Genomic DNA, 60,948 nt, shown 5'->3' with positions numbered 1-60,948 from the left:
TCACCTGTGAGTGGGAGTGTGCTGACATATGCTGTTACTGTAGGTCAAGTGCTGCAAGGTATGAGTTATGGGAGCATGTGGAAGCACTGAGTTTGAGGAAAGGGGCATGATGTTTCTTCATCTCAGGCCACTGGTACCACAACACTGACAAACTATGTGGACCTTGATGAACACTGCTGGGGTTGCCCAGCAGCTGTAAGGATAATAGACATCTTCAGTGGTGTCTAAAGGCCCAGTGGCTAGGGAACAGGACAGGCATTGGTGGTAGCCAGAGAAAGTGGTGGACACAAACTCAGCAGCATGAGTCAGCTACAGGTCTTATGTTGGGGCAGAAGCCAGGTGCAGACATATATATAACGTGTAGGAAGAAAGAATCAGGCCAAGTAAGGGCTCACTGGCAGTTGCAGGGGTCATGGCTGTTGGCATTTTCTCCCACAGCTGCAAACTCTCCCTCTAGACATGTGCACTGCAGTGGAGGCCACACACAGGGCTCAGGCTGGGTGTGTGCGGGTGCTCAGCTGGAGCAGTTAGTCTAAGTGTATGACCAGCAGTGGGTATCAGCCAGAGGAGTCTATGCTTGCATCTTGCACTCACACAGCCTCAGAAAAAAGAGCTGGCTTTGGGTGTGGCTCTTGGACTCTGGCTGGGGTCTAGGGACAGAGTAAGGGAGGGGTGGGGAGATTCCTGTAGCCACATCAGCAAATGTGAATACTTGTGATGCAAAATCTGGTGTCATCTGCAGGAAATGCCAGTTGGCTTGCCAGATCTTTGTTTAATCAGTGGTGGAATCTGCTGAGTTTGTCTCTTAAGTAGGTCCCTGTGAACTGCAACAACTTCTACTCTGTGGCTGCTATTAGTAGTCCCTGCTTTTCTTCTTGTTCCTCAGAACTCTATACATCTGAGCTTTGTGAGTCTGGGTAGGGTGAAATCAAAGCAGGACATTTGTACAATGACCCCAAAGGCTGGAGAAGCCTTTTGCTCAGACTTCTCTCCCTCTCCTGGTGAGGTGAACTCTTTCTACCTGGGAGATTCCCTCACCACATTGAACGTTGCTTACTTAGGGGATGGTGTGATTTTTTTTAGCCTCAACTAATGCCTATTCTCTTGGAGAAGGCAATGACAACCCACTCCAGTACTCTTGCCTGGAAAATCCCATGGACGGAGGAGCCTGGTAGGCTGCAGTCCATGGGGTCCCTGGAGTCGGACACGACTGAGCGACTTCTTTCACTTTTGACTTTCATGCATTGGGGAAGGAAATGGCAACCCACTCCAGTGTTCTTTCCTGGAGAATCCCAGGGACAGGGGAGCCTGGTGGGCTGACATCTATGGGGTTGCACAGAGTCGGACACGACTGAAGCGACTTAGTAGCAGCAGCAGCAGCAATGCCTATTCTTTACCTACTCACAAATTAGAGTTCTGGTCAGGGGCCTAGAAAGTAGATTCTGTACTCAAATATTCTGACATATTCTTTATTTAGAATTTTGGGGATCACCAAGAGCAAAGGGCAAAAGAGTATGTCTTGTATTAACATCCAAGTTTCTTTTTGAGCTCTGATTGAGGACTTTAGGTAGAAGACTGTTGTACCCTGAACTTTGATGTCCCTCTTATCTGGGGTAACATAGGTTACCACAAACTTTTGTAACCTTTCAGCTTTCTCATGTTAATTTACTAGAGAGTTAAAATTTAATAGTATGTGTTTACTATGTTCAATATTTACTATTTCTTTAGATTCACATGATTAAAAAACTCATGTTTGAGGAAGCAAAACTTTTCAACTGGAAGTTCTGATATTAATCCACTGTGTGATTATGTGTGGAAGTCTTTGCCTCTCTGAGCCGTTATCACATTGCTCTTAAAATACAGATATAAGGTATTTTATTAGAATATTCCTAAGATCTGTCCCAGCTCAACAATTTCTATGTTTTCTTCCTTCTATGAAGAGTAAAATGGTTAGGCATATGAGACCCCAGAATTTTTGCATAGAAAAAGGGAAGTCACAAGTTTTTCAGGTAAAGAGATTGCTCTGGAGAAATAGAGAGAATATTATCGTTCAAAAATCTACTCTTCTATGTAGCTTCTGTTGATTTTCTACATAAATGATCATATACTCTGCAAATAAAGACATTTTTTTTTGTTTCCCAAAATTATTCCTGCTATTCAGTCACTAAGTCGTGTCCACTCTTTGCAGCCCCATGGACTGCAGCATGCCAGGCTTCCCTGTCCTTCACTGTCTCCCAGAGTTAGCTCAAATTCATGTGCATTGAGCACATTGTGCTGCTATCAAACCATCTCATCCTCTGCTGCCCTCTTCTCCTTTGGCCTTCCATCTTTCCCAGATCAGGGTCTTTTTCAAGGAGTTCACTGTTTACTCAGGTGGCCAAATTATTGGAACTTTGGCTTCAGCATTAGTTCTTCCAGTGAATATTCAGGGTTGATTTCCTTCAGGATTGACTGGCTTGATCTCCTTGCTCTCCAAGGAAATCTCAAGAGTCTTCTCCAGCATCACAGTTTGGAAGCATTAATTCTTCGGTGCTCAGCCTTCTTTATTGTCTAACTCTCACATCTATACATGACTACTGGAAGAACTACAGCTTGGATTATATGGATCTTTGTCAGCAAAGTGATGTCTCTGCTTTTTAATAAACTGTTGAGGTTTGTCATAGCTTTTCTTCCAAGGTGCAAGCATTTATTTTATTATTATTATTATTTTTGTAGTTTCATGGCTGCAGTTACCATGTGCACTGATTTTGGAACCCAAGAAAATAAAATCTGTCACTGTTTCCACTTTTTCATCTTCTCTGCCATGAAGCAACAGGACAATATGCCATGATCTCAAATTTTTGAAAGTTGAGTTTTAAGCCAAAATTTCCCACTCTCTTTTTTCACTTTCATCAAGAGGCTCTTGAATTCCTCTTCACTTTCTGCCGTAAGGACGGTGTCATTGGCATATCTGAGGTTGTTGCTATTTCTCCTGGCAATCTTGATTCTAACTTGTGATTCATCCGGCCTGGTATTTTGCATGATGTACCCAGCATAGAAGTTAAATAAACAGGGTGACAATACACAGCCTTTTTGTACTCCTTTCCGAAGTTTGAACTAGTAAGTTGTTTAACTGTTGCTTCTTGACTGTATATAGGTTTCTCAGGACATAGGTAATGTGGTCTGGTATTCCCATCTCCTTAAGCATTCCACAGTCTGTTGTGATCCACACAGTCAAAGGCTTTAGGGTAGTCAATGAAGCAGAAGTAGATATTTTTCTGGAATTTCCTTGCTTTCACCATGATCCGAAAATTGTCGACAATTTAACCTCTGGTTCCTCTGCCTTTTCTAAACCCAACTTTTACATCTGAAAGTTCTCAGTTCACATACTACTGAAGCCAGGTTTGAAGGATTTTGAGCATAACCTTACTAGCATGAGAAATGCGTGCAATTGTTCAGTAGTTTGAACATTTTTTGACACTCTTCTTCTTTGAGATTGGAATAAAAACTGACCTTTTCCAGTCCTGTGGCCACTGGTGAGTTTCCCAAATTTTCTGACATATTGAGTGCTACACTATAACGGCATCATCTTTTAGGATTTGAAATAGTTCAGCAGGAATTCCATCACCTCCACTAACTTTGTTTGTACTAATGTTTCCTAAGGCCCACTTGACTTCACATTCCAGGATGTTTGCCTCTAGATTGGTGACCACATCATCATGGTTATCCAGGTCATTAACCTTTTCTTGTGTAGTTCTTCTGTGTATTCTTGCCACTTCTTAATCTCTTCTTCCTCTGTTAGGCCTTTACAGTTTCTGTTCTTTATTGTGCCTATCCTTGCATTAAATGTTCCTTTGATACCTCCAATTTTCTTGAAAAGATCTCAAGTCTTTCCCATTCTATTGTTTTCATTTACTTCCCTTCATTATTCATTGAAGAAAGCTTTCTTATCTTTCCTTGCTATTCTCTGAAACACTGCATTCATTTGGGTATATATTTCCCTTTCTCCCTTGCTTTTTCACTTCTCTTCTGTCCTCAGCTACTTGTAAGTGTTCCTCAGATAACCACTTTGCCTTCTTGTTTTCTATTTCTTTGGGATGGTTTTGGTCACTGCCCCTTGTACAATGTTACAAACCTCTGTCCATTCCTCAGGCACTCTGTCTACCACATCTAACCCCTTGAATCTATTTGTCTCCTCCTCTGTATAGTTATTTTGGAGAAGGAAATGGCAACCCACTCCAGTGTTCTTGCCTGGAGAATCCCAGGGACGGGTGAGCCTGGTGGGCTGCTGTCTATGGGGTCGCACAGAGTTGGTCACGACTGAAGCGACTTAGCAGCAGCAGCAGCAGCTGTATAGTTATAAGTGATTTGATTTAGGTCACACCTGAATGTCCTACTGGTTTTCCCTACTTTCTCCAATTTAAGCATGAATTTTTTCAATAAGCAGCAATTTTGCAATAAGGATGATCTGAGCCACAATCAGCTCCAGGTCTTTATTGACTGTATAGAGCTTCTCCATCTTGAGCTGCAAAGAATATAATCAATCTTATTTCAGTATTGACCATTTGGTATTGTCCATATGTAGACATCCCTTGTGTTGTTGAAAAGGGGTGTTTGCTATGACCAATCTGTTCTCTTGTCAAAACTCTGTTAGCCTTTGCCCTGTTTCATTTTGTATTTTAAGGCCAAACTTGCCTGATACTCCAGGTATCTCTTGACTTCCTACTTTTCCATTCCAATCCCCTATCATGAAAAGGACATCTTCTTTTGGTGTTCGTTCTATCTTATAAGTCTTCATAGAACTGGTCAACTTCAGCCTCATTGGCATCAGTGGTTTGGGCATAGATTTGGATTACTGTGATGTCGAATGGTTTCCCTTGGAAATGAATGTAGATAATTTTATCATTTAAGATTTCATCCATGTACTACATTTCAGACTCTTTTATTGATTGTGAGGGCTACTACATTTCTTCTAAGGGATTCTTAGAGCAATTGCCCACAGTAGTGGATATAATGGTCATCTGAATCCCACAAGAATAACAACAAAAACAACTCTTCTTCCAGTCAAGAATGTCCTCAGGCAGTGCACAGTAGGTATGGAGTTTCACACCTAATACGTGCTTTTCTTTGAAATCAAATTCTTTGAATCTGTGATTCTGGCTTCCTGAGGTTCTAAAGATTTCAAAGGGACAAACTTTTCTGAACTCTTATTTTTATTTATTCATGATGAAATTACTGACTCAGTAACTTTTTAATCCTAAATGGATTTTCATGCCAAAATGAGGCTGCAAGATACATAACATTTACTCAACAAATGTAGAATGTATTTGACTTGAAACACTTTCAAATGCAGAGTTCACAAGTTACAAAGCCAGAGTTGAAGTCTTGTACTATGCCTTCAGTCAGTTCAGTTCAGTTCAGTCGCTCAATCGTTTCTGACTCTTTGTGACCCCATGAATCACAGCATGCCAGGCCTCCCTGTCCATCACCAGCTCCCGGAGTTCACTCAGACTCACGTCCATCGAGTCAGTGATGCCATCCAGCCATCTCATCCTCTGTTGTCCCCTTCTCCTCCTGCCCCCAATCCCTCCCAGCATCAGAGTCTTTTCCAATGAGTCAACTCTTCGCATGAGGTGGCCAAAGTACTGGAGTTTCAGCTTTAGCATCATTCCTTCCAAAGAAATCCCAGGGCTGATCTCCTTCAAAATGGACTGGTTGGATCTCCTTGCAGTCCAAGGGACTCTCAAGAGTCTTCTCCAACTATGCCTTAGAAATAGTAATTTAAATACATCCCTTCAGTTCTGGTTCTCATTCTCCTCATCTGTAAAATGGATTGAAAGATATCTATTTTATGAGTTGATTATGAGAGTCAAATAATAAGGCAGCCACAAAAGTGCTTCGTAAACTTTCTACAAATAAAAATAATTATTTTTTAGTTAAGGGAAGCCATTTATTTTCTTTAAAAAAAGCACTTTAGAATTCTAGGCACATTATTTAAAAATCTAATAGTGGCTTCAAAGAAGACTGCTTTTAAATTTGGTTCTTTTGATTTTTTAAAATATAAATTTATTTATTTTAGTTGGAGGCTAATTACTTTACAATATTGTATTGGTTTTGCCATACATCAACATGAATCTGCCACTGGTGTACATGTGTTCTCCATCCTGAACACCCCTTCCACCTCCGTCCCTGTACCATCCCTCTGGGCCATCCCAGTGCACCAGCGCCAAGCATCCTGTATCATGCATTGAACCTGGACTGGCGATTCATTTCATATATGACATTATACATGTTTCAATGCCATTCTTCCAAATCATCCCACCCTCTCCCTCTCCCACAGAGTCCAAAAGACTGTTCTATACATCTGTGTCTCTTTTGCTGTCTTGCATACAGGGTTATCATTACCATCTTTCTAAATTTCATATATATACATTAGTATACTATATTGGTGTTTTTCTTTATTACACTTAGATGCTAATTTAAATGTGTTGTGTTCTTATCTATGGAATATGGATATGGTGGTCTTTCCAGACTGGGTGTATGTGGTTAGTTTCCCAGCCTCCACCCTGAGCCGTGCTCCTCTGCTGCTGCAGAAGCTTTGGAGGGAAGTTCTCGTCTCTGAGAACCTTCTTGCTGACTTCCATGTTGAAAACTAAGTAACACTGGCTGTTCTGATTGAGTTTTATATGTGCACAGCTCTTAAGAGGGGGACTTCTCTCCAGCCCACTGTTGTTGTGGAACACCAGTTTCTTTTTTAAAGTTATTCTTGGCATATGTGGTGTGGCAGGTGTCTTAGGTTCACATTCCATCTCTACCGTTTATTAACTGGGTAGGGAGGTGTCAGGTAATTAAGTTGAAATATTTCTGTTCAAAGCATCTTATGAAGATCAAGTGAGCTAACTGGGTGGGAAATATCTGGCACAGAAGAACCAGTAAAATAATTCCTCAATCAATCTTATCTTGTTGATTATATGCTAGTTGTATTTTATTATTAAATTCAGCTTCTTAAATATTAGAAAGTATTTATTAACTACATTGAGCTTCCCAGGTAGTGCTAATGGTAAGGAACCCACCTGCCAATGCAGGAGATATAAGAGAGGCTGGTTTCAATCCCTGGGTTGGGCAGATTTCCTGGAGGAGGGCATGGCAACCCACTCCAGTATTCTTGCTTGGAGAATCCCATGGACAGAGGAGCCTGGCCGGCTATAGTCCATGGGATCACAAAGAGTCAGACACGACTGAAGTGACTTAGCATGCATGTATTACCTAAATTAATTAATTAAATGTTATTCAAAATAAGTATCCAGATATACCTGAAATAAATGTTACTGATGTACTTGCTAGCAATAAAGGACATTCTAGAACTATTTTCCATACAACTTTTTGGGTAATTTTCATCATTGCTATTGTTTGCGTTTGATTTTTGTACACAGAATTCACTTTTAGTCTTCATATTAATTCGATCCATTCTGGTCTTGGGCAGTATATTCAGGAGGTGCTTCTGATAAAAACCCATGCAGTCTTTGTAGGAAATGAGAAATCATAGTGCCTCACTTGATGATTTTTACCTCATGCTTAATAGACTTCATTCTTTTATATTGTCCTTAGCTGGACTGATCAAGTTTTCTTCATTTCATTTTGCTTTTCTTCTATTAAAAGGAAAGATATTTCATTTTACGTGTATTTTAAACTTTCAGGCAAAATTTTGGTATTGTAATTGCTTGTATCTGTCTATATAATTAAAAATTAGAATTACTATCGATAGCCTTACTAGAATAAGACAGACCAGTGTCTAAATGCTGACAACTTCCTACCCTCTATATCAGCTTGCATATTTTGCTAGAAACATCTAGAATTTTAGCCCTCTTTTCCTTATGAAAAATTACTTGATAATTTCTTTAAGCTTTGCTACCACATTATAAATCATTATTTAGACTCAAAAGTTTTGCTTGTCTTTTGTACATCATTAATTTTGTGTCCCACTTTCTCCCCTTTTGGGGATATGTTTTTATTTATTTTCAATTTTTTACTCAGGTAATTATTTCAGAAATGATTTCAAGATTATAAAAGTCTGAATGTTCACATGTCCAAAAATGTCTATATGTTTCTTACTGATTTTATTTTGGGCTCTACCACACAGTACGAAGGACTTTAGTGCCCTGACCAGGCATTGAACCCACGCTCCCTGCAGTGGAAGCATGGAGTCTTAACCACTAGTCCACCAGGGAAGGCCCCCAAATGTCTATACTTTGACCTTATGGTTGAATTGAGTTTATCAGGTATAGAATAACAATTTTGAAAGTCATTTCCTATTGAGCTTTTGAAGATTTTACTTGACTGTTTTTAATCATTTATAAGCATTGTGTAAGGAAAGATTTATTCTAAATTGAGTCTCATTCTTTGTAACTTCCTTTTTCTTTTTAAAACTTTTCAGGGTTTTATTTTCCCTTGTTATTCCCATGTTTCACAAGATTTTGGGAGTGTGGATCTTTTCTCTGTAATCCTGTTTAGAATTTGGTAGATTCTTTGGATTTTTCATCATTGTAGGAAAAATATATTCAATTTCCTTTGCTTATTATTATTTGCTTATTTTTCTCTCTCCTTAAAACTCCTGTGATAAAGTCACTAGGATTTCTATTAATAGAACTATTTCCCATACTACTTAATTTGTTTAATGTTCTCATCATTACTATTTTGTACTCTATCCTTGTGGAAACCCATGTTACTGCTAAATCTTACTGCTGTTTAAAATAAGTGAAAATGGAACTAAATCTATTTTATTATTCAGCATATCCATTTATTGAAAAATATTTTTTGCCACCACATACTTAATTACCAAGAACTCAGTTTTCTAATAACTTTTTCTTTTTCATGGCTAAATTTTGCTGCTGATTTTAACTTTTCTGTTTTCACTAAGTTAAGTCCTTCAAGGATTAGTTTTCTGAATTTTAAGTTTGATACTTATTATGCAATTGGAGGTCCTCAAATATCTTTTGAGTCTTGAAATTTTGTTCATATCTATGAGTTTCTAGACACTTTCAAATATTTATAGTATTGAATGCTGGAGTGTATTTGTTCACCTAGGTGTGAACATACAAGGTTTGCTCTGGCTCTGTGAACCTTATCGGAAATGGGTATGCAAAGAAGCGGGGTGGGTGATATGCAGCCAAGGGTCCTTCCACTAACATCTTTGAGTGATTTCTTTCCTTGACTTGTTATTCCTGTTTTCTGTCTACTGTGTGCTGACCAGCATCTCCTCTGGAAGTAAGTGGTGTCAGAACTCCTGGCACAAAAAAATAAAAAAGAACTCTGTGAGACTAGTGGGATTCTCTTTTCTAAGATAAGACCAGCTCTGTATTCCTTTCTTTATTTGTCCGGCCTCCTTCTGTCTTCACCTGGCGTTACCATGGATTTTATGAGAAAAAGCTCTAAGAGAGTTCTTCTTTTTCTGCTCATATGATGAGCAGAGACGCTTTCATCAATTGCTGTGGTTGTGAATTCCAGTCCTTTGAAACTCTGGATACCTTCAATTTTATTACTAAAATATGGCCATCTCTGAGAAAGTGAATTGTTTTTTAGTTGAGATTTCCATTGAAACTTACATCCTTGAAGGACTTAACTTAGTGAAAACAGAAAAGTTAAAATCATCAGCTAAATTTAGCCATGAAAAAGAAAAAGTTATCAGAAAACTGAGAAGTTCTTGGTAATTCAGTATATGGTGACAAAAAATATTTTTTAACAAATGGATATGCTGAGTAATAAAATAGATTTAGTTCCATTTTCACTTACTTTAAACAGCAGTAAGATTTAGCAGTAACATGGGTTTCCACAAGGATAGAATACAAAATAGTAATGATGAGAACATTAAACAAATTTAGTAGTTTAACAATACTAATTTAACCTTTCATTTAAATATATGTTGACAAGCCAAAGTGCACTGATGATAAAGCCTTATTTATTTAAAAGTTCAAAGACCTATTGCATGTTTGGTGATAAGCTTGCACTTTGTTTTTTTCTTTGCACTTAGTTTTTATAAAGTGTTTGGATTCTAGGCTTTCAGTTGCCCTCACGCAAAGCACATCAATGGATCTCTTTGTAGTTCTAGTGATCTGTCTTTCTATTTTGATTTTCCTTTTTCTATGGAATCAGAGGCATGCCAAAGGGAAGCTGCCACCTGGGCCCACTCCTCTCCCAATTGTTGGAAATATTCTGCAGATAAATATTAAGAATGTCAGCAAATCCATAAGCAAGGCAAGTATGATTACTTTTCTTCCAGTTGTTTGTAATGAGTAAATAAGATAGCCCTATGTCTTGTCCCAGACTCCATAGTCCCAGACACATGTTTGTTAAAAGTGCTTTTAAAGGGGAGTTCCCATTGGACACCTGGATGTGGTTTTATATATATATATTTATTCATTGTTATTTATTTTTATTCATTTATTTAAAAAATATTTATTTTTGGCTGTGCTGGGTCTTCATTACTATGCACAGGCTTTCTCTAGCTGCGGAAAGCAGAAAATGCACTATAGTTGTAGTGTGTGGAATTCTCCTGCCATGACTTCTCTGAGAAGGCTCTGTGGCTCTTGGGTTCAGTACTTGCCCCTCACATTCTCCAGAGTGTAGGCTCAGTAGCTGTGGCACTCAGGCTTTTTTCTTGCAGCATGTGGGGTCTTCCCAGACCAGGGATCAAACCAGTGTCCCTTGCATTGTGAGGTGGATTATTGCTGGATTACCAGCGGAGCCCTATTAATTTATTTTCATTGATCTAGAGTTGATTTACAATATTATGTTAGTTTCAAATGAGAATATATAACATTTTATAGATTATGTTCCTTTGAAATTTATTATAAAATATAGGCTGTATTCCCTGTGCTGAACAATTTATCCTTGTAGTTTATTTGTTTTATACATAGTAGTCTATAGTTTTTAATCCCCTACCCCTCTTATCCCCCTTATTCTTCTTGTTTCCTACTGGTAGCCACTAGTTTGTTCTCTATGTATATGAGCCTATTTATATTCTGTTCAATTCATCAATTTTATTTTTTTTAATATTCCACATATAAATGATAACATAGAGTATTTGTCTTTCTCAGTCTGACTTACTTCACTAAGTGTAGTGCCCTCCAGATTAGTCTATGTTATTGCAATTGCAAAATTTCATTCTTTTTTATGGTAAGGATGGTAAAGAATCTGCCCAAAATGTGGGAGACCTGGATTTGATTCCTGGGTTCAGAAAGATCCTCTGGAGAAGAGAATGGCTACCCACTTCAGTATTTTTGTCTGGAGAATTCCATGGACAGAGGAGCCTGGTGGGCTACAGTCTGAAAGTGAAGTCGCTCAGTCATGCCTGACTCTTTGCGACCCCATGGACAGTAGCCTGCACCAAGCTCCTCAGTCCATGGGATTTTCCAGGCAAGAGTCCTGGAGTGGGTTGCCATTTCCTTCTCCAGGGAATCTTCCCAATCCAGGGATCGGACCCAGGTCTCCCACATTGTACACAGACGCTTTACCATCTGAGCCACCAGGGAAGTCCTAGGCTACCGTCTAGGGGGTCACAAAGAGTTGGATACAGCTTAGTAACTAACACTTTCACTTCACTAGGAGGCAGATCCAAAAATATATGCTATGAATCATGTCAAGGAATATACAGCCTATGTTTCCTTCCAGGTGTTTTATGGTTTCTGGTCTTACATTTAAGTCCTCAACCCTTTTTGAGTTAAGATTTGTATATAGTATGAGAAAATGTTTTGTTTCTGTGTTGTTTGTCACTGAGTCATGTCTGACTCTTTGCAACCTATGGACTTCAGCATCCCAGGCTACTTTGTCCTGCACCATCTCTTGGAGTTTGCTCAAACTCATGTCCGTTGAGTCAGTGATGTTATCTAACCATCTCACCCTCTGCGACCCCCTTCTCCTTTGTCTTCAGTCTTTCCCAGTATGAAGGTCTTTTCCAATGAGTTGGCTCTTCCTGTCAGGTTGCAAAAGTATTGGAGGTTCAGCTTGATCAACAGTCCTTCTAATGAATAGTCAGGACTGATTTCCTTTAGGATGGACTGGTTGGATTTCTTTGCAGTCCCAGGGACTCTCAAGAGCCTTCTCCAACACCACAATTCAAAAGCATCAGTTCTTCAGTGCTTATCCTTCTTTATGGTTCACCTCTCACATCTGTACAAGACTACTAGAAAAATCATAGCTTTGACTATATTGACCTTTGTCAGCAAAGTGATGTCTCTGCTTTTTGATATGCTGTCTAGATTTGTCATAGCTTTTCTTCCAAGGAGGAAAGATTTTTTAATTTCATGGCTGCAGTCACTGTCCACAGTAATTTTGGAACCCAAGAAAATAAAATCTGTCACTGCTTCTACTTTTTCCCTTCTATTTGCCATGAAATAATGGGACTGGATGCCATGATCTTAGTTTTTTGAATGCTGATTTAAGTCAGCTTTCCCACTCTCCTCTCTCACCCTCCTCAAGGGGTTCTTTAGATCCTCTTTGCTTTCTGCCATTAGATTGGTAGCATCTGCATATCTGAGGTTGTCGATATTTCTGCTGGTATTCTTGATGCCAGCTTTTGATTCATCCAGCCCAGCATTTCATACAATGTACTCTGCATATAAGTTAAGATATACTCTGCATATAAGCAGGATGACAATATACAGCCTTGTTGTACTCCTTTCCCAATTTTGAACCAGTCAATTGTTCTATGTCCAGTTCTAACTGTTGCTTCTTTACCCGCATACAGGTTTCACAGGGACAGGTAAGGTGGTCTGGTACTCCCACCTCTTTAATAATTTTTCACAGATTTTGTGATCCATACTGTAAAAGGATTTAGTGTAGTCAATGAAGCAGAAGTAGATATTTTTCTGGAATTTCCTTGCTTTCTCTTAGAAGAGGATGAGATGGTTGGATGGCATCACTGACTCAATGGACAAGAGTTTGAGTATACTCTAGGAGTTGGTGATGGACAGGGAGGCCTGGTGTGCTGCAGTCTATGAGGTTGCAAAGAGTCAGACATGACTGAGCAACTGAACTGAACTGATCTTGTTTCTCTATGATCTAATGAATGTTGGCAATTAGAGCTCTGGTTCTTCTGCCTTTTCTAAACCCAGCTTTTTCATCTGGAAGGTCTCGATTCATGTACTGCTGAATCCTATCTTAAGATTTTGAGCATAACCTTACTAGCATGTGAAATATTTTAATTTAATTCTTTATGTGTAGCTGTCTAGTTTTCTTCACACCACTTATTGAAGAACTTGCCTTTTCCCCGCTGTATATTTTTTGTGTCCTTTTTCACGGATTCGTTGTTCATGTAAGTGTGAATTATTTTCTGGGCTATATGCTCTGCTCCATAGACCTGTGTTCATTTTTGTGCCAGTACAATTCTGTTTTGGTTACCGTAACTTTGTACTGTAGTCTGACATCAGGGAGTATGATACTTTCAGTTCTGTTCTTTCTTTGGATATCTTTGTCTACTTGAGTTATTTTGTGTTTCCATACAAATTTTAGAATTACTTGTTGTAGCACTTTGAATATTACACTGGTATTTTGATAGGATTTGCTTTGAATCTGTTGATTTCCTTGGGTAATATGTAATATGTTCATTTTAACAATATTAACTTTCCCTGTCCATGAGCATGTTATGTTTTTCCATCTATTTGTATTGTCTTTTTTTTTTTTAATCAGCATCTTATAGTTTTCTGAGTACATGTCTTTTACTTCCTTCGTTAATTAGATTTATTGCTTGGAATTTTATTCTCTTCTATGTGGTGATAAGTGGGATTGTTTTAATAATTTCTCTTTCTGATAGTTTGTTCTTATTGTTTAGAAATGGAATAGATTTCTGTATGTTAATTTTTTTATCCTACAACTTTTCCAAATTCACTGATAAGCTCTAGGAGCTTTTTGTTGGGATTTTTAGAATTTTGGACAGCAAGGAGATGCAACCAGTCCATCCTAAAAGAAATCAGTCCTGAGTATTCATTGGAAGGACTGATGCTGAAGCTCAAACTCCAATATTTTGGCCACCTGATGTGAAGAACTGACTCATTGGAAAAGACGCTGATGCTGGGAAAGATTGAAGGTGGGAGGAGAAGGGGGCAACAGAGGATGGGATGGTCAGATAGCATCATTGACTCAATAGATATGAGTTTAAGTAAACTCCAGGAGTTGGTGATCGAAAGAGAGGTCTGGCCTGCTGCAGTCCATGGGATCGCAAAGAGTTGGACACGACTGAGTGACTGAACTAAACTTAGAATTTTATAAGCATAGTATTGTATCTTCTACAAATAAGGACAGTTTTTCTTCATTCTTTTCAATTCCTTTTATTTCTCTTTTTTTGATTGCTATGGCTTTGATTTCCAATATGATATTTTGAGTAAAAGTGGCAAGAGTGGGCATCCTTATCTTATTCTTGATTTAAGAGAAAATGCTTTAAGTTTTTCACTGTCAAGTATGATAATGTTAGTTGTGGACTTATTATATATGTGATTTTTTAATTATGTTGAAGTATGTTGCCTCTATACCTACTTTGTGGAGAATTTTTAATCTTAAATGGATATTGGATTTTATAAAAAACTTCTCTACATCTATTGAACTATCATATGATTTTATTTTTCCATTTGTTAATGTAGGGTATAGCATTGATTAATTTGAGAATATTGAACCATACTTGCATCCCTGGGATTAATCTCACTTGTCCCTGATGTATGACACCCAGACATGATTTTAGATGGTATACAGCTAAAGGTTGCCAGAATGGAGTGAGATCAATGAGATCATTGTTGAAATTGTCAAAAGTAGGAATTCTCTGTCCATGTTGTGACCTATGTGTCCTTTATAGCACTTATTTTTGGCGAATTCTAATTGCAAAGAAATTGCTTTAATTTTTAAAAACTGCATAGTTACAGAGTGATAACCCCAAAATTTTCCTGAAAGAATAATACATTGATTTGAAATCAAGGAAATAACCAAGTTTCAAGAAATTTCATAGTTTCTGTTGTGTTTGCTCAATTAATGAATTACTATTCTATAGGTCGGAGAAGGCATTGGCACCCCACTCCAGTACTCTTGCCTGGAAAATCCCATGGATGGAGGAGCCTGGTAGGCTGCAGTCCATGGGGTCACTAAGAGTTGCATATGACTGAGCGACTTCACTTTCACTTTTCACTTCCATGCATTGGAAAAGGAAATGGCAACCCGCTCCAGTGTTCTTGCCTGGAGAATCCCAGGGACAAGGGAGCCTAGTGGGCTGCCGTCTATGGGGTCGCACAGAGTCCGACACGACTGAAGAGACTTAGCATTAGCATTCTATAGGTCTTTAAATCTTGAAGGAATTATCGGAAATCTGACTTCTCTGGGAAAGGTAGTCATGAGAGCACTGCCCCTGGAAGCTCCTCCTTCTGTGTATCAGACTCTGGTTTTGAAGTGATTGTGTCAGCACCCCAGCTCATACACTTGTTAACTCACAGGCGTGGTCAAATTATAAAATCTCTCTGAGCTTTAATTTCTATTTCTTTAAAAGGTGAATAATAATTATTATGCACAAATATTAATACCTGAGCTTGACAAGTTGTTGAATGCCTATTGTCAGTCCAAGGTGTGTCTATGCTGGGAATTTTCAAAGTGAAAGAAAGTGAAAAATTTAGTCACTCAGTCATGTCTGACTCTTTGTGACCCCATGGACTGTAGCCCACCAGCCAGGCACCTCTGTCCATGGAATTCTTCAAGCAAGAATACTGGAGTAGGTAGCTCTTCCCCTCTCCAGGCGATCTTCCCAACCAAGGGACTGAACCGAGGTCTCCCACATTGTAGGCAGGTTCTTTAACTATCCGAGCAGTGAATTTAAAAAAAAAAAGGAAAAAAGGTCAGCAGTATGGAATTTACAGTCTAGATGGTAAGCATGTATTTATGAAACAGTTATGCAAATAAGTGGATGATTACAAACCATATAATAGGAACACAGTGATGTAGTTTAAAAAGGTGATGTAGTTTAAAGGATTACAGGTAGGAGGCACAGTTAGTAAGGGTTCTTTGTGGAAGTGAAATTGTAGGTGAGATCTGAAAAATAATTAAACATTAACTGGATAAAATACAGGTATATGTTTGTTCCATCTTTTTTTTCAGCCTGGAGCAGACTTAGTTATTGAAATGTCTGAAAGAGGACCAATTGTTTGTCACCCAGAGAGTAGGTAAAAGCATGGTGTGAGATGAGATTAGGCAGGTAAACAGAGAGCAGAGTATGTAGATCTTACAGGGATTTTAAGAATATTGGCCTTTAGCATAAGAGCAATATGATATTCTTTAACATTGGCTTTGTGAAATGGGTTGCTGTATGGAGAATGGATTATAAAGTGGCAAAAGGACTCAAACATTGGACAAGTTGAAAGAGTGAAAGTCTATATCATGTACTACACTAAATAAGCTGTCATGACAGAAAGACCACAATAATGCAGTGACTTAAGGAAGACAGTTTATTTCTGCCTTCCGCATAGCAGGCGTAGAGTTAAGTGCTGCTGGGCTGCCTCTCCTCCATGAGTTCTTTCAGAGAACCAGATCTTCTCAGTCTTGTAGTTTACCATCGCATGCTCTAAGGCTTTTGTTCTCATTTGCAGCCACAGAGGGGTCATCTCCATGCTGTCATTTCAACCTATGGATAGGAGGAGAAATGAAAGATGTGTTGTCACCCATTTATGCCAGTGTAGAATTTGTGCACATCCCTTTTGCTTATCTCAGTTCATGAAAACTTACTTACATCATCACACTGGGAAGATGGAAAATGTCTATGGCTAGGTCCTTATGTATTTTGAATGCTTAGAGGTCTCTGGTGCTAAAGATGTGAAGAATGGATGATGAGGGGATGATTATCAGTCTGCATGTGTGAGAGATGGAGCACCTTCCCTTAAACAGAGGAAACATATCATTTCTTGCCACTATAAGAAGGAAGGAGCAATTACAGGTTTGGCAGAAAAAAGCTTAATAGACTAATACTAATAAAATTCATACTATGGCCTTTGTCACATTGTAGGAGCTGAATAAAGAATAACTATTGATGATGATAATAATAACAGTATTCCTAATACTATAATGATAATTATCATTGTAGTAAAGTGATGTCATATTAAATTACTGGTTCTAGAAATTGAAACCTTTTATAATGGGTGAATCTTAAGATTAAAAATATTTCCCACATTATCTACATTTTCCTATATTATCTACATTTTCAGTTTGACATGCTCACTGTTCTTACATCTCCTGTTCCTTTTCCAGCTAGCAGAAGATTATGGTCCTGTGTTCACTCTGTATTTTGGCATGAAGCCCACTGTGGTGTTGCATGGATATGAAGCAGTGAAGCAAGTCCTGATTGATCAGAGTGAGGAATTTTCTGGCAGAGGTAGTTTACCAGTGGCAGACAACATCAACCAGGGATTAGGTATGTTTCTATTTGAGGAGTGTGTGGGAATTGTAGGTTGGAAAGATTCAAATAGGCTAAGGAATTGAGAAATTATAGGTAATACAGAGGTTTATGAAAGCATCATAAATAAACAGTTTTCTATGGATCATTAATCCATATTTAAAATTATGAAGATGACACAGTCTGAATGAAACATTAAGTGCAGTGAAAGCAAATCTTCTAACAACCAATGTTCTATTAATAAATTATGACCAGGTAAGAAAATGAGAAGAGACAGAGAGAAAAATAAGGGAGGAAAATGACAACAAATTATCCTATTTATCGAATATTTTGCTTTCTGGCCTGAGTCATGGTTGCTAAGAGACTAGTTTTGGAAGCTTGCATAATATATACATGGAACCAACAAAGGTTTGAAGTATGTACATTGCATTCAATTTTCTATTCTTCTTAGAAAAAAAAGCATAAGAAATTTTTTTATCCAATAGAATATAATACAAAGCATAAAGCACAAATATGCTCTGAAAAGAGGGTCATGGGGAAACAATAATGAAAGGCCTGATAGGAATTCCTGACGCTGTCACTCCTATATTTAATCCCTGCTTAGGTATCCTTGTCATTTCCTGGTTTAAAGACTCTCAGCTAGAATTCATGGCAATGGATTATTCTTCTCTGTTTTTGGTTTTTGTCCTGATAGGAATTGTTTTCAGCAATGGAGAAAAGTGGAAGCAAACTCGGCGTTTCTCCCTCATGGTTTTGAGGAATATGGGGATGGGGAAGAGGACGATTGAACACAGAATTCAAGAGGAAGCCGTATGTTTGGTGGAAGCATTAAAAAAAACCAATGGTGGGTATTTCTTTATGTAATTAGCAGTAACTGCTTGGGCAGACTAAATGCTATTACAAGTAGACTACAGAGAGATAATGGCTCAAATACAACAGAAGTTGACTTCCTGCTCACATGACAGTAGCAGGAGGGGAAGTCGCTGGCATAATGGCCTTTTCAAGCACCTGGTTTCCAGGGCCTTTGATGCCTTCAGCACATGGTTGCCTTCCAGTGGCTCCCAGAGTTCATCTCCTTGAATGGTAGTGAGGGTGAAGGAAAGAATAAAGAAAAGTGCTATACTGTTTTTAATAGGTCAGGTATGGCAGGCACACAAAGGTTCTTTCATATTTCACGGGCTGTAAACTCAGTCACAAGAGTTGGGAAATGTGCTTATCTATAAGAGGAGCTGGGAAATGTGCTTATACATGTGCACAGGAAACAGAAACAAGTGTTAATTTTGGCAATCTTCTAGTAACTTGGTGAAAATAATTTGAAAGACTAAGTTCTCAGGTAGCTTCTTGAGAAGTATTGCAAATTTTTTTTGCAACACATGTATGTCATGTCATTATGCAGTACACCTTAAACTTGTACATTCTTGTCTATCTGTGATATCTCAACAAAACTAAAATAAAATTAGTGGTTCAGGTATAGATTTTGCACCAAGTACTTCTCTGCGCATAAGGTTGTATTATAGCTCCCCTTGAGTGTGAAGGGAGGGAGCTGCAGCAGCACGCATCTGCTCAGTGTACATGTGTGTGGATGCCCATGCAGGACCCAAGAGGGGATAGGAGAGAAAGGCGTGAATAGGAGACTTGACAGGGAAGGAGCAAGATCAGAATCATAAGACATATGTGGTTTTTAACCTCAATATTTCATTTTTAAAGAACATTATTAACTTACTAATGCTATATTCTAACTTGTAACTCGGTATTGTGGTTTTTTACCACTGATATATAGTCATCCAGATAGGTTTCTCCCCCTCATTTTTTGCTGCTACTGATATAAACAATGCAATAATTACAGATATATGCATGATTCTGGTTTCTTCTTTGAGTAAGTTTCTCAAATAGAGTGTCAATGAACATCATTTGGACTTCTGGTGCATATTACCTAGGAATGGGTGGGAGATTTGGCAGAAGCAGTGATAAGAACACAAGGTTCATCTGAATAGGTTCTTCTCTATCCTTATGTTAAAATTTAACATATTAAATATGTTTGCATGTTCTTTTATCAAGAACATTATTAATAGTATAGTAGTCTATTATTTTGCAGGTACCATAGTTTATTTACCAAGCTTTATTTATTTGTCCAGATAAACTGTTTTCAACACTTTGTTGATAATAATATAAAAAACATATTAATCATTGAATATTTCTGATTACTTTCTAGAATAAAATTTCTGAAATGGAATTAGTAAATCAATGAATAATGAAATTTGATACACATTATTTGTAAGTGGTTTTGTCCACCTGATTTGTATTTCAAGCAGAAATTATTGTTAGCTGTTTCAGTTTTCCCATAATTAATATGGCCTTCTCTCAGCTTCCTTACTGATGACCACCCAGACTCTGCTTGATTCCACCTAACTATGGAGACCTCATACTCATGGGGTAGCCCAGTTTGACTACAGAGTTCCAAAGAATAGCAAGGATAGATAAGAAAGTGTTCCTTAGTGAATAATGCAAAGAAATAGAGGCAAAAAATAGAGTGGGAAAGACTAGGGATCTCTTCAAGAAAATTAGAGATACCAAGGGAACACTTCATGCAAAGATGTGCACAATAAAACAGAAATGGTACAGACCTAACAGAAGCAGAAGATATTAAGAAGAGATGGCAAGAAAACACAGAAGAACTACACAAAAAAGATCTTCATGACCCAGATAATCACAATGGTGTGATCACTCACCTAGAGCCAGACATCCTGGAATGTGAAGTCAAGTGGGCCTTAGGAAGCCTCACTACAAACAAAGCTAGTGGAGGTGATGGAATTCCAGTTGAGCTATTTCAAATCCTAAAAGATGATTTTGTGAAAGTGCTGCACTCAATATGCCAGTTTGGAAAACTCAGCAATGGCCACAGGACTGGAAAATTTTCATTCCAATCCCAAAGAAAGACAATGCCAAAGAATGCTCAAACTACCACACAATTGCACTCATCTCACACGCTAGTAAAGTAATGCTCAAAATTCTCCAAGCCAGGCTTCAGCAATACGTGAACTGTGAACTTCCAGATGTTCAAGCTGGTTTTAGAAAAGGCAGAGGAACCAGAGATCTAATAGCAAAATCCACTGGATCATCGAAAAACCAAGAAAGTTCCAGAAAAACATCTATTTTTGCTTTATTGACTATGCCAAAGCCTTTGACTGTGTGGATCACAGTAAACTGTGGAAAATTCTTCAAGAGATGGGAATACTAGACCACCTGACCTGCCTCTTGAGTAACCTCTATGCAGGTCAGGAGGCAACAGTTAGAACTGGACATGGAACAACAGACTGATTCCAAATAGGGAAAGGAGTACATCAAAGCTGTATATTGTCACCCTGCTTATTTAACTTACATGTAGAGTACATCATGAGAAACGCTGGGCTGGAGGAAGCACAAGCTGGAATCAAGATTGCCAGGAGAAGTATCAATAACCTCAGATATGCAGATGACACCACTCTTATGGCAGAAAGTGAAGAACTAAAGAGCCTCTTGATGAAAGTGAAAGAGGAGAGTGAAAAAGTTGGCTTAAAGCTCAACATTCAGAAAACTAAGATAGTGGCATCCAGTCCCACCACTTCATGGCAAATAGATGGGGAAACAGTGGAAACAGTGGTAGGCTTTATTTTTCTGGGCTCCAAAATCACTGCAGATGGTGATTACAGCCATGAAATTAAGACGCTTACTCCTTGGAAGGAAAGTTATGACCAACCTAGACAGCATATTAAAAAGCAGAGATATTACTTTGCTAACAAAGGTCCGTCTAGTCAAGGCTAAGGTTTTTCCAGTAGTCTTGTATGGATGTGAGAATTGGACTATAAAAAATGCTGAGTGCTGAAGAACTGATGCTGTTGAGCTGTGGCGTTGGATAAGACTCTTGAGAGTCCCTTGGAATGCACGGAGATCCAACCAGTCCATCCTAAATGAGATCAGTTCTAGCTGTTCATTGGAAGGACTGATGTTGAAGCTGAAACGCCAATACTTTGGCCACTTGATGTGAAGAGCTGACTCATTTGAAAAGACCCTGATGCTGGGAAAGATTGAGGGCAGGAGGAGAAGGGGACAACAGAGGATGAGATGGTTGGATGGCATCACCAACTTGATGGACATGGGTTTGGGTAGACTCCAGGAGTTGGTGATGGACAGGGAGGCCTGGTGTGCTGCGGTTCATGGGATCGCAAAGAGTTGGCCACGACTGAGCAACTGAACTGCACTGAACACATGCTGGCAAAGTAATGCTCAAAATTCCCCAAGCCAGGCTTCAACAGCATGTGAACTCTGAATTTCCAGATGTTCAATCTGGATCTAGAAAAGGCAGAGGAAGTTGCCAGAAATCAAATTGCCAAAATCCGTTGGATCATCAAAAAACTGACAGAGTTCCAGAAAAATATCTACTTCTGCTTTATTGAGTACACCAAAGCCTTTGACTGTGTGCATCACAACAAACTGTGGAAAATTCTGAAAGAGATGGGAATACCAGACCACCTGACCTGCCTCCTGAGAAATCTGTAGGCAGGTTAGGAAGCAGCAGTTAGAACCAGACATGGAACAACAGATTGGTTCCAAATTAGGAAAGGAGTACATTGAGGCTGTGCATTGTCACCCTGCTTATTTAACTTATATGCAGAGTACATCATATGAAATGCTGGGCTGTATGAAGCACAAGCTGAAATCATGATTGCCGGGAAAATATCAATAACCTCAAATACACAGATGCTGCTGCTGCTAAGTCACTTCAATCGTGTCCTACTCTGTGCAACCCCATAGATGGCAGCCCACCAGGCTCCCCTGTCCCTGGGGTTCTCCAGGCAAGAACACTGGAGTGGGCTGCCATTTCCTTCTCCAATGCATGAAAGTGAAAAATGAAAGTGAAGTCACTCAGTTGTGTCTTACTCTTCACAACCCCATGGACTGTAGCCCACCAGGCTCCTCTATCCATGGGATTCTCCAGGCATGAGTACTGGAGTGGGTTGCCATTTCCTTCTCCACAAATACACAGATGATACCACCCTTATAGCAGAAAGTGAAGAAGAACTAAAGAGCCTATTGGTGAAAGTGAAAGAGGAGAGTGAAAAAGTTATGAAAATGTTGGCTTAAAACCGAACATTCAGAAAACTAATATCATGGCATCCAGTCCCATCCCTTCATGGCAAATAGATGGGCAAACAATGGAAACAGTGAGAGACTTTACTTTTTTGGGCTCCAAAATCACTACAGATGGTGACTGCAGCCATGAAATTAAGAGGCGCTTGCTCCTTGGAAGAGAAGCTATGACCAACCTACTATTTAATATGACCAGCATATTAAAAAGTAGAGACATGACTTTGCCAACAAGGGTCCATCTAGTCAAACCTGTGGTTTTTCCAGCAGTCACATATGGATGTGAGAGTTGGATTAATAAGAAAGCCGAGTGCTGAAGAATTTATGCTTTTGAACTGTGGTGTTGAAGAACACTCTTGAGATTCCCTTGTACTGCAAAGAGATCCAACTAGTCAATCCCAAGGAAATCAGTCCTGAATATTCATTGAAGAGATTAATGTTGAAGCTGAAACTCCATTACTTTGGCTACCTGATGGGAAGAACTGACTCATTGGAAAAGACCCTGTTGCTGGGAAGGATTGAAGGCAGGAGTAGAAGGGGATGACAGGATGAGATGATTGGATGGCATCACCGACTCAATGGACATGAGTTTGAGCAAGTTCCGCAAACTGGTGATGGACAGCAAGCCCCATGTGCTGCTGTACATGGGGTTGCAAAGAGTCAGATATGAATGATTGACTGAACTGAACTGAACTGAGTTTGTCACTGGTTAACTGACTGTTGGAAGTTTATTTCACATGTTGGGCAGAACCTTTTTCCTTGTAACTTCTACTTTTTAATCCCTGCTAGACTTTTTCCTTTTGGAGTATAGTGTTATGGTAGTAACCAGGCTGGAGAAGGCAATGGCACCCCACTCCAGTACTCTTGCCTGGAAAATCCCATGGATGGACGAGCCTGGAAGGCTGCAGTCCATGGGGTCGCTGAGGTCGGACACGACTGAGCAACTTCACTTTCACTTTTCACTTTCATGCATTGGGGAAGGAAATGGCAACCCACTCCAATGTTCTTGCCTGGAGAATCGCAGGGACGGGGGAGCCTGGTGGGCTGCCATCTATGGGGTCACACAGAGTTGGACATGACTGAAGCGACTTAGCAGCAGTAGCAGCAGCAGTAACCAGGCAGAGGCAGGATGGACCTCCCATAGAAAATTTAGTTTAGCTGTTAAGATTCATTGTGATACACACATCTCTATAGGATATGAAAAGGTCTATTACACACATAATGAGGCTTTCTGTGGAAGGCAGGTGGCTAGAAACCAGATCCAAAAATGGCTTGAGAGAGCAGAGGAAGGATGCAGGCTTGAGATTTTTATGGTCTTTTGGGGATAGATTGCAGATGAAGGTTCTCAGTGAAAAAGCAGACCTTGTGTGCTTTAAATTTTGTTCTTCTTGCAAAGTATCACTTGAGCTTTCTTTAAAGCCACCTAGTCCAGATGTCAGTAGAAGAAGAAAAGACAAGGTTTACAAATTGTCATCAAACAGGAATAAAGTTAGTCATATTCTTTATTTTGGTTGGGAAGCCTGTTTCTAATACTATAACATATTTTTAAAATATCTGAATGTAACTCTAATTTCTGTCACTGTTCTTTTCTTCTACAAAAAAGCACACTCCAATTTTTTTCTTTAAAAAATTATTTGTTTTTAATTGAAGGATAATTGTTTTACAATATTGTGTTGGTTTCTGCCATACATCAACATGAATCAGTCATAGGTATACATATGTCCTTTCCCTCTTGCACCTCCCTTCTACCTCCCACGCCTTTCTACCCCTCTAGGTTGTCACCCTGGTTTGAGGTCCCTGATTCATACAGCAAATTCCCTTTGATATCTATTTTACATATGTTAGTGTATATGTTTCCATGCTATTCTCTCCATTCATCCCACTTTCTCCTTCCTCCCACCCACCTGTGTCCATAAGTCTGTTCTCTATGTCTGCATCTCCATTTCTACCCTGCAAATAGTTTCATCAGTACTGTCTTTCTAGATACCATATATATGAGTATACATATATACAACAGTTGCTTTTCTCTTTCTGACATATTTCACTCTTTGTAATAGGCTCTAGGTTTGTCCACCTCATCAAAACTGGCTCAAATGCATTCCTTTTTATGCCTGAGTAATATTCATTGTATATATGTACCACAGCTTCTTTATCCATTCATCTGTTGATGGACATCTAGGTTGCTTTCATGTCCTAGTTATTGCAAATATTGCTTCAGTGAACATTGGGGTACATGTGTCTTTTTCAATTTTGGTTTCCTCAGGGTAATGCCTAGTAGTGGGATTGATGGGTCATATGGCAGTTTTATTCCTAGTTTTTAAAGGTATCTCCATACTGTCTTCCATAGAGGCTGTATCAGTTTACATTCCTACCAACTGTACAGGAGGGTTCCCTTTTCTCCACATCCTCTCCAGTATTTATTGTTTGTGGATTTTTTGATGATGACCATTCTGACCAGTCCAATTTTTTCAACTGCATTTTTGAAATATTATTTCAAGTCTCCCCAGTTTCTTGATTTTCTTATGACATTGATGTTTCCTGTAGGCATGATGAAGAAGTATCAACAGTGAGGGCTAAATCTGGCAACATTAAAGATATTTTAAAATAACCTTTTTCTTGTGAGTTACCTTTTGGATGTTATTTGGAGAATGACATAAATAGGAGAACACTTGGAGGGAAAATAAATAAATCACACTGGATTAGATAATTTTGCTTGGGAAAGCACAATAAATTTTATTTTAGGCATGTTGAATAGTGATGATTGCATGCCCAGGTTGTTCCTATAATTTAAAAAAAAATCTTGGAAGTCAACCCTTCTTACTTACTTTAAACACTAAATGTAAGATTTGTATACTAGAATATTTTCTAACATTTATATTGACTTTTTAGGATCTCCTTGTGATCCTACTTTACTTCTGACCTGTGCTCCCTGCAATGTGATCTGCTCCATTATTTTCCAGAATCGTTTTGAGTACAGTGATGAGAAATTGCTAACTTTGATAAAATATTTTAATGAAAATTCAAGGCTTGCAAGCACCCCCTGGGTAGAGGTAAGGTCAAGATTCTCTTTAAATGGTAAACAAATTTCTAGCTAATTGATTGTTCATTCTTCCACATCCTTTTGTGTTCTATCAAAATGGATAATGTTAATCAAACTATCACCTGTAACTGATTAGTGAGTTATCAATTCAATTTAGCTAATGGGTTGAGTTTTAAAATGTGAAATATTGTAAGAAAAAGAAAAATATAATATTGTAGTGTATCCATTATAGCAAAATATTTTTTTCAGAAACCTTTTTAACCCTTTGATTTATATATCTATAGATAAAGAGAGTGGTATATAAAATACATTTTTTATGATAGTACATGTCAGGAAAAATTAATAACATATGTGGTACATCCTTTATAAGTAAAATTCTATGTGAAATGTAAGGTTATGATGTTTTCCATTTGGGAAGGACCATAGAGGACAAATATTCTATTCCTCATTTTTTGGAACATGAAAATTCACCCAGAGATATTAAACATATTTTCCAAAGTAGCCTAACCAAGAAAAAGAATGAACTGGACTTAGAAGCTAGATTTCTCAATTCTCTAGCTAGTTTGATACAAGCTACCAGCCTTAATAAATTTCTTCAGTGTCTAGCAAAGGTATTAAGTCATGAAGGTACTATTTAAAAAGGATCCAATAACCTTTAGGATTAGAAATATCCAGGTGAATAAGTGCAATGTGTATATTTCTCAGGGCTTTCCAGGTGGTGCTAGTAGTAAAAAAGGCATCTGCCAATGTAGGAGGTGTAAGAGATGCAGGTTCCATTCCCTGAGTGAGGAAGATCTCCTGGAAGAGGGCATGGCAACCCACTCTAGTATTCTTGCCTGGGAAATCACAAGGAGAGAGGAGCCTGGCAGGCTACAGTCCATATGGTCACAAAAAGTTGAACATGACTGAAGAGATTTAACATGTATATTTCTCAAGGTATAAAATGCCTAAATAAAAATAAGCTACATAATTTAGGCATTAACTTAATATTTCTGGTGAGTTCATTCATTACCAAAAAAGGGTGTGAATATTATAGACATAAAGGGAATTGTTGACCATAATATAATAATGAATGGTATGAGACTTTAACACACCATTTACACCAATGAACAAATCATGCAGATCTGAACTTAATAAGGAAAAATTGGTGTTAAGCAACACATTAGATCAGATTTATACAGAACATTCCATCCAAATGCAGTCAAATACACATTTTCTTCAAGTGTACATGAAACATTCTCCAGGATAGATTGTGTTATGTCACAAAACAAATTAATTATGTCAATAAATTCAAGAAATTGAAATAATATCAAGCATTTCTTCTAACCACAACTGTGTGAAACTAGAAATCAATCACAAGAAAAAAACAACTGGAAAAAATACAAACATGAGGGGATTGGATAATAGGTCAATAAAGAAATCAAAGAGGAAATGAAAATATTTTGAGATAATTGAAAATGGAAATAGAACATTTTAAAATCCTTGTGACAAACAAAAATAGTTTTATGAGGGAGTTTTGTAGCAAACAGGCCTACCACCCCGGGAAACTAAAAAAAAACAAACAAACTCAAAAAAACCCCAAAACAAAATCAATCTGACCTTACATATAAAATAACAAGAAAAAGAAGAACAAACAATGCTCAAAGTTAGCAGGAGGAAGGAAATAATAAAGGTCAGAAATTAAATAAATGAAACATTAACTGCAGACAATAGAAAAGATCAATGAAACTAAAAGCTGGTTCTTGAAGAGATAAACAAAAATTGATAAACCTTAGCCAGATTCATCAAGATAAAAAGAGAGACAATCCAAATAGATAAAATCATGTAAACCTGTGGCGGATTCATTTTGATATTTGGCAAATCTAATACAGTTATGTAAAGTTTAAAAATAAAATAAAATTAAAAAAAAAAAACAAACAAATAGATAAAATCAGAAATGAAAGAGAGAAGCATTACAACTGATATCACAACACTTCAAAGGATCATGATCACCACTATGAACAATTACATACCAGTGAACTGGAAACCTAGAAAAAAAGTGTGCATTCACAGAAACACATAACATACCAAGACTAAATCAGGAAGAAACAGAAAATCTAATCAGACTTATCATTAGTAATCAAATTGAATTAATCATCAAAACACCTCCATCATTGAAAATATAGGACCAGATAGCCTCACAGGTGAATTATATTAAAAATTTAGAGATGAGTTAATACATATCTTTCTCAAACTTTGGCAAAAAATTGAAGAGAAAGGAACACTTCCTCAAAAATTCTCAATAAAATATTTGCAAACAGAATTCACCAATACGTTAAAAGGGCCATAAGCCAAATGATTGTGAAATGAAAGTCGCTGAGTTGCATCTGACTCTTTGCAACCCCCATGGACTATACAGTCCATGGAATTTCCCGGGCTAGAATACCAGAGTGGGTAGCCATTCCCTTCTCCAGAGGATCTTCCAAACCCAGGGCTCAAACCCAAGTCTCCTGCACTGCACTCTTTACCAGCTGAGCCACAAGGGAAGCCCAAGAATACTAGAGTGGGTAGGCTATCCCTTCTCCAGCAGCTCTTCCTGACCCAGGAATTGAACAAGGGTCTCCTACGTTACAGGCGGATTCTTTACCAGCTGAGCTACCAGGAAAGCCCAAACCATGATTAAGTTAAATTTATCCCAGTGATTCAAGAGTGGTTCCATATCTGCAAATCATTCAATCTGATACATTAAATTAACAAAATGAAGAAAAAAATTTATGATCACAAATTATGTTAAAAAAGACTTAAAAAAATTCAACATCCATTTATGACAAAAGCTTTTCATGAGTGAGTATTGAAGGAATACACCGCAAATGTAATAAAGGCCATAATGACAAGCCCATAGCTAACATCATACTCAACAGTGAAAATCTGAAAACATTTTTTAAGATTAGCAAAAAGACAAGGATGCCAGTGGAACAAAATGGTTACCTATTAAATGGGAAAAGACATTTCCAAACAATATATATCTGACAAGGGGTTAATATAAAAAATTCACACAGAACACATGCAATTCAAAATCAAAAACAAAAAAGCAAACTCAAAATAAATAAAAGTGTCTAAAGGACTTGAATGAGCATTTTTCCAAAGAGGATATATAGATGTCCAATAAGCATATGAAAATATATTCAGCATCACAAGTCATCAGGGAAATGCAGATCAAAACCACAGTGAGATATCACCTCATACCAGTCAGAATGGCTCTTGTCAAAAAGAAATAACAAGTGTTGGGGGGAATGTGGAGAAAAAGGAACCCTCATGAACTGTTGGTGGGAATGTAAATTGATGCAGGTACTATGGAAAACAATATGCAAGCTCATCAAAAAATTGAAAATAGAACTTATGTACAGTTCAGCAATTTCAGTCCTGGGTATTTATCCAAAGAAAATAAAAACACTAATTTGAAAATGTATATGTACCCCTATGTTCACTGTACCTTTGTTTACAGTAGTCAAGATATAGAAGCAACCTTAGTATCTATCAAAGAATGAATAGATAAGGAAAATATGGTTTGTATATATACAATGGAAATTTATTCAGCCATATAACATTGAATAGTGCTGTTTATGACAGTATGGATGGGCCTAGAAGATATTATGCTAAAGGGAAAATGTCAGGCAGAGAAAGACAAATACCATATGATTTACCTCATATTTGGAATTTAAACATGAAAACAAACAAAACAAAACAGTGACTCATAGACCCAGAGAATAAACTAGTGGTCACTTGAGGGGAGGGAATGTGGGCATGAATGAAATAGATGAAGGAGATTAAGAAGTCTGAACTTCTGGTTATAAAATAAAGTCACAGGGATATAATATACAGCACAAGGAATAGTCAATATGGAATGGGGAGGGAAGGAGGGAGGAGGGTTCAGGATGGGGAACACATGTATACCTGTGGTGGATTCATTTTGATATTTGGCAAAACTAATACAATTATGTAAAGTTTAAAAATAAAATTAAATTAAATTAAAAAAAAAAAGAAAGACAAAAAAAAAAAAAAATTCAATAGCTGTATGGTGACAGAGGGTTCCTAAACTAACCATGGTGAAAAATTTGTAATGCATATAAATGTCACAACACAATTTTGTACACCTGAAACTAATAATATTGCACGTCAGCTATACTTTCATAAAAACTATAACCCAAAGGGTGTGATCCCTGCACATTTTTTAGGTGACTCTCTGTAGACATGCATGTAGGGTAAACTGGAGTGATCACTGGGTTCTACCTCTATCACTAGTTTTGTGTCTTAAACGGGTTGACGAACCTTTCTGAATCTCAGTACCCTCATTTTGAAAGAGGGTAGTATGACCCTGAATTTCTTTAGAGAGTTATGGTTAGAAATGAATTTGAATGGTTTTGAAATTAGTTGGTAACCTGTGCATGCTGTTACTCCAGCCAATTTATCAGTTCCCTCTCAATCTAAAATGTATTCTAGTGCAAGATGCATGTGTTATTCATCTTAATCTACTCATTTTATAGCAATGTGTTTGATCTATAATATGGGCCCGTAAACGTGTGCTGAATAAATTAATGAATTATTATTTCATCTTTCAGCTCTTCAATGCTTTCCCCTCTTTACTACGTTATTTCCCAGGAAGTCATAATACAATATTTAAAAACATGACTGAACAAAGAAAGTTTATTTTGGAGGAAGTAAAGAAACACCAAGAATCCCTGGACCTCAATAACCCTCAAGATTTTATTGATTACTTTCTGATTAAAATGGAAAAGGTAAAATGGAACCCAGATTTGCTACTTTATCTTTGTGGGTGGAGTGATGTGACACATGGAATAGCTTTGTTCTTCTCAGTGAAATTGGTTTATTAGAACAAATACTCCTTCTTAAATATGTGTTCACTGCTTGCACATACAAGAGTGAATATTGCTTGTGCAAACCATACTGGATGTCTTGAGATATTTATAAATTGTCACTGAAAATTATTTGGAAGTGTTTATATTTACCATGTTAAAGCTGGTTCTTTATTTGGGGACAGGTTGAAGCACTCACACACAGACAAATAGGCACATTCAAGATTATTGACAGACAGCATATTCTTTTTTCATCATATAAATTCCATGAATGAATGATGTAACAAATGAGAGAAAGTAGGAATTGGTGGGAATCAAGAAAGGCTTACTGTTGGAAAGATAGTAGGAAACAGCTTAGGTAAGTTTTGAGAAAACTTTGGCTTAGATTAACAGAGATGACAAAATTGGTTCAGGGAATGATAAGTACAGAGATGAAATGTGTGGAATTTTTAGAGATTATCTTGATTATAACTGAGAAACTGTCATGGGTGTAATGAGTGATGATTTTGCGAATAGTGTTGCAGTTTGAGGGTAGGTGATTCTGAATACTTGAGTGAGAACTTCAGATATGATGAAATAAACAATAGATGCTTGAATTGACAGTAAGTAGCAGTGATGACTTGATAAGAGATAAGTTAGAAATTACTGAAGAACTGATTTGCTCTAGTGAGTATCAAAAGTGAAGAATCAGAAAGGACTTGGAAGTTTAACTCTATGTTTTAACGGAAGTAATTCTAACAACTCATCTAACTTTACCTTCATCTATAACACTCTCTAATGTTTGGCTTAATTTGTCAGATAATTAAATTTTTAAAAAATTATGAAGTTATATGAAATTATTTTATGTTATTTATTAGGTTCTTTTATTTATCAAGTAATCCTAATACATCATTGCTAGGAAAAACACAATAAACATTCCGAATTTACCATGGACAACTTGATCACCACTGTATGGGACATATTTAGTGCTGGAACAGAGACAACAAGCCTCACTCTGAGATATGGGGTCCTGCTCCTGCTGAAGCACCCAGAGGTCACAGGTAGGATCACAGATGATGAACAGGATGAAATTCTGGGTAGAAATTGGCAGGCAACATTGATGACTATTCCATTCTTCATCTGCCTAGATATTGTACAAGAAGAAAAATTCATTATTAGTAGATCTTCCTATAATTGGATGAATTAAATTCAAATTAAAACTCATAATAAAATGTTTAATCAGCAGCAGAGGTTTCAAGGGTTGAGGTCACTGTTGTTTTCTGTGGCGGAGTATCATTGATCTGCATCATGTCAAATGTAGTAAAGAGAGTTATCCTAGGATCTGGAAAGCATTAGCCTTCCTCTCTCTCTAAAAGGGCATTGCTTGATAAAGCCTTCTAAGTCCAGATAGATATATTTTTGTCAAAAGATAATTCTACTCAAACGCATTTGTAGTGTAGGATTGATTCAGCAAAATCACAATCTTTTGTCAAAAAGATTCACTCTACAAAAGTTATATACAAATTAAAAATTCTTTTCAATTATATCCTTTTTGGCAAACAAATTTTCCAATGGAACAATGATTAAGAAGATAAGAAAATGTCTTTTTATCTTATGACCTAAATTCTGATTCCTATCTTGCCAGCTAAAGTTCAGGAAGAAATTGATCATGTGGTTGGCAGAAACCGAAGCCCCTGCATGCAGGACAAGAGCCGCATGCCCTACACAGATGCTGTGCTGCATGAGATCCAGAGATACATCGACCTTGTCCCCAGCAATCTGCCCCATGCAGCAACTCAGGATGTTAAGTTCAGAGAATACCTCATTCCCAAGGTAAGAGGTATTTCATCTATACTCAAGACTCTTGAAAGTGAAAGTCGCTCAGTCATGTCCGACTCTTTGTGATCCCATGGACTACACAGTCCATGGAATTCTCCAGGCCATTATACTGAAGTGGGTAGACTTTTCCTTCTCCAGGGGATCTTCCCAACCCAAGGATTGAACCCAGGTCTCCCGCATTGTAGACAGATTCTTTACCGTCTGAACCACGGGGAAGCCAGTAGACAGGCACTGTATAATTCTACTGCTGTGATAGTTGATAACCTGAATCTTAAAGTGGCTCAGCTAGTAAAGAATCTTCCTGCAACGCAGAAGACCTGGATTCTATCCCTGGGTTGGGAAGATCTCCTGGAGAAGGCATGGCAACCCACTCCAGTATTCTAGCCTGGAAAATCCCTATGGACAGAGGAGCCGGGTGGGCTACAGTCCATGGGATCACAAAGAGTTGGACACGGCTGGGTGACTAAGCATGCACACAGCTGTTTACAGGTACTACATAGTCATGTCATACATATTTTACCCTCTGATCACATGCTCCTTTACTGTTTTGTTTATTAATACAATTTAATAAATATAATAGTACTTAGGCTTCCACAGGGTTCTCAGTACACTGATAAATCCACACTCTGCCTGTTCATTAGCCTACTCTTCTGTCTACTTTCTTATTTTCCAGTGTATATTTTACTATTATGAGCACTTAACCAGTATCCTCTATTCTCATATGTCTCACACCATGCTGCCCCCACCTGAATATCTATTAGATAGTCACCTCCCTAACTATCTGTTTCATGTACTTATCCAAAATCCAATGCACCAATCTTCTGCCTTTCTGCTTGTGCTTGAGCTAATGACTCCTTCCAAAAAAGACCATGCAGCCCAGCAGGTTTTATTATTATCACCAACCTTAAATGAATTGAATCCTCAATCTTATCCAACATTCTTGCTTGGTAACCCAACTCAATTTTCTCCAACAAGCACGACATGGGCTTTCAGCCCTGAATTCTTCCCTTCCAGTTCTCTGCTGAGGCCTTCTCCCCAAGTGAGTTAGTCTTCCACAAAGAAACTAAGAGCCATTGTAGGAAACTCCCTCAACACCCATCCTCAAGGTTTTACAAATGTAGCTACATCCACACCCTTTGTTTTCTCTTTCGTTTTGTTGTAGAAGAAGGGCTCTCTTTTTATCTAAAGTAAATCTTTCTGCCTTTCTCATGGATCCCTTTCCTGTCACTTTTTCAGGAACCATTTCTTTTTTTTTCTTTATCTGTATTCTCTCTCTCCTTGCTGGCTCCTTTCCATTAGCATTTAAACATACTTAATCCTTTTGCATTTTAAGAAAAATTTTCCCAAATCCTGATCCCTTCTGTTCAATAAAAGTGGTGAGAGTGGTTATCCTTGCCTTATTCCTGATATTAGAGGAAAAGCTTTCCCCTTTTCACTGTTGAATATGATATTGGCTGTGAGGTTGTTATATATAGCCGGTGTTAGGTTGAGGTATGTTCCCTCCATACCTACTTTGTTCAGAGTTTTCTTTTTTTTAATCATGAATTAATGTTGACATTCATAGATGCTTTTTCTGACTCTCTTGAGATGGTCCTATGATTTTTATCCCTCATTTTCTTACTGAGTTGTATCACATTGATTGATTTACACATATTGAACCATCCTTGAATCATTGAAATGAATCCAGCTTGTTCCTAATCTATGGCCCTTTTACTGTATTCTTCAATTTTGTTCACTAATATTTTGTTGAGGATTTTTGCATCTATGTTTATCAAGCGTATTGGCCTTTAATTTTCTTTTTTTTTTTGTAATGTTCTTCTCTGGTTGTGATAGCAGAGTAATGTTGACCTTGCAAAATAAATTTGGAAGTGTTCCTTCCTCTTGTATTTTTTGGAAGAGTTTGTATTCATGTATCTTTAAATGTTGTATTTGGTAGAATTCATTATCAAAACTATCTGTGTGCTGTGCTTTGTTGCTCAGTCATGTCTGACTCTTTGTGACCCCATGGACTGTATCCAACTGGGCTTCTCTGTCCATGGGGATTCTCCAGGCATGAATACTGGAGTGTGTTGCCATGCCCTCCTCCAGGGGATCTCCCCAACCCAGAGATAGAACCCAGGTCTCCTCCACTGCAGGTCAATTCTTTACTGTCTGAGCCACCAGAAAAACCCAAAACTATCTTTGTTTTTTTTTTGATTGTTTATTGGGATATTATGACTACCAATTCAATCTCCTTACTAGTTATTGCTGTGTTTAAATTTTCTGTTTGTTCATGATTTTGTCTTTATAGGTTGCATGTTTTTTAAGAATTTATCAATTTTTTCCAGGTTGTCCAATTTGTTCATGTATTGTTGTTCATTATCATCTGTCATCATCCTCTGTATTTCTGTGGTATCAATTTTAATGTTTCCTCTTTTATTTCTGATTTGTTTATTTGAGTTGTACCTCTTTTCTTCTTGGTGAATCTAAAGGTTTGCCACTTTGTTTATCATTAAAAAAAATACAGGTCTTATTCATATTGTCTTATTTGTCTCTGTCTATTTTTTCCACTCTTTGTTATTTCCTTTCTGCCATATTTTAACTTTGCTTTTTATTCTTTTTCTAGTTCTTTGAGGTATCAAGTTAGGTTTTTTGTTTGAGATCTTTCTTATTTCTTGATGTAGGCATTTATCACTATGAACTTTAAAAAAGATTTATTTATTTTAATTGGAAGCTAATTACTGTACAATATTGTAGTGTTTTTGCCATACATTGACATGAATCAGCCATGGGTGTACATGTGTTCCCCATCCTGAACCCCCCTCCCACCTCACTCCCCATCCCATCTCTCAGGGTTGTTCCAGTGCACCAGCCCTGAGCACCCTGCCTCAGGCATCCAGCCTGGACTGGCGATCTGTTTCACATATGATAATATACATGTTTCAATGCTATTCTTTCAAATCACCTCACCCTTGACTTCTCCCACAGAGTCCAACAGTCTATTCTTTACATCTGTGTCTTTTTGCTGTCTTGCATTTAGGGTCATCGTAGCCACCTTTCTAAATTGCATATATATGGATTAATATACTGTATTGGTGTTTTTCTTTTTGACTTACTTCACTCTGTATAATAGGCTCTAATTTCATCCACCTCATTAGAACTGATTCAAATGTATTCTTTTTAATGGCTGAGTAATATTCCATTGTGGATATGTACTACAGCTTTCTTATCCATTCATCTGCTGAGGGACATCTAGGTTGCTTCCATGCCCTGGCTATTATAAACAGTGCTGCGATGAACATTAGGGTACACGTGTCTCTTTCAATTCTGGTTTCCTCAGTGTGTATGCCCAGCAGTGGGATTGCTGGGTCATATGACAGTTCTATTTCCAGTTTTTAAAGAAATCTCCACACTGTTCTCCATAGAGGCTGTACTAGTTTGCATTCCCACCAACAGTGTAAGAGGGTTCCCTTTTCTCCACACCCTCTCCAGCATTTATTTTGGATATCATCTATCCTGATAGGCATGAGATGGTACCTCATTGTGGTTTTGATTTGCATTTCTCTGATAATGAGTGATGTTGAGCACCTGTTCATGTGTTTGTTAGCCATCTGTATGTGTTCTTTGGAGAAATGTCTGTTTAGTCCTTTGGCCCATTTTTTGATTGGGTCACTGATTTTTCTGTAATTGAGCTGCATGAGCTGCTTGTATATTTTTGAGATTAATTCTTTGTCAGTTGCTTCATTTGCTATTATTTTCTCCCATTCTGAAGGCTGTATTTTCACCTTGCTTATTGTTTCCTTTGTTGTGCAAAAGCATTTAAGTTTAATTAGGTCCCATTTGTTTATTTTTGCTTTTATTTCCATTACTCTGGGAGCTGGGTCATAGAGGATCCTGCTGTGATTTATGTTGGAGAGTGTTTTGCCTATGTTTTCCTCTAGGAGTTTTACAGTTTCTGGTCTTATGTTTAGATCTTCAATACATTTTGAGTTTATTTTTGTGTATGGTGTTAGAAAGTGTTCTAGTTTCATTCTTTTACAAGTGGTTGACCAGTTTTCCCAGCACCACTTGTTAAAGAGACAATGTTTTTCCATTGTATATTCTTGCCTCCTTTGTCAAAGATAAGGTGTCCATAGGTGCATGGATTTATCTCTGGGCTTTCTATTTTGTTCCATTGATCTATATTTCTGTCTTTGTGCCAGTACCATACTGTCTTGATGACTGTAGCTTTGTAGGATAGCCTGAAGTCAGGCAGGTTGATTCCTCCAGTTCCATTCTTCTTTTTCAAGATTGCTTTGGCTATATGAGTTTTTTTGTAGTTCCATACAAATTGTGAAATTAATTGTTCTAGCTCTGTAAAAAATACCGTTGGTTGCTTGATAGGGATTGCATTGAATCTATAGATTGCTTTGGGTAGTATACTCATTTTCACTATATTGATTCTTCTGATCCATGAACATGGTATATTTCTCCATCTATTTGTGTCCTGTTTGATTTCCTTCACCAGTATTTTATAGTTTTCTCTATATAGGTCTTTTGTTTCTTTAGGTAGATTTATTCCTAAGTCTTTTCGTTGCAATGGTGAATGGAATTGTTTCTTAATTTCTCTTTGAGTTTTCTCATTGTCAGTGTGTAGGAATGCAAGAGATTTCTGTGTGTTAATTTTATATCCTGCCAGTTTACTATATTCATTGATTAGCTCTAGTAATTTTCTGGTAGAGTCTTTGGGGTTTTCTATGTAAAGGATCATGTCATCTGCAAACAGTGAGAGTTTTACTTCTTCTTTTTAAATCTGGATTCTTTTTATTTCTTTTTCTGCTCTGATTGCTGTGGCCAAAACTTCCAAAACTATGTTGAATAGTTAGTGGTGGTAATAGTGGTAAGTACTGAATAAGTGGTAAGTGGTGAATAGCAGCAGTAAGATTGGGCACCCTTGTCTTGTTCCTGAGTTTAGGGCAAGTGGTTTAAATTTTTAACCATCGTGGATAATGTTTTCTGTGGGTTTGTCATATATAGCTTTTATTATGTTGAGGTATGTTCCTTTTATTCCTGCTTTCTGGAGGGCTTTTTTTTTTTTATCATAAATGGATGTTGCGTTTTGTCAAAGGCTTTCTCTGCATCTATTGAGATAATCATATGGTTTTTATCCTTCAGTTTGTTAATGTGGTGTATTACACTGATTGATTGCGGATATTAAAGAATCCTTGCATCCCTGGGATAAAGCCCACTTGGTCATGATGTATGATCTTTTTAATATGTTGTTGGATTCTGTTTGCTAGAATTTTGTTAAGGATTTTTGCATCTCTTTTGATCAGTGATATTGGCCTGTAGTTTACTTTTTTTGTGGGATCTTTGTCAGGTTTTGGTATTAGGGTGGTGGTGGCCTCATAGAATGAGTTTCGAAGTTTACCTTCTTCTGCAATTTTCTGGAAGAGTTTGAGTAGAATAAGTGTTAGTCCTCTCTTAATTTTTGGTAGAATTCAGCTGTGAAGCCGTCTGGACCTGGGCTTTTGTTTGCTGGAAGATTTTGATTACAGTTTCAATTTCTGTGCTTGTGATGGGTCTGTTAAGATTTTCCATTTTTTCCTGGTTCAGTTTTGAAAAGTTATACTTTCCTAATAATTTGTCCATTTCTTCCAAGTTGTCCATTTTATTGGCATATAGTTGCTGATAGTAGTCTCTTATGATCCTTTGTATTTCTGTGTTGTCTGTTGTGATCTCTCCATTTTAATTTCTAATTTTGTTGATTTGAATTTTCTCCCTTTGTTTCCTCATGAGTCTGGCTAATGGTTTGTCAATTTTATTTATCCTCTCAAAGAACCAGCTTTTAGCTTTGTTGATTTTTGCTATGGTCTCTATTGTTTCTTTTGCATTTATTTCTGCTTTAATATTTATGATTTCTTTCCTTCAAGTAACCCTGGATTTCTTCATTTCTTCCTTTTCTAGTTGGTTTAGGTGTAGAATTAGGTTATTTATTTGACTTTTTTCTTATTTCTTGAGGTAAGCCTGTATTCCTATGAACCTTCCCCTTAGCACTGCTTTTACAGTGTCCCATAGGTTTTGGGTTGTTGTGTTTTCATTTTCGTTCATTTCTATGCATATTTTGATTTCTTTTTTTATTTATTCTGTGATTTGTTGGTTATTCCAAAGCGTGTTATCCAGCCTCCATATGTTGGAATTTTTAATAGTTTTTTCTCTGTTCAGTTCAGTTCAGTTGCTCAGTCGTGTCTGACTCTTTGTGACCCCATGAATCGCAGCATGCCAGGCCTCCCTGTCCATCACCAACTCCCGGAGTTCACTCAAACTCATCTCCATCAAGTCGGTGATGCCATCCAGCCATCTAATCCTGTGTCGTCCCCTTCTCCTCCTGCCCCCAATCCCTCCCAGCATCAGAGTCTTTTCCAATGAGTCAACTCTTTTCATGACTTGGCCAAAGTATCGGAGTTTCAGCTTCAGCATCAGTCCTTCCAATGAACACCCAGGACTGATTTCCTTTAGAATGAACTGGTTGGATCTCCATGACATCCAAGGGACTCTCAAGAGTCTTCTCCAACACCACAGTTCAAAAGCATCAATTCTTTGGCACTCACCTTTCTTCACAGTCTAACTCTCACATCCATACATGACCACTGGAAAAACCATAGCCTTGACTAGATGGAACTTTCTTGGCAAAGTAATGTCTATGCTTTTTAATATACTGTTTAGGTTGGTAATAACTTTCCCACCAAGAAGTAAGCGTCTTTTAATTTCATGGCTGCATTCACCATCTCCAGTGAATTTGGAGCCCCCCAGAATAAAGTCTGACACTGTTTCCACTGTTTCCCCATCTATTTCCCATGAAGTGATGGGGCCAGATGCCTTGATGTTAGTTTTCTGAATGTAGTTGACATCTAATCTTAATGCATTGTGATCAAAAAAGATGCTTGGAATGATTTCAAGTTTTTTGAATTTACCAAAGCTAGATTTATGGCCTAGGATGTGATCTATCCTGGAGAAGGCTCCATGTGCACTTGAGAAAAAGGTGGAATTCATTGTTTTGGGGTGAAATATCCTATAGATATCAAATAGCTCTTACTGGTCCATTGTATCATTAAAAGTTTCTGTTTCCTTGCTAATTTTCTGTTTAGTTGATCTATGCATAGGTGTGAGTGGGATATTAAAGTCTCCTGCTACTATTTTGTTATTGTTAATTTCCCCTCTACTTGTTAGCATTTGCCTTACATATTGTGGTGCTCCTATGTTGGGTGCATATATATTTATAATTGTTATATCTTCTTCTTGGATTGATCACTTGATCATTATGTAGTGTCCTTCTTTGTCTCTTTTCACAGCCTTTATTTCAAAGTCTATTTTATCTGATGTGAGTATTGCTACTCCTGCTTTCTTTGGGTCTCCAATTGCATGAAGTATCTTTTTCAAGCCCTTCACTTTTAGTCTGTAGGTGTCCCTTGTTTTGAGGTGGGTCTCTTGTAGACAGCATATATAGGGATCTTGTTTTTGTATGCATTCAGCCAGTCTTTGTCTTTTGGTTGGTGCATTCAATTCATTTACATTTAAGGTAATTATTGATAAGTATGATCCCATTGCCATTTACATTGTTGTTTGGGGTTTGAGTTTGTACACCTTTTCTCTGTTTCCTGTCTAGAGAAGATCCTTTAGCATTTGTTGAAGAGCTGGTTTGGTGATGCTAAATTCTCTCAGCTTTTGCTTGTCTGTAAAGCTTTTGATTTCTCCTTCATATTTGAAGGAGATCCATGCTGGGTATGGTAATCTGGGTTGTAGGTTTTTCTCTTTCATCAGTTTAAATATGTTCTGCCATTCCCTTCTGGCCTGAAGACTTTCTATTGAAAGATCAGCTGTTATCCTTATGGGAGCCCCCTTGTGTGTTGTTTGTGTTTTTTTCCCTTGCTGCTTTTAATATTTGCTCTTTGTTTGATTTTTTAAAATTTGATTAATATGTGTCTTGGGGTGTTTTGCCTTGGGTTATCCTGTTGAGACTCTCTGGGTTTCTTGGACTTGGGTGTCTATTTCCTTCCCTATTTTAGGGAAGTTTTCAATTATCATGTCCTCAAGTATTTTCTCATGGCCTTTCTTTTTGTCTTGTTCTTCTGGGACTCATGATTTGAATGTTGGGGCATTTGACATTGTCCCAGAGGCCTCTGAGGTTGCCTTCTTTTCTTTTAATTTTTTTTCTTTTTTCCTCTCAGCTTCATTTATTTCCATCATTCCATCTTCCATGTCACTTATCCTATTTTCTGCCTCCCTTATTCTACTGTTGGTTCCCTCCAGGGTGTTTTGATCTCAGTTATTCCATTATTCATTATCGATTGACTCTTTTTTATTTCTTCAAGGTGCTTGTTGAACATTTCTTGCATCTTCTCAATCATTGTCTCCAGGCTATTTATCTGTAACTCCATTTTGTTTTCAAGATTTTGGATCACTATTACTATCATTCTTCTGAAGTCTCCTAGATAGGTAGAATCCCTATCGCCTCCTCTTTTGTTTGGTTTGGCGGGCATTTATCATGTTCTTTTCATTCAGTTCAGTCACTCAGTCGTGTCTGACTCTTTGATACCCCATGGATTGCAGCACTCCTGGCCTCCCTGTACATCATCACCTCCCAGAGTCCACCCAAACCCATGTCCATTGTGTTGGTAATGCCATCCAACCATCTCATCCTCTGTCGTCCCCTTATCCTCCTGCCCACAATCTTTTCCAGTATCAGAGTCTTTTCCAATGAGTCAGGTCTCCGCATCAAGTGGCCAAAGTATTGGAGTTTCAGCTTCAACATCAGTCCCTCCAATGAACACCCAGGACTAATGTCCTTTAGGATGGACTTTTTGGATCTCTTTGCAGTCCAAGGGACTCTTAAGAGTCTTCTCCAACACCACAGGTCAAAATCATCAATTTGTTAGCTCTCAGCTTTCTTTATATTCCAATTCTCACATCCATACATGACTACTGGAAAAACCATAGCCTTTACTAGATGGACCTTTGTTGACAAAGTAATGTCTCTGCTTTTTAATATGCTGTCTAGGTTGGTCATAACTTTCCTTCCAAGCAGCAAGCGTCTTTTAATTTCATGGCTGCAATCACCATCTTCAGTGATTTTGGAGCCCAGAAAAATAAAGTCTGACACTGTTTCCACTGTTTCCCCATCTATTTCCCATGAAGTGATGGGACCGGATGCCATGATCTTCGTTTTCTGAATGTTGAGCTTTTAGCCAACTTTTTCACTCTCCACTTTCACTTTCATCAAGAGGCTCTTTAGTTCTTCTTCACTTTCTGCCATAAGGGTGGTGTCCTCTGCATATATGAGGTTATTGATATTTCTCCTGGCAATCTTGATTCCAGCTTGTGATTCCTTCAGCCCAGCATTTCTTATGATTACTCTGCATATAAGTTAAATAAGCAGGGTGACAATATACAGCCTTGACGTACTCCTTTTCCTATTTGGAACCAGATGTTGTTCCATGTCCAGTTTTAACTGTTGCTTCCTGACCTGTACACAGGTTTCTCAAGAGGCAATTCAGGTGGTCTGGTATTCCCATCTCTTTCAGAATTTTCCACAGTTTCTTGTGATCCACACAGTCAAAGGCTTTGGCATAGTCAATAAAGCACAAATAGATGTTTTTCTGGAACTCTCTTGGTTTTTCAAAGATCCAGCGGATGTTGGCTATTTGGTCTCTGGTTCCTCTGCCTTTTCTAAAACTGCTTGAACATCTGGAAGTTCATGGTTCACATATTGCTGAAGATTGGCTTGCAGAATTTTGAGCATTACTTTACTAGTGTGTGCTGCTGCTGCTGCTAAGTCACTTTAGTCGTGTCTGACTCTGTGTGACCCCAGAGACGGCAGCCCTCCAGGCTCCCCTGTCCCTGGGATTCTCCAGGCAAGAACACTGGAGTGGGTTGCCATTTCCTTCTCCAATGCATGAAAGTGAAAGGGGAAAGTGAAGTCACTCAGTCGTGTCCGACTCTTAGCGACCCTATGGATTGCAGCCTACCAGGCTCCTCCGTCCATGGGATTTTCTAGGCAAGAGTACTGGAGTAGGGTGCCATTGCCTTCTCCGACTAGTGTGTGAGATGAATGCAGTTGTGCGTTAGTTTGAGCATTCTTTGGAATTACCTTTCTTTGGGGTTGGAATGAAAACCGACTTTTTCCAGTCCTCTGGCCACTGCTGATTTTTCCAAGTTTGCTGACATGAAAAGTGCAACACTTTCACAGCATCATCTTTTAAAATTTGAAAGAGCTGAACCCAAATTCCATAGCCTCCATTAGCTTTGTTCTTAGTGATGCTTCCTACGGCCCACCTGAGTTCACATTCGAGGATGTCTGGCCCTAGGTGAGTGTGAGTGATCACACCATGGTGATTATCTTGGTCGTGAAGATCTTTTTTATACAGTTCTTCTGTGTATTCTTGCCACCTTTTCTTAATATCTTCTGCTTCTGTTAGGTCCATACCATTTCTGTCCTTTATTGAGCTCATCTTTGCATGAAATATTCCCTTGGTATCTCTAATTTTCTTGAAGAGATCTCTAGTCTTTCCCATTCTATTGCCTTCCTCTATATTTTTGCATTGATCACTGAGGAAGGCTTTCTTATCTCTCCTTGCTATTCTTTGGAACTCTGCATTCAAATGGGTATATCTTTCCTTTTCTCCTTTGCTTTTTGCTCCTCTTCTTTTCACAGCTATTTGTAAGGCCTCTTCAGATGCCATTTTGCTGTTTTGTATTTCTTTCTCTTGGGAATGGTCTTGATCTCCATCTCCTGTACAATGTCACAAATCTTTGTCTATAGTTCATCAGGCACTCTGTCTATCACATATAGTCCCTTAAATCTATTTCTCACTTCCACTGTATAGTCATAAGGGATTTGATATAGGTCATACCTGAATGGTCTAGTGGTTTTCCCCACTTTCTTCAATTTAAGTCTGAATTTGCCAGTAAGGAGTTCATGATCTGAGCCACAGTCAGCCCCTGGTCTTGTTTTTGCTGACTGTATAGAGATTCTCTGTCTTTGGCTGCAAAGGAGATAATCAATCTGATTTCAGTGTTTACCATCTGGTGATGTCTATGTATAGAGTCTTCTCCTGTGTTTTTGGAAGAGGGTGTTTGCTATGACCACTGCTTTCTCTTGGCAGAGCTCTGTTAGCCTTTGCCCTGCTTCATTCTGTACTCCAAGGCCAAATTTGCCTGTTACTCCAGGAGTTTCTTGACTTCCTACTTTTGCATTACAGTCCCCTATAATGAAAAGGACATCTTTTTTGGGTGTTAGTTCTAGCAGATCTTGTAGGTCTTCATAGAACCATTCAACTTCAGCTTCTTCAGCATTACTTGTTGGGGCATAGACTTGGATTACTGTAATATTGAATGGTTTGCCTTGAAAATGAACAGAGATCATTCTGTCATTTTTGAGATTCCATCCAAGTACTGCATCTTGGACTCTTTTGTTGACCATGATGGCTACTCCATTTCTTCTAAGGGATTCCTGCCCACAGTAGTAGATATAATGGTCATCTGAGTTAAATTCACCCATTCCAGTCCATCTTAGTTTGCTGATTCCTAGAATTTTGATGTTCACTCTTGCCATCTCCTGTTTGACCACTTCCAATTTGCCTTGATTCATGGACCTGACATTCCAGGCTCCTATGCAATATTGCTCTTTAGAGCATTGAATCTTGCTTCTATTACCAGTCCCATCCACAACTGGGTATTGTTTTTCCTTTGGCTCCACCCCTCCATTCTTTCTGGAGTTATTTCTCCACTGATCTCCAGTAGCTTTCTCATGTTCCTTTTCCTGCTAAATAGTTCTCTGCCTTTTCATTTTGTTTAGATTGCTGTGTTTGGGGTGGCCTTTCTGTATTCTTGCCATTTGTGGTTCCTCTTTATTGTGGAGGTTCCTCCCTGAGGATGGGGTTGGACGAGTGGCTTGTCAAGGTTTCCTGTTTAGGGAAGCTTGCGTCTGGTGTTCTGGTGGGTGGAGCTGAATTTCTTCTCTCTGGAGTGCAGTGATGTGTTCTGTAGTGAGTTTTGAGATGTGTGTGGGTTTGGTGTGGCTTTGGACAGCCTGTATATTACAGCTCAGGTCTATGTTCCTGCTTTGTTGAAGAATTAGCTTGGTGTGTCTTGCTCTGAAAATTGTTGGCTCTTGGGCAGAGCTTGGTTTCAGTGTAGGTATGGACGCTTTTGGCTGAGCTCTTATCAATTAATGTTCCCTGGAGTCAGGAGTTCTCTGGTGTTCTCAGGTTTTGGATTTAAGCCTCCTGCCTCTGGTTTTCAGTCTTATCTTGAAGTAGTCTCAAGACTTCTCCATCCATACAGCACCAATGATGAAATATCTAGTTAATGGTGAAAAGGTGAGGGACACCCAGAAAGGTTCGCTGAGTTACATGGAGCAGAGAAGAGGGAGGAGGGAGATAAAGGTGACCAGGAGGAGAAGAGGGGGAATCAAAAGGGGAGAGAGCAATCTAGCCAGTAATCAAATCCCTATGTGCTCTCCACAGCCTGGAACACCCAGAGAGGTTCACGGAGTTACATGGAGAAGAGAAGAGAAGAGGGAAGAAGGAGATAGAAGTTGCTAGAAGGAGAAGGGTGGGAGGGTCAAAAGGAGAGAGGCAAATTTAGCCAGTTATCAGTTTCCTAAGTGTTCACCACAGCCTGGAATACCCAAAGAGATTAACAGAGTTGGGTAGAGAAGAGATGGGGGAGGGAGGAGATAGAGGTGACCTAGGGGAGAAAAAGGAGAGTCAAAAGGGGGAGAGGGCAATCAAGCCAGTAATCATACTCCTAGGTAAAAATGGGTACTGAAGATTGGATTCTTAAAGGTACAAAATTAATAACAAATACCAAAAAGCAAAGATTAAAAATCTAGAGTAGAGGTTAGACTCTCAAAAATACAATATTAAAAAAACAAAACGCAACCACAAAAATTATAAAAATATATATGAAATTTGCTTTAAAAATAGGGTCTTTCTTTTGCAAGGCAGGTTATAAAAATGAAAATTAAAGCAGTAATAAAGGACTTAAAAATTAAAAAATTTAAAAATATTAATAGTAAAAATATATCTAGGAATTTCTCTGGAGCTGTTGTGGGTAGTGTGAGGTCAGTTCAGTTTCAGATAGTTCCTTGTTACAGCTTATACTTCTCAAGGTCTGTAGGCCCCTTCCAAAGTAGTTGGTGCCAACTACAGGATTTTAAAAGAGTGTTGCACCTATCACTTCCAAAGACGTTCCCTCTGTTTATTTTGGCTTCTTCTGTTTGCAGGTCTCTTCAGTGTCTAATTTCTGCCCTGACACAAGGGAGCGAAGGTGGTCACTTATTTAGGCTCACTTGTTCAGTCGTGCTGTGGGGAGGGAGGAAAACTGCAAACAAATATCCCTGGCGTGTGTGGAGAGTGCTCACAGTGTCCATGACACACTGGGTTTGCCCTGCTCAGGTTGTGTGTGCTTTCCCAGTCTACACTGCTCAGGCTCCAGGTTGCTCTGCCGGGGAATTATCTAAAGCAGGCCCTGGGTTGCGTGCACCTCCCAGGTCTAAGCCACTCAGATTCAGCTTCTTGGGTATTCCATAAAGATGCAGACTCGGTTGGGCCTGTGTTTTGTGTCCTTCCCAGGTCCAAGCAGTTCAGGTGACCAGGTGCTTGGCAAGCGCACTCTCCCCAGGTGGGGTGGTGCATCTTATCACCTCCCTGGTCCCAGCTGCTCGGTTTCCTGGGTGTGCAGTGGGAGTGCCATCTCAGGCGTGCCTAGTGTCTCCTCTGGGGAGCTGATCTCTGGTTGCAACCCTCCTGGTGGATGTCAACTGTCCAGGATCCCAGGTAGACTTGGTTAGCAACTGGGAGCCTGCTCGCAGTTTTGTCGCAGATGCCATCTCTGGAGCCAAGATTGCCCCTTTCCAGCTCTGGCTGTCGTCCACCTGCCTCTCTGTCTCCGGCAGGGGATGGGCCAGCCTACAGCTGGCTAGCTCTCCTCTGGTATTCGCTCAGTCCTTTGTTCTGTGAGCCGGCTGGCAGTGCCTTAGCTTAGAGCTTTTTTCAGGAAAGTTCTCTCTCTCTCTCTTTTTTCTCTCTCTGGCTATCCCACTGTTTGGATTGCTATCTCATTTAGCTCCCTCAGATTGTCCTCAGGGCATTCAGACCTGGTCCCTACCCTAAGCAATGCCGCCTGCACCTCCCTGTTCATCCCCTGCTTGCTGCTGGTGGACGCTAGCATCTGGGCTACTTCTCCACTGTGAGTTGTTGTCAGGCGTGTAATCTGTGGGTTTTATTTATTTATTTGTCCTCCCGGTTATGTTGCCCTCTGAGATTCCAAAACTCCCCACAGACCCGCCGGTGAGAGGGTTTCCTAGTGTTTGGAAACTTCTCCTCTTTTATGACTCCCTCTCCGGGATGGGTCTCCATCCCTAACTCTTTTGTCTCTCTTTTAATCTTTTATATTTTGTCCTACCTCCTTTAAAAGATAATGGGCTGCCTTTCTGGGTGCCTGGTGTCCTCTGCCAGTGTTCAGAAGTTGTTTTGTGGAACTTGCTCAGCATTCAAATGATCTTTTGATGAATTTGTGGGGGAGAAAGTGGTCTCCTGGTCCTATTCCTCTGCCATCTTAAGACTGCCCCTCACTATGAACTTTTATCTTAAAACTGTTTTTCCTGAATCTCATGAGTTTTAATATGCTGTGCTTGCATTTTTGTTTGTCTCAATGTATTTTTTGATTCTCTTCTTTGAATCATCAATTGTTCAATAGCACATTGTTTATTTTTTATTTTTTTTTTTTAATTTTAATTTTTTTTTATTGAAGGATTTTGCTTGACAGAATTTTGTTGTTTTCTTTTTTTTTTTTTTTCCATTTTTTTTTTAATTTTATTTTATTTTTAAACTTTACATAACTGTATTAGATTTGCCAAATATCAAAATGAATCCGCCACAGGTATACATGTGTTCCCCATCCTGAACCCTCCTCCCTCCTCCCTCCCCCTTCCATCCCTCTGGGTCGTCCCAGTGCACCAGCCCCAAGCATCCAGTATCGTGCATCGAACCTGGACTGGCAACTCATTTCATACATGATATTTACATGTTTCAATGCCATTCTCCCAAATCTTCCCACCCTCTCCCTCTCCCACAGAGTCCATAAGACTGTTCTATACATCAGTGTCTCTTTTGCTGTCTCGTACACAGGGTTATTGTTACCATCTTTCTAAATTCCATATATATGCGTTAGTATACTGTATTGGTGTTTTTCTTTCTGGCTTACTTCACTCTGTATAATAGGCTCCAGTTTCATCCACCTCATTAGAACTGATTCAAATGTATTCTTTTTAATGGCTGAATAATATTCCATTGTGTATATGTACCACAGCTTTCTTATCCATTCATCTGCTGATGGACATCTAGGTTGCTTCCATGTCCTGGCTATTATAAACAGTGCTGCGATGAACATTGGGGTACTCGTGTCTCTTTCCCTTCTGGTTTTCTCAGTGTGTATGCCCAGCAGTGGGATTGCTGGATCATAAGGCATGTCTATTTCCAGTTTTTTAAGGAATCTCCACACTGTTCTCCATAGTGGCTGCACTAGTTTGCATTCCCACCAACAGTGGAAGAGGGTTCCCTTTTCTCCACACCCTCTCCAGCATTTATTACTTGTAGACTTTTGGATTGCAGCCATTCTGACTGGTGTGAAATGGTACCTCATAGTGGTTTTGATTTGCATTTCTCTGATAATGAGTGATGTTGAGCATCTTTTCATGTGTTTGTTAGCCATCTTTATGTCTTCTTTGGAGAAATGTCTATTTAGTTCTTTGGCCCATTTTTTGATTGGGTCATTTATTTTTCTGGAGTTGAGCTGTAGGAGTTGCTTGTATATTCTCGAGATTAGTTGTTTGTCAGTTGCTTCATTTGCTATTATCTTCTCCCATTCTGAGGGCTGTCTTTTCACCTTGCTAATAGTTTCCTTTGATGTGCAGAAGCTTTTAAGGTTAATTAGGTCCCATTTGTTTATTTTTGCTTTTATTTCCAATATTCTGGGAGGTGGGTCATAGAGGATCCTGCTGTGATGTATGTCAGAGAGTGTTTTGCCTATGTTCTCCTCTAGGAGTTTTATAGTTTCTGGTCTTACGTTTAGATCTTTAATCCATTTTGAGTTTATTTTTGTGTATGGTGTTAGAAAGTGTTCTAGTTTCATTCTTTTACAAGTGGTTGACCAGAGTTCCCAGCACCACTTGTTAAAGAGATTGTCTTTAATCCATTGTATATTCTTGCCTCCTTTGTCGAAGATAAGGTGTCCATATGTGCGTGGATTTATCTCTGGGCTTTCTATTTTGTTCCATTGATCTATATTTCTGTCTTTGAATAGCACATTGTTTAATCTCCATATCTTTGTGAATTTTCCAGTTTTCTTCTTGTAATTGATTTCTTGATTTGTACCATTTTGGTTGGAAAAGGTAGTTGATATGATTTTAATCTTCTTAATTTATTAATACCTTTTTTGTACTCTATCATATGATCTATTCTGGAGAATCTTTCATCTGTGCTTAGAAGAACATGTTCTGTTGCTTTTGGATGGAGTCTTCCTTATATGTCTGTTAAGTGCATTCTGACTTTTAAGTGGGAATGCCTAGCTCATTAAAAAATATTTTTTAATTTATTTTTTAATGTAAATTTATTTATTTTAATTGGAGGCTAATTACTTTACAATATTGTATTGGTTTTGCCATACATCAACATGAATCTGCCACGGGTGTACACAAATTTAATATAATTATCAATAGGTGTTTTATTTCTATAAATCTATCATTTTTGTTCCACTTGTTCACTCAATTTATATTCCACTTTTCCTCCTTCATTATTTTATTATTCTTGGAATAATTATATATTAAAATAATTGTTTTTGTTTGTCCTTCTCCTTTCAGTTCAGTTCAGTCGCTCAGTCGTGTCCGACTCTTTGTGACTCCAGGAATTGCAGCACGCCAGGCCTCCCTGTCCATCACCAACTCCCGGAGTTCACCCAAACTCATGTCCATTGAGTCGGTGATGCCATCCAGCCATCTCATCCTCTGTTGTCCTCTTCTTTATATTCCTTTATTTCTCCTTTTCTTCCTTCTTCTGGAATAGTTTAAGTTTTTGTGCTACTGTAAATTTCTATTGGCATCAAACTATTTTTTTTTAGTGTTTTTTCTTGAGATTACAGTGCATTTGCATGTGTGAAGTCGCTTCTGTAACCCTATGGACTGTAGCCTGCCAGCCTTCTCTGTCCATGGAATTCTCCAGGCAAGAATACCAGAGTGGATTGCCCTCCTCCATTGCAATCCATGCCCTCCTCCAGGAGATCTTCCTGACCCAGTGATTGAACCCACGTCTTCTGTGTCTTTTGCATTGGCAGGCAGGTTCTTTACCACTAGCACCACCTGAGAAGCCCCTGAGGTTACAATTTGCATCCTTATATATTTACAGTCTTAAAATTAATATTATTAAATTTTGTTTAAAATACAAGGACACTGCAGTTGTATATGGCTATTTAATTTGTTCCACTTCCTTTATGTTAAAGTTATCACATGTATATTTTGTATATTATGAACATACCATTAATGTTATAAATTTTGCTTTAAAGCAAGGTTGGCAAAATTTTTGTAAAGGGCATGGAAAAGCTAAACAAATTACCTATGGTCATAAACCTTAATTTAAGAGAGAAATACTTGATTGATGATAAAAACTAAACTTCAAATCATTATGTACTATATCTCTGAGTTTATGAAAACCTTACTAGAGCCCAGAAATTCCTTCTTGTTTCCACAAGTGCATGCAACAATTACATTGAAAAAACATAGCAGCAAGAGGGATACTTATCAGTTTCTCATCTTAGAGGGAAACCGAATAGTTTTCAAGAATATGGCCAATCAGGTCATGTTTGGAGAGGACCCTATATTAAGTTCCAAAGAGAATGAGCTGAATTTTTAGTGACATCAGCACTTTTAATCAACACTCCAATTTATTTGTCAAGAACAAAGCACCTGCCTTAATTTTCTGAAGAGCAAGTGCTGTTGGTAGGCTACAAGCTGAAGATGATTAGCCTTGGATCACTTAACAGTGCCCTGGACTGGCACTGTTGATTTATATGATTGAATCATACATCATTTATATGATTTATATGGCATCATATGACTTAAGACCTGTTAGGCCTGGTCATTAATTTGTTCTTTGACATGGAGAGAATAAAATATGTTTGTGCCTCAGCCACCTCATTTATAAAATAAAAGGATTAGATAAGGCATTTTTTTCAAACTCCATGACTTTCTTTATAATCTAGTTATTGTGTTTCTCTTTATCTCAGGGCACAGTCATATTAACATCTCTGACTTCTGTTCTGCATGATGATAAGGAGTTTCCCAACTCAGGGCAGTTTGATCCTGGTCACTTCCTGGATGAAAGTGGCAACTTTAAGAAGACTGACCACTTCATGGCTTTTTCAGCAGGCAAGCATGCTTCATTTTTGTCTGTACATTAGAGGTCAAATGAGAGGAGGAAGAGCTTTGTATGGAGGCAACTCTGAGCTGGACAAATTGTCATTTTCATGAGGCCAGAGGCACCACTCCCAAGCTGCAGATAATTTCTGATTGGATTAGAGGCTGCACTCACTGAGTTCTGCCCTCTCACCCATCTCTGACAATCTTAAGGGCTCCTCGCAGAAGTCTAGTTCCACTGAGACTTTTCTCCCCCGTCCAGAGATGCCATTCACTCAATAAATGTCTCTGAGGACCTTATATGTAGTAGACCCATGCTCACTCAGATCCAGGGATAGAAATGTGAATAAGGGACAGCTCTCCTTTAAGAAAGGAATGTGAGTTAATAGGTGATGATACTCCAGAGAGACAAGTGCTACTCAAAAGGCTTCTGTGGAAACCCAGAGAGAGGAGCTCCTGAATCTTACATTTTGGGACAGGGCAGAGGACAGAGTAGTTGGAACAAAAGAGAAATTTTCTTGCAGGAAGAAATATTTTAGTATCTTCTTTTAATTTGGGGAGGTCCTTGAAAGAAAGAGGCAGGGTACTCAAAAAGTTTCATTAAAGGCAGTTTAATGAAGAGACTCTTTTCAGAGGTGTGGACATGATTAACTGAAGTATCAAGGAATGGTCAAGTATTCAGGGATGAGCATCAACAGAACAATGTCATCATCCTATGTCAGAAGGACTGGGAGAAGGAGGGTGTTGCTGGAACCCAAGCAGATCTTTAGCAAAGAGAGAATGGATGCCTCAGCAGGAGATGGGTCTATAGGTTGGAGAATACAGCCACCGCTGAAATTGTGGCCTGACAGGCTGGGACTGAGGGAGGGCATACTCTAACCTTCTCAATGTCTAATCCTCTGAGTTTCTTCACGGTGAAGAAGGGAACTAACTAGTGGGGTTATGCAGTCCATAGAAATCAACTTCCTAAATATACAGTAGGTGTAAAAGAAAAACAAACACAGTATGGATCTGGAAAGATGGAGAAATGGAGAGTGTTCAGCACAGTCCAAAGGATAAGGGTAGAAAGTAGAGGGTGAAGGGCCTTTCCTACAGAAGGAACTGAAATAGGGATAGAAATAGGAGGTTTACTCCTCATTAAACATCCAGGAAAATAGGTTTGAAGGAATGCTTGATGCTTGGTCCCAAGATTATAAACAATGCCCAGAATTTGATCTCAAAATGAGATCCTGCTAATCTTTTCCTTATCTACTTCCTGAATTTTGGGTCCATTGTTTCATAACAAACTGGCTTAAGATTTCTGCCCAGTTTGTGGGGTTTGCAGGATTGCTTTGTCTTGGCACTGTAGTATCATTATAAGACCTAAGGCTTTACTTTGTTGTTGCTGTTCAGTTGCTAAGTCATGTTTGACTCTTTGCAACCCCATGGATGGCAGCACACCAGGCCCTCTGTCCTCCACTGTCTCCCGGAGTTTGCTCAAATTCATGTCCATTGAGTTGGTGAAACTATCTACCCATCTCATCCTCTGTCACATCCCTTCTCCTTTTGCCTTTACTTTATGAGCTTATATTCCAGGGTGTGGGACACAGGATAATTATAATTTCATGTGAAACATTTTGTATTAGAAGTATTTATGAGTCTTGTGGAAAACCAGCAAGAGAGTGAATTATATCCCCCTGGATAGATCAAAGAACTGTGTATAGAGCAGGTGACACCTGTGGTGGATCTAGAAGGATGTAGATAATCTCAGCAGGAAGAGCTGAGGGAAACAATATTTCAGTTGGAGGAATGACTGGATACTCATAACACTTGAAATAGCTGGTGTGTCTGGGGATTAGAGAATGGTTAATAATATTTGTGTCAAGTTTGTGACATTTCTTTTTATACTTGGCAATGGTAAACTCTTGAAATATTGTTAGAAACAGAGACATGACAAGGTAAGATTAGTTTTAGGAATCCAGATGAGGAGAAATAAATCTGTTGTTGAGTCTTGAATTGGAAGTAGATGGAAAAATATAGTGTGGAGCTCATGTTATTTGGGATGGGTGAGTGTGTATGTAGAAAGATATTACTGGCAAGCCTCAGGAAAGCAATATTGACATGGGTGTACATAACAGACTCCGTTTAATAGAGAATGTACACTGAAATCTGTTCTGAGGAAATGAAGCAAGCCGGATTTTGGTGTAAATAGAAGAAGCCATAGGTTAATTTGTCTTTTATTAATTTGTTTGTTTATGTATTTACTCATTCCATATTTATTTATGCTCCGCTTTGTGATATGTTAGAAATAGAATTGAACAACTATTTAATTTATGTGTCATTTTTAGGAAAAAGAGTTTGTGCTGGAGAAGGCCTGGCCCGCATGGAGCTGTTTTTACTCCTGGTCAGCATTTTACAGCATTTTACCTTGAAATCTGTGGTTGATCCAAAGTACATTGATACTGCACCAAGTTTCAAAGGGTTAGTCTCTATTCCACCCTTCTGTGAGATGTGTTTCATTCCAGTCTGAAGAAAGGGCTGACTGCCAGGTTGCAGAGTGAACCTCTCCAGCTCCATCTACACAAGCTGATGCTCTCTGTCCTGGCTGTTACCCATTGTCCAACTCTCCCTTACCTTTAGGAGTGACATTCTTGAGCCCTGCCTGTTCTAATTTTCTTTAAGATTCAGTTCAAGTTTTTTTTTTTGCATGAAATAAAACAGTTTTGTCCCCAATAATTTTTTTTTTTAATTACAGCCCTGAGATCTTAAGCTACATCCCATTTATTGTGTATACCAAATGGAGGGCACCTTATAAATGTCATATTTTATTAAAAATTAAAATTGGCAATTATCCCATGTGATAAAATTTTTAAAAATACATTCATCTCTTACTCCTATTTATCTCTCTGGGGGAATGATCTCTTGATAGTTTGGATGTATAATTTTGCTTTTTCCCAATGTTTATTAAAAATATAATTATGTGTTTGATGGGTATGTTTGTGTATATATGTATATACATGCAAAAGAAATCAGGTGAAGATGACTCCAGCTAGAGGGAATAGTATGAGATAAAACTTGAATTTATTAGTCTTTCCAGAGATGTTCTTCCTCTTTCCCCTAGTGATTAGACACACACACACACACACACAGACACACAGACACACAGACACACAGACATATAAAGGCAAAGAAGAGGGGAAGGTAATTAATATACATGTGGGTTATATTTGAACATACACAGAGAAATCTATGTGTGTGTTTAGTGTTTGTGTGTGTATGTATTACTTATAGCTATGGTTTTTTGGTGACATTATATAATAGCATAAAGTTGATATTTTCACAAGCAGTGTAAGTTAATGTATCTCATAATACTCTGCTAATAGATATGATAATTTTTAAAAATTATCTTCCTATTCAAGGATATTTATATTATTTTTGAAACCTTGTTAATATAAAAATGCTACTATTAATACATGCACACATCTTCTATTATTCCTTTACTGTCTATTCAGGATAGTTTCTTAGAAGTGGTGTGGCTGCACATATATATGCACTTTAATTTTTCATAGATACAGAAGCATAATGCCCTAAAAATTACACATCTGCTTCAGTTCAGTTCAGTTCAGTTGCTCAGTCGTGTCTGACTCTTTGCAACTCCATGAATCGCAGCAGGCCAGGCCTCCCTGTCCATTACCAACTCCTGGAGTTCACTCAAAATCATGTCCATCGAGTCATTGATGCCATCCAGCCATCTCATCCTCTGTTGTCCCCTTCTCCTCCTGCCCCCAACCCACCCCCCCCCCCCCAGCATCAGAGTCTTTTCCAATGAGTTAAGGAACTCATTGGAAGTTAAGGAACATGATAAAAAGCTGACCAAACCAAACAAGAGAAGAAGAGATAGAGAGTCTAACTGAAGAGAATTCAGAATAATGATAGTAAAAATAATCCAAAATCCTGAAAACAAATGGAGTTACAGATAAATAGTCCTGAGGCAAGAATTGAGAAGAGGGAAGAAAAGTTTAACAAGGACCTAGAAGAAATAAAAAAGTCAATCAATAATGAATAATGCAATAAGCTGAGATCAAAAGCACTCTGGAGGGAACCAACAGTAGAATAACTGAGGCAGAAGATAGGATAAGTGAGGTGGAAGATAGAATGGTGGAAATAAATGAATCAGAGAGGAAAAAAGAAAACAGAATTTTAAAAAATGAGGACAACCTCAGAGACCTCTGGGACAATGTTAAACACCACAACATTCGAATCATAGAAGTCCCCAAAGAAGAAGACAAAAAGAAAGGCTATGAGAAAGTACTTGAGGAGATAACAGTTGAAAACTTCCCTAAAATGGGGAAGTAAATAGCCACCCAAGTCCAAGAAACCCAGAGAATCCCAAACAGGATGAACCAAGGTGAAACAACCCAAGACACATATTAATCAAATTAACAAAGATCAAAGACAAGGAACAAATATTAAACACAGTAAGGGAAAAACAACAAATAACACACAAGGGGATTCCCATAAGGATAATAGTAGATCTTTCAATAGAAACTCTTCAGGCCAGAAGGGAATGGCAGGACATACTGAAAGTGACATACTGAAAGAGAAAAACCTACAATTCAGATTATTGTACCGAGCTAGGATCTCATTCAAATATGAAGGACAAATCAAAAGCTTTATAGACAAGCAAAAGCTGAGAGAATTCAGCACCACCAAACGAGCTCTTCAACAAATACTAAAGGATCTTCTCTAGACAGGAAACACAGAAAAGGTTTATAAACTCGAACCCAAAACAACAAAGCAAATGGCAACGGGATCACACTTATCAATAATTACTTTAAATGTAAATGGGTTGAATGCTCCAACCAAAAGACAAAGACTGGCTGAAGGGATACAAGACCCCTATATATGCTGTCTACAAAAGGACCCACCTCAAACCTAGGGGCACATACAGATCGAAAGTGAAGGGCTGGAAAAAGATATTTCACACAAAAGGAGACTCAAAGAAAGCAGGAGTAGCATTACTCATATCAGATGAAATAGACTTTGAAATAAAGGCCATGAAAAGAGACAAAGAAGGACCTACATAATGATCAAAAGATCAATCCAAGAGGAAGATATAATAATTATAAATATATATGCACCCAACATAGGAGCACTGCAATATGTGAGACAAATGCTAACAAGTATGAAAGGGGAAATTAACAGTAACACAATAATAGTGGGAGACTTTAATACCCCACTCACTCCTATGGATATATCAACTAAACAGAAAATTAGCAAGGAAACACAAACTTTAAATGATACAATGGACCAGTTAGACCTAATTGATATCTGTAGGACATTTCACCCTAAAACAATGAATTTCACCTTTTTCTCAAGGGCACACAGAACCTTCTCCAGGACAGATCACATCCTGGGCTATAAATCTAGCCTTGGTAATTTCCAAAAAATTTGAAATCATCTCAAGCACCTTTTCTGATCACAATGTGGTGAAATTAGATGTCAACTACAGGAAAAAAATATTAAAAATACAAACATATAAAGGCTAAATAACACACTTCTGAATAACCAACAAATAAGAGAAAACACAAAACCCCAAAGCCTATGGGATTCAGTAAAAGCAGTGCTAAGGGGAAGGTTCATAGCAATACAAGCCTACATCAAGAAGCAGGAGAGAAATCAAATAAATAACCTAACACTACACCTAAAGCAACTAGAAAAAGAAGAAATGAAGCACCCCAGGGTTAGTAGAAGGAAAGAAATAATAAAATTTACAGCAGAACTAAATGCAATATAAACAAGAGACCATAGCCAAAATCAACAAAGCTAAAAGCTGGTTCTTTGAGAAGATAAATAAAATTGACAGACCATTAGCCAGACTCATCAAGAAACAAAGGGAGAAGAATCAAATCAACAAAATTACAAATGAAAATGGAGAAATCACAACAGATAACATAGAAATACAAAGGATCATAAGAGACCACTATCAGCAACTATATGCCAATAAAATGGACAACGTGGAAGAAATGGACAAATTCTTAGAAATGTACAACTTTGCAAAACTGAACCAGGAAGAAATGGAAAATCTTAACAGACCCATCACAAGCATGGAAATCGAAACTGTAATCAGAAATCTTCCAGCAAACAAAAGCCCAGGACCAGATGGCTTCACAGCAGAATTCTATCAAAAATTTACAGAAAAGCTAACACCTATCCTACCCAAACTCTTCCAGAAAATTGCAGAGGAAGGTAAACTTCCAAACTCATTCTATGAGGCCACCATCACCCTAAAACAAAAACCAGACAAAGATGCCACAAAAAAAGAAAACCACAGGCCAATATCACTGATGAATATAGATGCAAAAATCCTTAACAAAATCCTAGCAAACAGAATCCAACAACATATTAAAAAAAATCATACATCATGACCAAGCGGGCTTTATCCCAGGGATGCAAGGATTCCTCAATATTCACAAATCAATCATTGTGATACACCACATTAACAAATTGAAAGATTAAAAACCATATAATTATCTCAATAGATGCAGAGAAAACCTTTGACAAAATTCAACATCCATTATGATAAAAACCCTCCAGAAAGCAGACATAGAAGCAACATATCTCAACCTAATAAAAGCCATACATGATAAACTCACAGCAAATATTTTCCTCAATGGAGAAACATTGAAAGCATTTCCCCTTAAGTCAGGAACTAGAGAAGGGTGCCCACTCTCACCACTACTATTCAGCATAGTTTTGGAAGTTACAGCCACAGCAATCAGAGCAGAAAAAGAAATAAAAGGAATGCAGACTGGAAAAAGAAGAAGTAAAACTCTCACTGTTTGCAGATGACATGATCCTCTACATAGAAAAGCCCAAAGACTCTATCAAAAAATAACTAGAGCTAATCAATGAATATAGGAAAGTTGCAGAAGATATAAATTAACACACAGAAATCCCTTGCATTCCTATATACTAACAATGAGAAAGCAGAAAGAGAAATTGAGGAAACAATTTCATTCACCAATGCAACGAAGAAAATAAAATACTTAGGAATAAATCTACCTAAAGAAACAAAAGACTTATATACTGAAAACTATAAAACACTGATGAAAGATATCAAAGATGACACAAATGATGGAGAAATATACCATGTTCATGGAGTGGGAGAAACAATATAGTGAACATGACTATACTACCAAAAGCAATCTATAGATTCAATGCAATCTCTATCTAGCTACCAACAGTATTTTTTCAGATAATTAGAACAAATAATTTCAAGTTTGTATGGAAATTCAAAAATCCTCGAATAGCCAAAGCAATCTTGAGAAAGAAGAATGCAACTGGAGGCTCTACTACAAAGCCACAGTCATCAAGACAGTATGGTACTGCACAAAGACAGAAATGTAGATCAATGGAACAAAATAGAAAGCCCAGAGATAAATCCACATACCTATGGACACCTTATCTTTGACAAAGGAGGCAGGAATATACAATACAGAAAAGACAATGTCTTTAACAAGTGGTGCTGGGAAAACTAGTCAACCACTTGTAAAAGAATGAAACTAGAACACTTTCTAACACCATACACAAAAATAAACTCAAAATGGATTAAAGATCTAAATGTAAGAGTAGAAACTAGAAAACTTCTAGAGGAAAACATAGGCAAAACACTCTCTGACGTGAATCATAGCAGGATCCTCTATGACCCACCTCCCAGAGTAATGGAAATAAAAGCAAAAATAAACAAATGGAACCTAATTAAAATTAAAAGCTTTTGCACAACGAAGGAAACTATAAGCAAGGTGAAAAGAGAGCCTTCATAATGGGAGAAAATAGTAACAAAAGAAGCAACTGACAAAGAATTTTTCTCAAAAATATACAAGCAGCTCCTGCAGCTCAATTCCAGAAAAATAAACGACCCAATCAAAAAATGGGCCAAAGAACTAAACAGACATTTCTTCAAAGAAGACATACAGATGGCTAACCAACACATGAAAAGATGCTCATCATCACGCATTATCAGAGAAATGCAAATTAAAACCACAATGTGGTGCCATCTCACGCTGGTCAGAATGGCTGTTATCCAAAAGCCTACAAACAATAAATGCTGGAGAGGGTGTGGAGAAAATGGAACCCACTTACACTGTTGGTGGGAATGCAAATTAGTATAGCCACGATGGAGAACAGTGTGGAGAGTTCTTAAAACCTGGAAATAGGACTACCGTATGACCCAGCTCTTTCACTCCTGGGCATACACCTGAGGAAAACAGAATTGAAAGAGACACTTGTACCCCATTGTTCATCGCAGCACTGTTTATAATAGCCAGGAATGGAAGCAACCTAGATGTCCATTGGCAGACTAATGAATAAGAAAGCAGTGGTACATATACACAATGGAGTATTACTCAGCTATTAAAAAGAATGCAGTTGAATCAGTTCTAATGAGGTGGATGAAACTGGAGCCTATTATACAGAGTTAAGTAAGTTAGAAAGAAAAACACCAATACAGTATATTAATGCATATATATGGAATTTAGAAAGATTGCAAGACAGCAAAAGAGATTCAGATATAAAGAAGACTTTTGGACTCTGTGGGAGAAGGTGAGGGTGGGATGATTTGAGAGAATAGCATTGAAACATGTATATTATCATATGTGAAATAGATTGCCAGTCCAGGTTCAATACATGAGGCACAGTGCTCAGGGATGGTGCACTGGGATGACCCTGAGGGATGGGATGGGGAGGGAGGTAGGAGGGAGGGTCAGGATGGCGAACACATGTACACCCATGGCTGATTCATGTGAATGTATGACAAAAACCACCACAATATTGTAAAGTAATTAGCCTCCAATTACAAATTTTTTAAAAAAGAAAAAATAGAGTAGCTCTCATAGAGTCAATGAAACAGTCTGAAACTCAGTTGTTGTTGCTAAATCACTTCAGTCGTGTCCGACTCTGTGCGACCCCATAGACAGCAGCCACCAGGCTCCCCCGTCCCTGGGATTCTCCAGGCAAGAACACTGGAGGGGTTGCCATTTCCTTCTCCAATACATGAAAGTGAAAAGTGAAAGGGAAGTCGCTCAATCGTGTCCGACTCTTCGCGACCCCATGGACTGCAGCCTACCAGGCTCCTCCATCCATGGGATTTTCCAGGCAAGAATACTGGAGTGGGGTGCCATCACCTTCTCTGCTGAAACTCAGTACTTGGGTGCAATATCAAAAACAACAAGATGATTTTGGTTCATTTCCAAGACAAACCATTCAATATCACATAATCCAAACCTAAGGCTGAGTGCCGAAGAATTGATGCTTTTGAACCGTGGTGTTGGAGAAGACTCTTGAGAGTCCCTTGGACTGCAAGGAGATCCAACCAGTCCATTCTGAAGGAGATCAGCCCTGGGATTTCTTTGGAAGGAATGATGCTAAAGCTGAAACTCCAATACTTTGGCCACCTCATGCGAAGAGTTGACTCATTGGAAAAGACTCTGATGCTGGGAGGGATTGGGGGCAAGAGGAGAAGGGGACGACAGAGGATGAGATGGCTGGATGGCATCACTGACTCGATGAACGTGAGTCTCAGTGCACTCCGGGAGTTGGTGATGGATAGGGAGGCCTGGTGTGCTGTGATTCATGGGGTCGCAAAGAGTCGGACACGGCTGAGCGACTGATCTGATCTATTTTTCGTGCATTATTTGTAAAAGACACTGTTCTTTCCCCACTGGGTAGTGTTGGCTTGGATTCATTTCTGGGCTCTCTATACTGTTATATTGCTCTGTGTCTATTTTTATGTTAGTACAAAACTGTTTAATTACCTTTTAAATATATTCAAAATCAGGAATTGTGATGCCTCCAGCTTTGTCCTTCTTTTTCAAGATTGCATTGACTATTTGGAGTCTTGTGGTTCCACATTAATTTTAATGTGATTTCTATTTTTGTATAAAAGGTCATTAGGATTTTGATGCATACTGCATGGAATATTAGATGGCTTTGGTTAGTATGGACACTTTAACAATATTAATTCTTCCAACCTATAAACATGGAATATCTTTCCATTTCTTTGTGTCTTTTGAAAGTTCTTTCAGCAATGTTTTGCATGGCTCAGTGTACAGGCTTTTGTTTTCTTAGTTATTAACTTTTTGATATTTTCCTTGCTACTACAGTTGTTATTGTATTTCTAATTAACACATAGGTTATTATTAGTATATACAGAAGCAACTGATTTTTGCATGTTGATCACCTTGTGTTCTGCAAATTAACTGAATTATTTCATTTATTAGTTCATACAGGATTTTATTATGGAATCTTTATGATTTTC

At 38.3% G+C, this 60,948-nt stretch overlaps 1 protein-coding gene across 1 annotated transcript; it reads left to right on the top strand.

The window, feature by feature from the left end:
* The first annotated feature begins 10,026 nt into the window (after positions 1–10,026).
* On the top strand, positions 10,027–53,618 carry LOC102392701 (cytochrome P450 2C31). Its single transcript, XM_006050707.3, has 9 exons — positions 10,027–10,230; positions 17,245–17,407; positions 18,084–18,233; positions 25,403–25,563; positions 30,152–30,328; positions 31,305–31,446; positions 32,031–32,218; positions 50,522–50,663; positions 52,979–53,618. The coding sequence occupies exons 1-9, from the start codon at positions 10,063–10,065 to the stop codon at positions 53,158–53,160; spliced, it is 1,473 nt and encodes a 490-aa protein (XP_006050769.1). The 5' UTR covers positions 10,027–10,062; the 3' UTR covers positions 53,161–53,618.
* Positions 53,619–60,948: the final 7,330 nt, after the last annotated feature.

The sequence above is a fragment of the Bubalus bubalis genome, chromosome 23 (assembly GCF_019923935.1).
Source record: "Bubalus bubalis isolate 160015118507 breed Murrah chromosome 23, NDDB_SH_1, whole genome shotgun sequence".
Classification (NCBI taxonomy): domain Eukaryota; kingdom Metazoa; phylum Chordata; class Mammalia; order Artiodactyla; family Bovidae; genus Bubalus; species Bubalus bubalis.
This window is presented reverse-complemented; position numbering and strand designations above follow the sequence as displayed.

What these genes read in the sequence shown, in the direction of transcription:
- LOC102392701 (XM_006050707.3), top strand. Translation starts at nt 10,063, where the DNA reads ATGGATCTCTTTGTAGTTCTAGTGATCTGTCTTTCTATTTTGATTTTC. An exon ending in TTCTGATTAAAATGGAAAAG is followed by an intron (nt 30,329 to 31,304) that starts GTAAAATGGAAC and finishes CATCATTGCTAG; the next exon opens with GAAAAACACAATAAACATTC. An exon ending in CTTCATGGCTTTTTCAGCAG is followed by an intron (nt 50,664 to 52,978) that starts GCAAGCATGCTT and finishes TGTCATTTTTAG; the next exon opens with GAAAAAGAGTTTGTGCTGGA.